This window comes from Perognathus longimembris, chromosome 25, assembly GCF_023159225.1.
Source record: "Perognathus longimembris pacificus isolate PPM17 chromosome 25, ASM2315922v1, whole genome shotgun sequence".
In the NCBI taxonomy this organism is placed as follows: Eukaryota; Metazoa; Chordata; class Mammalia; order Rodentia; family Heteromyidae; genus Perognathus; species Perognathus longimembris.
Window position 1 is genome coordinate 5,504,301 of NC_063185.1, and position 70,893 is coordinate 5,575,193.

The following is a 70,893-nucleotide window of genomic DNA, read 5'->3' on the forward strand; positions in this document are numbered from 1 at the left end:
GAACTTGTGTTGGCTTTGAAATCCAGGCACCTACAGGAGCGTCTGCGGTCACGTGTGAAGTTCAGCATCATCTGTTGGGAAGCTATGTGCTGGACACGTCACAAAATACCATGATTTGGGGGGGGGGCTTCTGGTACCTGAAAGCCAAGGTCTCCCAAACTCTGACTCTCCTTGCTCTCTTACCTGCTGCCAGAGGCTTCCTTCTTTGCCCCTGTCCCTGCCATGCCCTCCTCTCCACCCCTCTGCCCCCCATGTCCTTTCTTCCCCATGGCCCCGCTGGTCTACAGGACCAGCTCCTTCCCATGGCTCCGAGTCTGCCCTCAGACTTTTTGCTCTACAGTCCCTCTGGCCTCTATTCTTCAGGCCAGGCTTGCCTGAGCTTTCCTGGTCTTCCCCGGTCTTCCCCAGAGCCCTATGGCTAGGGGCTGGTGAATGCAAGATGGGGGCACATACCACCTCCATCATGGGTAGCATCCCAGGCTTCTCTGTATCCCGGTGGGTTGTAACCCCCTCGGTAGCAGTAGCTCCCCTCACTCCCCCACTTGCTCTCCTCCTCTGACTGCCTGGCCTGACTTCCTGGTCTGCACTGGCCCTCTCACAGGCTCACTTGTGTCTGCCAACTGAGAAGAAAATGGGAAGAACAGAGGGTAAGATCAAGCAGGAGTCCACAAGATGGTGTGAATGACTTGGAGCCCTGAGGTGGACACGAGGCTGGGCCATTGAGGCCAGTGAAGAGCTCAAAGTCATTCATTGAGGTGAAGCCTCTTGGAGGTTCATCCTGGTCCCCTTGGATTCCTCTCTGGCCCCCACATGGGTTGGCATCACTCTCGCTCCCTGCCAGCTGTGCCAAGGTAGACAGGCCAGGAAGTTGTCCCTAGCAGGCCACCACGCAGGTCTTTCCCACCTAGAAATCCCAAGTGCTGTACACTGGCGCCCTCTCCTGGCATGTCTTGGTGGGACACCCACAGCTGGTGTCTGGGGCTCAGAATTTCAGTTTCTGCACATTCATCACCTGGGGGCCACTCCATAACACACCCCCAGGCTCCCTGCTGCATCTCGCTTTACAGCATCTCTCCTGTTAGTTCCACACATTTCACTGAGTAGGTGATAGAGAAAACACAAGTCAAGCATGCTTGGGACAGAGCTTCTCAGAAAACCATCCACAAGGAAGACACTCAGCTCCTTTCCCTTTCAGCCGGGGAAGGGGCCACTGGTCCTGTCACGTGCACTTTGTCATCAGCAAGTCTTGTCCCTCTCTGTGACAGACTGCACCGGCCGGTAGTCTGTCCATGCTGTAGGAAGACTGAGGGCTCTGAGGGGGACCCCACAGGACAGGAAGACTGCAGATCAGACTCAGGGAGGAAGAAGTTGGCCTTGACAAAGACAGGCAGAGGGAGCCACGGGAAGAAAAAGGAGTCAGTGCAAAGGCCCTGAGGGAGAAAACTGCTGGTGCATTGGAGGACCTGAAGGATGCCAGGCTGCTGTGATGCTCCAGAGCCTTGCTCCCAGGAGTGAGATGGCCTCCTCGTCTACCTTGCTTCCAACCTGGATGTCCCTTCTGGCTTCCATCCCACTGGTCATTGCCCTGTGGCCTCAGTTTAAGGCCCTGCTGACTGACTGCTGACAGTTCCAGTGGTATCAGGCTCTACACAGCCAGGCAGGATGTGGCTCAGGCCTGAGCTGAGCTGCCATTCAGCATCCTTTGCCTGCTCCCTGGGGTGATGGGTCTTACCGGCAGAGTCGGGCACACATTGGGAATGGAGCGAAGTGGTTCATTCTGAAAAAAGCCTCACTCCTTCCGCTCTTCCCCAGCGCATTGGCAATCAAGCTGCAACTGGTGAGGCCCAGGAGGTTGTCCCAGGCTGCCAGGGATGCTGCCTGCCAACTCAGGCCTCCCCAGGGAGTGCCGACATGGACAGAGGGGTGGATGGCAGCCCGCCTGGCTGCACGTAGGTGGTCCTGCAAGAGTGGCCTTGGGAACTGGCTCTCTACAGGATGGATTCGCTCCAATGGCAAACTCGCCAGAGGGCCACTCTTCAGAGACCTTGCATTTCCCGTAACTGCCCCGGGCACAGATCCCAGGCATGGCAGGACACAGCTCAGAGGCCAGTGCTGGTGGCACTGTGGCCTCAAGACAGAGTGGGGCACTACGTGTGCAGGAGCTAAGCTTTGGTGAAGGGTGAGACTGCACACCATCCTGGACTCTTCCCTCAAAGGGAGCACTCAGACAGGCCCACCAAACACTCTTGAAACATCTAGGGAGGAAGGGGGGCTTTAGGAAAGCCCATCCCCCTCTCTGTCCCCATTCCTAAGCAAGCTCTCTTAGGATCAGCTTCAGGGGTCAGGCCTTGCCAGTTCCTCCTGTATACATTGAGCTGGGTAGCATGGCATGGGTATGCCCAGCAGAGACCCTTCCTCTAGGCCATAGTCTCCATCATTCCTGGCATCTCTTGGGAATCTTGGTTGCCTCTTTGCCTCAATACTAGCAGCATATTAGAGAGCATAGGGTCATCTTCCTTAGAGGCAGGGGAGTGCAGGATGATCCTAAGGGAACAGATGCCCATCTCATAGCCTGCCTGAGTCTTCAGGGAGCTGGGACTTCTGCTGGGGCTTGGCTGTCTGCCTACAGAAGGGAGTCAGGAGAGAGGACCATCCCCCTGCCTTCTGGCTGGCCCAGTTGGGGCACATGGTTTGGCAGGGAGTTGGGCCCTTGGAGAGTGGCATCTGAGAGTTGGACCACTCTGTGCTCTGGCACAGAGCAGTAAGTAGGGAGCCACAGGTAGTGAATCTGTTAGCACAATATAAAGTGAGACAGGAACAAGTACCAAGCACCATCTTGGGAAGGGCGAGGGAGAGGACAGGAAGAGAAGCTTTGAAGGGAGAAGTCAGAAAGGACAAGAGTCATCTCTAAATGGTCTCAAGGCTGTGGGTGATGCTCCATTTTCTGAGCTATATGTTACTGGTACCCCCAGGGTGGCAGCTCACTAGGAGAGAAACAAAGCCAGTGGGGGTAGAGGGGGAGGAATTATAGAATCTGGATGTAGAGCTAGCAGGCCAGGAGGCAGAAATTTTTCAGGCTGTGACCTACAGCTAGAATTGTTGCTTATTCCTTCCTTAGAAATCTGTTTTTGCTTTTGAGGCCTTTTAACTGATTGAATGAAGGCTACACAGATGATTAGAGACAATCTCTGTGTGAGTCACATTGTGGCACAAACCTGGATTCCTGTTTGATTGATTAACCCTACAAAATGGTATATAAGCCCCACCAGCCATGCCTGCTTACACGAGGGGAGGAAGGGCACACGTGTGCAAAGCCCCCCAGCACAGGCCCTGGCATGTCAACATCCTCAGGATAAGTCAGTGCTCGACTAGAGCTGGCAGGTGTCTTGGTGGCAATGGTGGTCATTGTGTTTCAGCCAAGCTGAGAAGCCAGGGTTTGGAGTCCTGACAGTTCTGGCAGGAGTAGAGTAGGAGTATGGGTAGTTTCTGTTCTGGCAGCAGGGTAAGCTGGTACCTGGACACTTGGGTCTCCTTGTCAGGTATCCTCTGGAGAAAGTGTCCAGCTTGGGCCTTAGCCCTTCCTCCTTAAAGGGCTGGCCAGGGGCTAACAGGTCTCTGGAGGGTCCCACTGGGCCAGGGCTCTTCTCAGCAGGAGGGCATGTCCCCACAGCAAGGGGAAGCAGATGAAGGGTGCTCAGGACATCCCATTTTTGGCAGAGGCCTCCCTGCACCTGTCCCTGTGAGAGCCAGGATTGGAGAAAGGGGCTGAAATCCGTTTCCAGACAGCTAGGCCTATAACTCAGGCATGGCTAGTTTCAGCTCCCCCTTTTCTAAAAGACTGAAATCTCTAAGATAGACACATGTCACATACACTAAATACATAACCATCTCCTTTGTTTGTGAAGCGGGGTTAATAGTATCGGCCTGGCAGCTACCCTGAGGAGCCAGGCATGAATTAATTATGAGAAAAGGTTGAGGGAGGAGTTAGGACCTAGGTAGAGCTGGCTAGGAGCTGACTTCTGGGTAAGGTGAGTCAATCACTCATCACCCCAGGGCATGGAGGGGTGAGCTGGGCCTGAATTCTACAACTGCCTTGTTGTTGTGCCCATGGTATTATACACTGCAGCTGCCCTTGGCTTTCAGTCAGCTCATCAAAAAGTGAAAGACTTCTGTTTTCTAGTAGTTATTTCTAAGCTGTCTGAGCTCAAGCTGGGTGAATATCACCCGGCCACCAGATTTTGGTACTGGTAACAGAGTCCTTCCAGACCTGGGATAAAGCCACCCCTCCCCCCTGCTACCTGGTAAGAAACTTCTCAACAGTGGCCATCCAGTGAAGCCATTTTCAGTGCCTGAGGCACTGCGAAGAGCAGCAGGCCCCACCAGGCACCTGAGGCTCTGCAGCTGGCTAAGGGAGAGGAAACTCACCAGGCCGTTCTTGTCTCTCCCGGCCTGGGATGCGCTGTGCCTTTAAGGTCCGCCCCAGGGCGGGTGTGATGTCAGGGCGGGCTTGAAGGGGACGCGGGGACCCGGGCGGCCGGGACTCCCGGTCCGGTCCGCGGAGTCACCAAGACTCCGCCTTGGTGCTGCGCGCGCGCGCCGGGACCCACCCGGGCCATGCCCCGCGGACACTAGGTGGACACCCCCGGCCGCGGGGCCCCTGGCCATGGGCAGCTTCCAGCTGGAGGACTTCGTAGCGGGCTGGGTCGGAGGTGAGCTGCGCGGGGACCTGCCGACCCCAGCGCCCCCGGGGCGCCCGGGAACTTTGCGCCCCACGCGGCGACGCCGGTTGAGGGACACCCCGCACACCCGGGTTCTCGGGTGGTCCTGCAGTTCCCCGAACCTTGAACCCCCACCCCCCACCCCCCGAGCTCACAAGTCATTCGCTCCCGTTTTTCATTTGCCTCCTCCTCCTTGGGGCCGGGAGAGCTTGATGAGTTTGATCCTTAATAATCAGACGCCCGCCCGGCCGACCGCCAGGTGACGGGGGGGGGGGGGGGGGGAGGAAGGGGGGGTACGGGGGTGCTGTGGCCCCTTAAAGGTGCAGCTGACCCTAACGGAGGGGGGGATACCTGAATTGGGGGCCGCAGCCCTTGGGAATGGGAGTAGAGTGGCTTCAAGATCAAACTGGCCCCAGGGGGCGCTGCGACCCAGGGTGCCCCGCGAGGGATGGGGAGCCCTGGAGCCACAGGTGCCCAGGGATGGTAGGGAGCCCCCTTGGCCCTAAGGGGCTGCTGGCCTCCGGACACCACCCTCCTGCTGGAGCCACTGGACAGGGCAGTCCCTTCGCCATCCCTTGCTCTTCAGTTCTTTCAAGTAGGTGAATCCCTCCTTTCCCAGCTTTGTGTGTATGGAGGCTGCATGGGGGACTGTGAGGTACTTTATTGTATGTATATATATGTACCTTCTTTAAGACAATCTTTAGAAGGTTGTTCATTCCATCTGAAAAAAAATAAACTAAGATAAAAAAGAGCAAGAAACACATCAGACTTGAGTTGGCTTCTCTCCAGCCTGGCTCTTCCCTCCACACCCCCTGGTGCTTGGGCTGAGCTCTGTCCTCTCATTTTACCAGTCCAGGCTGAGCATATCCATGCCCACTTGAGACAAGCCTTCAATCATTTGGAAAGGCAGGTGAAGAGGGGAGCACTTCTGCCACCCCTTAAGTATTAGAGCAGATTTGGTAGGCTGCAGGTGGCTGGTTGGGGAACTGGCCTGGAGAGGTAACTGGGTCAACAGAGCTCAAGAGGACCCTGATTAGACCAAACCTCCTCCATCATCACCACATGCCTGGCATAGGCTGCCTGGCTCCAAGATGGTTCTTTGTGAATGCTAGCATGTCTTCGTTTTGCCTTCATGGAAAGTGATGGTGAGTGTATTAACATTGGGTTCTTAGAGGGTGTCAGGTGTGGTTTCCATGCTCTGCATATTTTTAAAGCTACTTTGTTGAGATTCATTTTACATACCATGAAAATTCTCCCATTTAATGTATATAGTTCTGCGAATCTTAGTATATTTAGCAAGTGGTTTAAGCACCACTATAAATCAGTGATAGAACATTTTCACCCCCAGAAAGATCTCCCAGACCCACAGACAGTTGAGTCTAGCCCTCCCCCTTTCCCAGAATAAACCGTGAATCCACTTTTTTGAAAATTTGCATAAATATATATATTTACTTATAAATATATATATATAAATATATATATTTGTGAAAAGATCCAGTGCATCCTTCAGTTTTATCAAGGAATCTGAAACAAAACAAAAAAGAATAAAAGAAAAGAAAAAAACCTTCAGAAGGGCCAGCAGCCTTTTCCAAGCATCTTCCAAAGGTCAGGCTCTCTGCTAGCCACTTTACTTATGTCATGTTATGACAACAGAACAAGATCTATTATTTTTACTCTGTACCTTTAAAAAGGGAGGTTTAGAGAAGTAACCTGTAGGTAAATTAAAACTTGCTGGATATTTCCTTCACCTCCTCTCACTTTCTTTTAATTTTAAATAATGAATTAGTTTGTGTACCGGGCCTCCATGCTCTTCTTTTACTTTTCTCTTCTCAAAGCTGGCACTCTACTATCTGAGCCACACCTCTACTTCTGGCTTTTTGCTGATTAGAGGTAACAGCCTCTTGGGTTTGTCTGCCCAGGCTGGGCTTTGAACTTTGATCCTCAGATCTCAGTCTCCTGAATAACTAGGAAGTAGCTAGGATTACAGGCATGAGCCATCAGGGCTGGCCCTTCCCCATTTTAAATTGAGATTCACACAATATAAAATTAACCTTTTTTTTTTTTTTTTGCCAGTCCTGGGGCTTGGACTCAGGGCCTGAGCACTGTCCCTGGCTTCTTTTTGCTCAAGGCTACCACTCTGCCACTTGAGCCATAGTGCCACTTCTGGCCGTTTTCTGTATATATGGTGCTGAGGAATTGAACCCAGGGTCTCATGTATAGGAGACAAGTACTCTTTGCCACTAGGCCATATCCCCAGCCCTAAAATTAACCATTTTAAAGGACACAATTCAGAAGCACTTAGTACCTTTACAATGCCATGAAACTGTCACCTCACTGTAGTTCCAAAGCATTTTCCTGGTAACTGTTAAATTAAAATGGTGCCCAAGGCTGAAGAATCTCAGAGAAGACAAAGCCAATGAGTGCTCCATAAATGACATTACTCTTGCTTCATCTGCAGGTGTAAATGAAAGTTAACTTGGACTATTTCTTATAAATGCTTAGATCATAAGTAACAGAATTTCAACTCAAGTACTCAGAAGTAACCAAGTAAGATAGCCTATCCAACAGGATAGGATGTAACCATGTAATTATGTAAACAATCAAATGCTATCATGAATTCCCTAAGGATACTGCAGTCAGTGTGGACCACATGGCCCCGCCGTGGCCAGACAGCCACGTGTGCAGCAGATGACACCACCCAAGCTTGTGTAAGCACACTCTATGTTTGCACAAGAAAAAAATCATCTAGGATATCTTTTCTTTCTCCTTCTTTCCCTCCCCCCTTCCTTCCTCTTTTCCTCCCTCCCTCTTTTTTTTAATTGTGTAGTATTGGGATTTGAACTCGGGCCTTCATCTTGTTAAGCCTGCACTCTTGCAACCTTTTGGCTTTGCTTATTTTTCTGATAAGTCTCACATTTTTACCAGGGGGCTGGCCTCAGACCAAGATTCTCCTGTCTATGGCCTCCACATAGCTGGAGTCACAGACATACAGCAACAGGCCCAGCATTGACTGTATTTTCCCAACTTTATTTCCAGGTCTCTCTTATAGACACCCCCATCTTAAGTGCCTTTGGTAGAGGTGCTCTTGAACCATGTCTGCTTTGGAGTTTACTTGCTTCATTGCTGTTTGCTGAACAAATGGTTTAAACTTTATTGGACTTAAGTTAGTTTATTTTTTAGCCAGACCAAAGAAGATCCAATACTAACTACACCATCACCAGCCATTCCCCTTCCTCCTAGGCCTGGTAACTACTAACCTGCTTTCTGTGTTTACAGACTACCCAATTCTAGATCACTCATATAAGTAGAATTATACAGAATGTTGTCTTTTGTGTCTAGCCACTTTCACTTCACATTAATGTGTTTTTGAGCTTCACCTGTGTGCTAGCATGGTTCAGTAATTCTTTCCTGTTCATAACTAGACAATATTCCATTGTATGGCACATCATGGTTTATTCTTATACATCAATTGATGCATTCTTAGGCTGTTCCCACTTTTTTTGCCAGTCCTGGGGCTTAGACTCAGGGCCTGAGTACTGTCCATGGCTTCTTTTTGCTCAAAGCTAGCGCTATACCACTTGAGCCTCAGCGCCACTTCTGGCCTTTTCTATATATGTGGTACTGAGGAATTGAACCTAGGGCTTCACATATGGGAGGCAAACACTCTACCACTAGGCCATATTCCCAGCCCTCCCACCTTTTATTTGTTGTTGTGGTTGGATGTATTGCTTGAACTCAGGGCCTGGACACTGTCCCTGAGCTGTTTTGCCCAATGCTAGCACTCTACCACTTTCAGCCACAGCACCACTTCCAGTTTTCATGTGGTTAATTAGAAATAAGGGTCTCACAGGGACTTTCCTGCCTGGACTAGCTTTGAACTATGATCCTCAGATCTCAGCCTCCTGAGTAGCTAGGATTACAGGTGTGATTATGCTGGTGCCTGGCCTGTTCCCACCTTTTGTATATGTGCATGCATGTACTTGTTGGTATACTTGTTTATAATTCTTTGGTGTATATCTAAGAGAAGAATTGCTGGGTCTGGTATTCATTCCATGTGTAGCTTTTTTTGAGGAACAGTCAAGTTGTTTTCTACATTGTTATATACAGAGTTCCAGTTTCTCCACATCTTTGCCAATATCTGCTATTTTCCTTTTTAAAAATAGAATATAGGGGCCGGGAATATGGCCTAGTGGTAGAGTACTTGCCTTGTAAAAATAGAATATACCCATTTTAGCAGGTATGAATGTGAATCTCATTGTATTTTTGATAAACATTTCCCTAATGATGATTTTGAACATTTGTTCATGTATATCCTGCCCATTGTATTATTTTAGAGAAATGTCTATCCAAATCCCTTGTCCATTCAAACATTTATTTTCCCCCACAGAGCTCTTAATGTAGTCTAGATACTAGAATTTTTCCAAGTATAACGACTTGTGTTTTTCCCATTCTGTAGGTTCTTGGTACTTTCTTGAGATTGTCCTGTGATGGACAAAAAGCTTTTGATTTATATGAAGTCCATTTCATCTGTATTTTGTTGTATTAATTGTACCTTTGATGTCATATTTAACAGTTCACCACAAATCTTAGGTCATGAAACCTTTCCCCTGTATCTGAGTCTGAGGGTTTTTTAGCTTTATCTTTTCTGTTTAGGCCTTTGATCTGTTTTACTTTTTTTTTTTTTGAGTCATTTTTGGATATTGTGTAAGGTGGGGTACTAGCTCTATTCTCTCTCCTATGGATGTACAATGTCTCAGCACCGATGCTTCTCCAGGTAGAGCCTGGGTTTGACTCCATTTTCTTTACCTTCCTTGGCAGTTGAAAACCAGTGCCTAGTATATTGGAAGCTCCCTCTGGCCAGCAATTGGTGACTAAATGAGTAAATATGTGTTCCCAAAACCTGTCCTATTTCAAGATCCAGCTGGTAGAAAAAAAAATTTTAAATTCCCAGGATGGAAATAACCAGGTGTTCTTTGATCCACAGGTGCAGCCAGCGTCCTCGTTGGCCACCCTCTGGACACCGTCAAGGTAGCTGCCATGCTTCCCATTGCTCCTGAGGAAGGGCTCTGGAATGGGTCCACCCTACAGATGGCCTGCTGTTTCTGATCTGCCTGAGAATCTCCAGCTGAGGGCAGGCTCTCTGCCTTGGGGCTCAGAGGGGTGGGGTGCTGGAGGCCTGGTCTGGAATGGCTCTTCTTGCTTGCTGGCAGTGATGTTGTTTCTGTGAACGTCTTTTCTCTGCCTGCAGGTCTTGCAAGTTGGTAGGGGCAGGGCAGGGCGCTGGCAAGTGTCCCCCAGGTTCCTGTGGAGCTGAGCATTCAGGAAAGGCTTCACATGTGAGGTTGGATTGGGGGTGATTAAAAAAGCTACACCTTGTGCCGGGGAATAGCACAGCAGAGGTAGGGAGGTAGGGACACTGGGAGGGGGAATCAATGCTTGGGTAAGGCAACACAACCAACTTTGTGATGCATCTGGTCCTGGGTGGTAGCTGTCGAGCAGATTTTTGGCAAGGCGGGTCAGTCCTCAGCCCTCAGAGGGCGTAAGTGCCGGGTTAGAACTTGGGGGGAAGGTGGGAATGGGAAGCCTTATTGCATGAGGAGGTGTGGGGACGTGGGAGCCCAGAGGGGCCTCCCAGCATTGGGGTGTGCCCAGAGAGTGAGGAGGAGGCTCATCAGGTCCCATGGGTTAAAAACTGAGGAATGAGTATCTGCAAAGGCATGGGCTTTGACCCCATCCCACCCTATCACCCGTCCCCAGTGCTCAGCAGGATTCAGCCGTACCCTGGGAGCATGGCCATCCATCACCCACCTTCACCTCTGATTTCCAGACCCCTTTCTAAAGCTCTGCCTGCATTGCACACCAAACAGAATCTCTGAGGCCATCTCAGGTGGCTACTATAACACCTTTCTAGTCATCCTCCTCCTTGCTGGGCAGTGAGCCCCTCTTAGAGCCATCACGCCTCTTCCCTTCCTGACAAGCAGAACAGCCTCTTGTCTTCCATATTTGGGGAAACTCTTTCTGTAGAGAAGGAGGGTGTTCAGTTGGTCGAAACCACAGCTGTAATCCAAAACCAGATGCCTCAGCAGAGCTGGCCCTGTGGCCTTTCCCAAGCATGACCCCTTCCAGGTGTCCTTGCCTCCCTGCCTCCACCCGAGCCATTCCCTGCACAGGGTGTGGCCTTTCTAATCACCTAAAACCCCACCCTACATTCTGGCTTGGATGCCACCTCATCTGCACAGGAAGGGCCAGGCACTTGTTTACTCTGGAACATCCTCCTGGCTGACATTTTCTCTTGAGTCTCTGCCCACTGAGAAAGGCCAGGGCACATCCAAATCATATGCTGCTTTGGCTTCACCATCTAACCTTCCCGCAGTGCAGGGCATCGCCCTTCGCCTCCCAAAGCCTTTATTTTCTTCTATAAAATGGCTCGGTTGGTCACAGAGGCACTGAAGACAGAGTCAGGAGAGAGATAGTCCTATCCTGCTGAGATGAGATGCAACTTAGCGCATGCCAACTACTTGGGAAGCTGAGGCAAGAGATTTGCAAATTGAAGGCCAGCTTGTGCAAAGCTGATGAGCCCCAATCTGAAAACAAAATACAAAAAGGCTTGGGGGTGTGGATCAAGTGGTAGAGGACTTACATATCATGAACGAGGCCTTGCTTTCATTCCCCAGCACCACACCTACGCATCAGATGTCCCCAAGAACACTCAAGAGGGAGAATGACAGCAGCAGAAGATAGGATAGAAACAGTTTGGCTTCTGTACTCAAGAGGCAAGAGTCATGTAGGCAATGGCTCTTATTGTCACACAGCTAACTGGCCTTGGCCTTCCTTTCCAGCAATGAGCTGTGCTGACTGGGATGGTAGAGGGGGAGCCTGCTGGCCAGGATGGAACCCAGGACTGCATCCTGGATGGCCCCTTTGGGCAGGACCTCCTCCCGTCCCCGGGGAATCTTCTGGGGCTTTGAGATGTGACTGATCACTGAGCTGGCGCTCCCCACACCTCCCTCTCTCCACAGACTCGCTTGCAGGCCGGCACTGGCTATGGGGACACTCTTAGCTGCATCCGCATGGTGTACCAGAGGGAGAACGTAAGTGTCCCTCGGGCGGGCTGGGTGAGACCTCCCAGGGCCTCCTCAAGATTGGGGACCAGGCACCAGTATGTCAGATAGGAGCGTGCTCCTTCCTGCTCATCACTACCTTTGGCTTAAATTTCACACCACTCTACAAACATTATATTAACTTACCTATCCACTGTCCCTGTCACTCCCAACTTTATTGGAGAGGGGGAAACTGGTTTTGTGTGATCTCCCTGGAGAAAGCTTGAAGAGTTTTGGAACCACAGCATGGAAAATTCCTACAAAAACAAGGTACCCTGTTAGTTTGTCAAGCAGGAATGAGGGCTGGATATGCTGGGTGCTGACACACTGCCCTTGACCTATGCAAGCCTGATGTGGATGTCATCACTTACCTGCGACAGAGGCTGTGCCCCTTCACAGGAGAAATGGAAGAATTCTCCTTTCTGGAGAGAGAATTAGCCTGTGACTCCCCAAGTCACACTTTAGGGGTCTTGGAAATAAAATGTACTCAGGATGAAATGACCAAGTTTCAAGAAACAGTCAAGTGCAAGCCTTGTTTGTAGCACAGCTCTGTGGGTTTTCCTTGAGTCCCAGAAACCTGGCCCATCATGACCTTTGTCTCTGCTGGCTTGATTCTAACAAGTGCCCTCCTCTAAGTTCCTTGAGCTTGTCCAACAGAGAAGTATAGCCTGGCTTCCTGGTGTTGTCTTCCCCTCTTGATTGGTGGCTTGGAAGTAAGCAAGCACTGTAAACCCAGGACTTGGTGTTCCAGGGTAATGTTGTGCCACTCCTAGGTCTTCTGAAAGGTGGCCATTGTTTCTCCTTCTTGGCCCACATTCCCCACAGTGTCTGACAGCCAGCATCCCAACCCTACAGCCTTAGTGACGACTTTGGATGTCCTAAGTTATTGACAGGCCCTTGTAATGGAGGAGGAAGAGCCCAGAGGGGTGTGTGTGTGTGTGTGTGTGTGTGTGTGTGTGTGTGTGTGTGTGTTGTGTGTGTGTGTGTGTTGTGTGTGTGTGTCTATACACATGCGTGAGATGTCCTGTCTATGGCAACCAGGTGCAGCACACATGGTCAGCATTTTGGTTTTGTGCACCATTTTGTACATTATCCGTTGGTACCATCAATTTTTTCCTAGAAATTTTTCATCTTTGACAAGGGTATGTTGTCCCAACCCTTCCAAGAGCCTGCAGGCTGAAACTATAATTATCTGTCAGTTTGTCTGTCCTTAGCAAACTGCCCATCCCCTGCATCACCTCCAGATGGTGAGCTCAGTGAGCATGGGGACTGTTCCTTTCTTGTCCCTCATGACTCACATGGCGAGTTGTGTCAGTGGCAAATAAGAAAGTGTGCGTAGTGCTTGGCCAGCTGGGCATTCCAGGACTCCCTGGTGTCCCCTGAGCCAGCTCCAGACACTGTGCAGATGCAAGTCCACCCATGCCCAACTAAGACACTGTCATGCAGAAAACAAAACAGCACAGTCGAGTGGGAGTGGCCACCCCAACATCTCTAAGTTCTCATCAGACCCATAGTGGGTGGTTCTGCCCCTCCTACTATCTCCTGCAGACCCTGGAGGGCAGGCTCAGGGCATCCGGGAGATCTGTTCCTGGCTCAAAGACAGAGGGGTGGAGGGTGTGTGCCCCTAGCCTCATACTCTCGTGCTCTCTGGGCTTTGCTACAGGTGTCCGGCTTCTTCAAGGGCATGTCCTTCCCCCTGGCCAGCATCGCTGTCTACAACTCCATGGTGTTTGGGGTCTTCAGCAACCTGCAGAGGTTTCTCAGCCAGCACCGCTGTGGGGAGGCCGAGGCCAGTCCTGCACGCCATCTGTCTGATTTGCTCTTGGCCAGCATGGCGGCTGGCTTGGTCGCAGTCGGGTTGGGTGGGCCTGTGGACCTCATCAAGATCCGGCTACAGATGCAAACACAGCCATTTCGGGAAGGTAAGAGGCCAGAGGAGGGGAGCCTGTGGTGCCTGGGCAGCCTGTTACTCTTTTCTGGGTAGTCAGATCTGGGATGCAGTTTTTAATATCTTGTTATTGAGTGGTCAGGTGTGTATGTTATCATGGAATAGCCGACATTAGCACTATTTTAAGTACCGCCATCCACAAAGGCATGTACCAGGTCCCAGTGAAGGGCTCTGCAGAGTTTCTCTGAATCTACCTCTGTGACAAGCGCACGGGGCAGGTGTTGTCATGACTTCTATTTGACAGAGGAGGAAATTGTGGATCCCAGAGGCTGAGGTACTTCCTCAAGAACACACACCCAGCAAGGGCGAGCCAAGACCAGAGTGTGACAGTGCCCAGTGTGAAATGAAACACAGGAGCCTCTTCCTCAAAAGGGACCGAGTTTTATAATGACAACAGCAGAGTATGAGCATGAGCCCAAAACTGTGGAGCCTTGGCTGGGGCTCAGACCCCATGTGGAACCTACAGTCCTAGCCTCACCTGACCCACACTCCAGGAAGCACAGCAGGTCAGCCCGCACGCCTGGCTCGTCCTCCCCTTCCCTTGCCTTCATCACGCTAAGGTGTACAGTTTCCTAGTGTGCAATGCAGCCATTCCTTAGCCCCAAGTGGGCCTCTTGTTCCCCGTGTCCCCCCGTTTTCATGTTAGCAGTGGCTTTGGGCCGAGGTGGAGAGAAGGGGCAGGCATATGTCGTGCAGAGCAGAGCATGGTGGCTGCTAAATACCACACCTCACATGTCTGATTCATATGGATCCTGGATGTGAGCAACTGTTGATAGTGACTGGTCAGCGCCCTCTCACTGGGGAGACTGAGGCACAGAGTGGCTCCACAGCCTGAGGCCCCTGTCTCCAAGAGGAGGTCTGTTGGAGCTCACTGATGAAGTCTCTGCTGCTGCCCTAGGGTTTAATAGATGCTGTAGCTATGCCACTGGGCATATTTTCTTCCAGAAATCTCTCTGGGAAATGAGGACAGATGTAGTTTTCTTCCTTTCTAGACCAGAAGTAGAAAAGACAAAGACTTGTTGGGACCAGGAAGCAGAGTTACCCAGGAAGTGTACCCTTTCCTGGTTTTGTTTAGACTTACGACCCTCTCACTCTAGGTTGATCAAGAAATATAACGCACCATCCACCTTCCTCTGCAATTGCAAAAGCCATCTTAGGTATCTGGCATGTAGTAGAAATAGGACTGTGACACACTGGACTCCCTTCCTTCCAGGGGGTGGCATGACTGCCCCACCGGAGGGTGCCATATGCCTGAATGCATAGAACCTCGGATTTTCCTTTCATTTCCTCTCCTTCCTTTCTTTGTCAGTTATAAGTCTTGCACTCTGGGCCTGGATGCTGTTTCTGAGCTCTTTTGCTCAAGGCTAGTGCTCTGCCACTTTGAGCCACAGCACCACTTTTGGTTTTCTGGTGGTTCATTGGAGATAAGAGTTTCGTGGACTTTCCTGTTGTGCTGGCTTTGAATCATGATCCTCAGATCTCAGCCACCTAAGTAGCTAGGATTACAGGCGTGAGTCACAGGCATCCAGATTCTTCTGATTTTTCTTAAACACACACACACACAGATGGAGAGAGAAAGAGAGAGAATTTGACTTTTCTGTGAGATTTTCAGTTGGAAATTGTTAGATGATTCAACTGAAATCAAAACTTGTGTAGCCCCAGCCTATCGATAACTGCACAGATTAGAACAGGGCTAGGGTGGACAGCAAGTATAGAGTCTGCACACTGGGTCAGGCCCCTCTCTGAGTGGTGAATTTGCTGACAAGAGCCTCTCCGGGTAGCCATGGGGTCACACGTGCCCTGTGGCTTTACCCCCAAGTAGCCAGTCCACTTTCAGGGTAATGAACACATGGTGTAAGAGGCCGCTCGCATGCACTGAAGCTGGCCGCTGGCTTCTCTGCTTTGGGGCACATGAAAGGTGGGCCAGAGGCCACTCTGAGATAAAGGCCCAGGTTGTCTAGTTGGATGAGTGGCAGAGATCCAGTAACTTCCAAGGGAACATTGGTGATGAGCCGTGGTTGAAAATTTACAGGCTCTGGAACTTTGGAGGAGAAGAACAAAATGACCTTCCGCCTGAGTGTAATCTGGAAGAGGCCACTTCTGCTAGTGACATATTAATGTGCTCCCTGTCCTCTTCTGTGAAGATTTTAAGAGCTCGTACTCATGCTATAGAGACAATCTTATATTCTTTTGTACCCAGTGCTGTAGCAGAAACATTTTTCATATAATTAAAACAGCATATAAACTTATTTAAAAGAGGCAAGCCATACTTCCAAAATAGATGTGCAATTTTCTTTCTCCTGTGTCTGTCTCTTACACACACACACACACACACACACACACACACACACACACGCTGACCCTCAGCAGTATTATTGGTGAACCTGTCATTTAACAGTCTTCCCACTGGTGTCCACTTAGGCTGTTTATAGTTTGTTCTCTCCCCCAAACAGAATGTGACCAGCAAATTTGTTCATAAAGAGCTGCCTTCATTTCGTGTTCTCTCTAAGTGTGTGGGCTATTAGACTCTTAAGTGGGTCAAAAGGGACAGCCATTTTTCAGATTCTTGGTGCACACTGTGAAATTGTTCTTCAGAAAGGTTGACAACAGGGCTGGGGATATGGCCTAGTGGCAAGAGTGCCTGCCTCATATACATGAGGCCCTGGGTTCGATTCCCCAGCACCACATATACAGAAAATGGCCAGAAGTGGCGCTGTGGCTCAAGTGGCAGAGTGCTAGCCTTGAGCAAAAAGAAGCCAGGGACAGTGCTCAGGCCCTGAGTCCAAGTCCCAGGACTGGCAAAAAAAAAAAAAAAAAAAAAGAAAAGAAAGAAAGAAAGAAAGGTTGACAACATGGCACTAGCCATTGCTGAAGTTTTCAGGGAATTTCCATTTGGTGCTGAGGACCTTTACACACGAACAGAAGTGATCCATAGTACAAACTTTCCCCTCTCACCGGAGGTACTCAGGATGGCTAGGTGGGAGGGGAGGGGCAGGGGAAGAGATTCCTGTGCTGCTTGAAGACAAGCTAGAAGAATGGGCCCAGGTTTGGTGGGATGTACCTTTAACGTCATTACTCCCCTTTGCATGGCCATGAGCCTAACAAAGCGTCTGCCTGAACCTGAAGTTGGGGCTGGGTCCTGGGACCAGAGATGCCCCCCTACTTCCCAGGCAGAGTCCTATCTCAGAGGCTGAGAGGTAGCCTTGGAACTCTTAGGTCTGTGTTTTCATTCAAAACCCACACCCAGCAGGAGGGTAGTGCTTAGAGGAGCAGGGGGGACTGACCATTGACTGTAGGCTGGTCATCTGGCCAACCTTTTATCAGGTCCAACTGCTCAGTTGCCTCTGTTAGGACTCACTCCTGGAATTCTCTTCCTTCACAAACACTTCCTGAGATCCCCTCAGAGTCTGATGGAGTGGTAAAGCAGAGGTCCTGGGTTCACAGCTCGTCCTGGGTTCACAGCTCTGCCTGGGTGGGGCTCACAGTGTGTATGTGGAGGGATACATATGTATAGGGAAGGAAGAAGGGCACCTATGAAGGGGTTGAGAGGCCCTCTAGCTGTGTTCATGAGGAAAGGGCTGTTGATGGACTTGAGAGCTGAGTGGAGTCATGGAGGAGAGAGTGTTTCATAATAGGGAGGATGAGTGCCAGAGGCAGAAAAGGCAGGCATGGGGCCAGGGATGCAGCTGATTAATTTTACAGTGCATGGTGTGCACGGATGTGAAGTTTTGAAGAGCATGGATGCATTAGGATTCAATCTTTCAGGCAGTAAAGGGGTTTGGGCACCAGAAAGACTCAGGCAGCGTTGCATGGTGGGAGGGTAGACCCGGCCATTGAGGGAGTGTGTAGCTTGTGGAGGTTACCCCAGCCCAGGGTCCCAGGCTTGGAATCAAGGGGTGGACAAAAGGCACTAGTGATGCAGAACAAATAGCCATACATAAGGAGCATGCATGAGTGTGTCAGAAATGGCCCCAGTCCAGCCATGGTGGCGCATGCTGGTAATCAATGAGGATGAAGCAGGAGGACCACAAGTTTGAGACCAGCCTGGGCTTTACCTTATTGCCAGGAGCTGGTGGCTTACACCTGTAATCCTAGCTACACAGGAGGCTGAGATCCGAGGATCGTGGTTCGAAGCCATCTGGGGCAGGAAAGTCTCTGAGACTCTTATCTCAAATTCATTACAGAAAAGGCCGGAAGTGGTACTGTGGCTCAAAGTGGTAGAGCACTAGCCTTGAGCAGAAGGAGTCCAGGGACAGCACCCAGGCATGAGATGAGGTATGGTGGACAGTGCTTGGTGTAGAAGTAGTGAGAGGCAGTGCTGTCACTACTGCTGTTTTAGAGCCTGACTGGTTCCAGTGAGAACATAGTGAATTTGGCCCCATTGGTGTTATGCAAGGTGTCTGCTAGCCTGACAGTGTCAAGCTAGACAGATGGGCAGAGGGAGCACCAAGCACAGAGGTGACAGTCAAAGCGATGACATTAGGGGCAAATGCCAGGCAGGCTTAGGAAAGAGGGTGGCTATGGGTGAGAAGGCCAGGGAAAGGGATGTGGGGAGGAGCTGAGAGTCCAGCGGGTGAACAGCTGTACCCAGCAGTCACTGAGGCCACAGCACATGCGCCAGGCTAAGGCACATTCCACTAGGAAACAAGCATCATAGCTCTTTAAGATGTGTTGTCAGTGTCTTCCTTTTACATGTGGGGAAAGTGAGGCTTGGTTGTGTGACTTGCTTGGGCTCCCACACTCCAGGGGCAGAGCCCCAAGGCGATGGTGTCAAAACTAGGGGGAGAGGGAGTGGAGTGGGGAGAACTGATGCTAAAGAGAGATGGATTGGAGAAGGAAAAGAAGAAAAAGTTCTTTTCCAAGTTGGGAGGAAAAGAACAAGAAAAGAGGAATTTGGGGGAGCAAGAGGAAGAATATCGAGGGAGTTGATGTCAAGAGGCCTTGCTCCATCATGTATATGATAATCTAGATCGAGAAAGAGGACAGTTGTGGCCAGGGCTGGGGGAGAGTCCCTACACTGTATATGCCAAGACAATATGGAAAGCTGTGCTGAAATGTAAGTAGGGAGACCATCAAATCTGTTCCAGAATATGAAGCTACCTCACTAGGAAGTTCCAGAGCTGTATCGCTAAGTTCAGCATTTGACTAAGGAAATTGTTGTATTGCTATCATAAAGATGTGTCACTCTCAAGAAAAAAAATCCTCTCCTTCAGGCAGTATGGCCTTGGGGAGCAGCAGCAGAAGTTTCCAAGACTTTCCTAGTGCAGGGCAGGTATGAAAGGTGACCTCTGAAAGGTCATACATGGCCCCATCCAACTCCTAAGGAAGGGAAACTGTGTGGAAAGTCAAAGCCTGGGAACATGACAAGGGACACAGCATCCTGAAGATGGCCCAGGACTGTTCAGTCTGGGCCTTCTTAAATTGACTTAGGTTTGCCAGTAGGAACTGAGAGCCCTGAATTGGGGCACTAGCAGTCCAGGAGGCATATGGAGAGGCTGGGTATAGAGCTATGCAATTCAAAAGAAGCCCTTGAGTTCTAGGCAGTTAGACTGGATCTTTTTTTTTTTCCAACTGTAGTCCCACATAGCTACCAGAGGTTCATGAAGGTAAGTGCAACATAATAAACCCTTGTGAGAGTTATTTGTGTTGGTGACTTGGGTGATATGTTGTTTATTGTTGGAATCAATTGACAAGAGCTAGTATTGTCCTTGATTTTGCACTTGATGTCAGTCTTGGTTATTCTTGGCTCGAGATGAGCATCAGTGATCTTCCACAGTATTCTTGGCTGCAGGCCAGGATACCTGAGGTTGGCAGGTCCAGCACTTTCAGAACTTAGAGTCATAGCAGGACAGGGTAATAAACATAGGAATGATAGCCATTTCCTTTGAGGAAAGTGGATTTCTGCAACACACATTTGAATTGAGTGATTTGTCAGCATTCTCCTTTCGTATTCACAGAAGCCGAAGGAGGTGGACAGTGTTCCACCTGAAGAGGAGGCATGAATCCTCCACCCCTTTTGTAGATGAGGAGAAGACCAAGGTCCAGCGAGGTTGAGTCCTTGCGTAGGGTTGTGCAGTCCATAGCGGATGAACAACAATGCAAATTACCCCCATGCAGGGATCTTCCTACTAAAGCACCTGCCTGTCTTGGCTCTCAAGGTCCTGGGGAAATTGCTAGACTCTTTAGAAACTGGATCTGGGCACCAGCTTCCCATTGGCAAAATCCTGGGAACATGTCCGAGAGGTCCAAACCCAACCCCAGGCTTGTCTGCTAAGTGACGACCTACCATAATGGTACTGGATGCTACTAAACATCTTGGATCAGTGCTGTAGGTGGGGCCATGGGTGATTTGGGGAATTATTTTAGTGTCTTTAGCCCAAGGGTCCAACAACATGGGTCTCAGATGCATGCTGAGTGCAGCCCATAAACCTGGGAGATCACGATGCTGGGACTTGCTCCACTACTCCCTTGTGCTCATGGGATGATGCTGAGAGACTCAGGGACTTGGGCACTGGGTTAAGGGGTCAGAAATAGGCCACATTGTGTGTTTCTGTCATCAGGAAATGTATTACCCCAATAAGGGCAAAATGACACACCCAGAAAATAACAGCATCAAAGTTAGACCCCACCCCCACCCCAACCTGCACACGTGCTCTTCCTGCAGAGGCACCACCTTCAGAGAGCCGTCCTGGTCCAGGGAGAAGGAATGGTAAGGCTGGGTGGCTGGGGCACGTGACCAAAGGAGGAGGGAGGAGGCTGAGAGGACAAACCTGCAAGGGGCTTGCTTGTCAAACCAGGCAGGCCTCTACTCCAGGTGGAGGTGAACTGGGGGGGTGACACTGAACATCCCACTAGTCTTAGAGCAGGAGCTGGAGTTGGCCAGTAGTTGAATTTGGGAAAACAAAGGAACTACCAGCCTCTGGAGTCTCCGAGGTCTACAACCCATATCTACAACAGTCAGAGATAATGGGCCCTTGATCTAAAGAAGGCAGAACAAAATGATCTTCATGGCAGAGTGCTCATGATAAGAAATGACCGCAGTCTGACGTACCCTCATTATAGAAAAAGAAAATCCTGGGCAAATTAAATGGACTTCACTTTAGAAGCATGCCTATGCATTTCCAAGAGCCACTTGCCAGTAACCTCCCAAATCAGCCTTGAAGAGTTAACAAAATTTAGTTTTCACCAACTACATTCTACCCACTGCTAATTCTGACCCCACACTTGCCTGCTGCTAGTGGCCAACGTAAGTAACTTGCCCATTACCTCCCCACTTCCAGCCCCCACTCCCACCCACACCAGAGAGGTCTTGGCACCGTGGTGGCAACTGGTAAGATTTCCCACTGTTTCCTGGAAGAAAACTCAATTGTCCATTGTCAGCAGTGGTTTACTGATCTGGTCACCATTTTCTATCACTCCTGCTGGGCTGCTGAATGAGAGGACTGTTAGTGCAAATGTATAATTGGTTTTAAGGTGCGCGCGCGCGCGTGTGTGTGTGTGTGTGTGTGTGTGTGTGTGTGTGTGTGTGTGACTGACTTTGGACTTAACCAATGGTATTGTTGTGATGCAGCTGATGACATTGTGCTTTGTGGTCCCAATAGGAATTGTTCATGTATGTCACTGTGCATGACCCCCACTGTCCCTCAAAGTGGGCTCCCCAGTGCATGTTTCCTCTTTGATCATGGAGTCTTTGAACTTGAACCTCAGGAGAGAGTTGCAGGCTGAGTCTTAGCTCAGCCTATGCAGGCCGTTTGTCTCAAGTGTAAGAAGTGATTTTCATGGAAAGGCATGGTAATGTAGGTTCAAAGCAATTGTCAATTAAGAGCTTAACCTTTTAGTGAGTGTCCATTATACCTTAGTTAAGAAATTAATTAATATAAATGAAGATAAAAATCCAGAGGAAGCTGAGCCTAGTGGCTAAGGAAAGGGACTGGTCTCCAATGAAAAGATAGGACAGGTATGGGAAGAAATCCAGCCAAGCTCTCCTAGCGTCAGTGTGTGACAAGGAAACCTCAGACAAATGCTGAATGAGGGTTTCTCTGTTCACAAGAAGAGGTGGGGGCTGGAGGTGTGGCTCAGTTTATAGATTGATTGCTAGCCAATGAGTGAAAGTATCATGCACTAAGTTTGAGTCCCAGTCTGGGACCAAAAAAAGAAAAGAAAGAGAAAGAGGGGGATGGACTGTCAAGAAATGTTGGTGTCATAGAAAAGGCTGTGTGAATGTTCCTGATAAAGAACTGGATGTTTCAGATGAGAGACTTTGTCCCAGAGGGAGAATATGCTAGGGAGGTTATAGTGAGGTCAAATGACAGTTTATAGATAGCAGATTAGATAAAAGTATTACCAATGTAGATATATAAAACTGATAACAGTACTGTAGTTATCAGACCACATTCCTACTCTTAGGAAATGGGTTCAGAAGTATTTAGGAGTAAAGAGTCATGATGTCTGTGCAAAAGACTTTCCTTATTGAAGAAGAAAAAAGGTTAGATTTGGGTCTTTTGACAAAGCAGATTAGTTGACCTGTGACTTGCCAACATTGAAATCCCCAAGCAAGGGACATTGTGTCAGGACACTATCCTGCAATCTCCTGAAAGCTACAACTACCCAGGTTGAGAGCAGGGAGGGGGCTGGAAGGAGCTAGGGGGGGTGGGACTTCAGTTTCTGGGGTTTGGACAAGTGATCCCCCAAAGGCCCATGCATTAAATAAAGACTTGGTCTCCAAAGCGAGACAGTAGGGAGGCGGTGGAGGCTTCAGGAGGCAGAGCCTAACGGGAGGAAGTGAGGTCACTGGGTTGCCCTTCCGTACTCTCTCACCATGAGCTGCTCCCTCACGACAGACCCCAAACCATGGGCCTGCTGATCTTGGAAAGGGACCACCCAAACTGAAAACCCAAACAAGTCCCTTCTCTCCATAAGGTATTTACCTTAGGTACTTCATTCTCATCATGGAAAGCTGAGTTAGCACATCAAACTTGGGTCAATGTAGGACTGTGTCAACATCCCTGTGATGGTAGCTGCCACGCCAATTATATTAATAGTCATACATGGTGAATTCTCAAGCAAGGAATAGTAGATTGCTCAGGTCACAAAGGTAGGAGAATAAGAATTCCTTACTGCTTATCCTGGAAAGAAAAGGAAAAAACAAACAAACCCAGTTCCCCCCACCTCCTCCTCCCCAGCAAGGTTAGTTGGCAGTTAAGCAAGTGTTCTTTCAACCTCTCTACCTCTAAACAAGAGATGGTTATGTGCACATTGTCTTTCAATCAGTAACTCCTGACAGCCACCTCCTACCCACCAATAGTTGATTCTTGAAAACCTTGACTCTTGCTCAGGTCAATCTTAGCTGGAGAGGAAAGCAGCCCAGATGGAGTTTACACATTGGGACAGTCACATCTTTTCCATCTGATGGCAACATCACCATGTGTTTGGGAGAGGAAAGGGTATCTAATGACCTTGGGAGGCCAGGGGGACTTTCCATGACTGATATTGCTCTAAGGAGCCTTGTACCCCCCACAGTGCCTTTCCCCCCTGCCCACTTCTATGAAGGGAGTGAGCGAGGCTCAGCCTGCTGTCCTCACTGTGGCTAGCCTGACCTGGATGTCTGGGACTCTCACCCTTTCCCCAAGATGAGGGGAATAGGGGATGAGTTTGAGCATATCTCTCAGGCAGATAGAAACCTTCTCTTGTCCTCACAGACTTCTGGGTGAGTTAAAAGGCCACACCAGGCCAGCACTGGTGGCTCACACCTGGCATCCTCGCTAACTCAGGAGATAGATCTGAGGATTATGGTTCAAAGCCAGCCTAGGCAGGAAAGTCCATGAGACTCTTATCTCCAATGAACCGCCCCCGCCCCCCCCCCCCCCCGGCCCCGCAAAAAAAAAAAAAAAAAGCCCCAGGTGGAGTTGTGGATCGAATGGTAAAGGGCTAAGAGTCCTAGCATTGAACAAAAAAGTGGAAGGACAGCACCCAGTCCCTGAGTTCAAGCCCCAGTACCAGCACACACACACACACACACACACACACACACACACACACACACACACACACACACAGAGAGAGAGAGAGAGAGAGAGAATATATTGGACTTTCCAGCCTTGGCTTCAAGAAAGAGCTTGCTATAGTTGTCTTCATGAATCCTAGGCATTCTGCAGTCAGATCTGTAATGATGCTTGACCAGAAAGCGGTTGGAATCCCACAGCTTTAGTCCTTATTGCCTAGCTGGAGGATTTCCAGTCTGGGTGCCAGTGGCAGCGGCTCATGTTGGGACGTCAGAATCCTGGTGGGAGTTGCCAAGGCAGTCAGAAAGATTCAGTGAAAACAGATAGACCATGTGACTGGGAACGGTGAAGAGCTAGGCTGGTCCTGGGGCTGGAGACTGGCCAGTCTCTTACCTTCCTAGGTCACTTGCCATCTTCTCCCCCCTATCTTTGCAGCCAACCTCGGTTTGAAGCCCAGGGCAGTGACTTTGGGGGAGCCGCCAGTGTACCAGGGGCCTGTGCACTGTATGGCCACCATCGTGCGGACCGAGGGCCTGGCAGGGCTGTACCGGGGGGCCAATGCCATGCTGCTGAGGGACATCCCAGGCTACTGCCTCTACTTCATCCCCTACGTGTTCCTAAGTGAGTGGATCACACCTGAGGCCTGTGCAAGCCCCAGCCCCTGTGCCGTGTGGCTGGCAGGCGGCATGGCAGGTAAGGGCCACAGCAGCCAGAGCTCCATTCCTGGGCCAGCCACTATGGTGGAGCAGGGTGGAGCCTGTCATGTCTTCTTTGCCCTCGGGAGGAGGCAGGACTGGTTCTTCAACATCCAGCAGGGCTTATTTAGGCAGGCCTGGAAGGACCCAGGAAGAGCAGAAAGTGGGGTGTGCCCTCTGGGCCTCTGCTCCTTCCCACAGGAGCTGTGCTATTTGCAGTCCCTATATGTGTCCATTGGACTTGCAGGCAGCCCGGCACTTGCAATCTACACCCTGCGTCAGGCATTGCCGAGCCATAGCTTGCTCTTCTGGTGGATTGCAAGGACTTCATTAGGTCTGTGAGGTAGGAATCGATGTCCCCACTCTGCAGAGGATGAAACTCAGGTTCAGAGACACTGAGCAAATAACCCAAGGTCATAAAGCTAGTACAGACAGGACAGAAGGGACTCTGCAGCCAGAAAGCCCCAAGTTCAAATCCACCCTTACTCATTTTGTGACCGTGGGCTTGTGATTTAGCCTCCTTAGTCAGAATCCTTTCTCACACCCCACTTCACTTAGGGGGGAGCGACAACATCCTCTCCATGGCTTGCCCTTCTGACTGCTCTGCTACACTGCTGACCTCATTTATGGTTCCACTCTCTTTATCTCCACCACTCCAACCATGGTGTTCTCTTTGCGGCAACTTGACCACACTCTGTTCTGCAACACCACAGGACCGAAGTGTACTTTAATCTCAGCAAACACACATCAAAGCTCAGGTCTCAGCCTCCCCACAATAGCTTTCTGCCTTGCCCTTGCAAGCTGGGAGCTGGCCCTGGCCCTGGCCCTGCTCCCAAGAGGAGCACCATGCATGCTGGCCGGCTGGGAAGACAGCAAGTGCCATCTGCTCGCTGTTCCACTGAGAGCAGCTGAGAGGGGCCCTGGTGGTGATTGATGGGGACAGCACCAGGAGAGCCCTGAGGGGAGCAGCCCACTGTCCTGGCAGAGGCAGGAGGGAGTGGACATCAGAGAAACTTCCAGAAGCCTTAGGCAGGAGGCAGAGGTTCCCAGGGAGAGCTAAGGTCCATTTTGAGAGCTGCTGAGCAACAGATATAAAACCTGACAAACCAGCTGTCCTGGACTTTGATATCTGTTTTCTCTTCCCATCCAAGGTTATTGTGTTTGTACAATAACCTGACGGGTTTGCCCAGAGTCCCTTAGGAGTTACAGAAATACTCAAACCAAGTCACCTGGCTTCATTACCCAGCAACTGTGACCAGTGGTATGTGGTTCTGGGTTTTATGCCGCATACCTGGACAGAAACTGTTCCTGATTTTTTTCTTACTTCCTTTTTTCTCCACATTTTTGTTGTTGTTGATGTCATCAGTTAAATGTTTTGCTTCCTTCTCCCAGTCGTGCCCACACTCCAACAGGACCTGTCATTCCTTTCTTTAGTGTATGCCAATTTGTTCAGAGGGGTTTCGGTATGGATTTTGCTGTGTTTTGTTTCCTGTACTTGTGTAGTTGAATTCAGAGCCTCACATGTGCTGTATCAACATTCTACCACTTGAACCATGCCTGCAATTCTTTCGCTTTTGGTTCCTTTTTCAGATAGGGCTTCCTGCTAACTTTGCCAAGGCTAGCTTTGGACCGTGACTCTCTCATCTCTGCTTTCCAATATCCCTGATCCTTCCTCCCCACCCCCCAACCTCCAGGCTTAGTCCTACTTGGAGAGCAGCCTTCGTGCAAATGTTTGTGTTGCTTCTCTGAGTCCAAAGTAAATCCTGCCTCCAGGGAGCTGCAAGCCACCGGTCACATACAGACCCTGGCTCTCTGTGCCCTAGGAAGGTGCTGTGCGGTACTGTGGAACATGTGACTGGCCAGCCAATAAAAGCTGCTAAGGGGTTGGAGGTGTGGCTCCATTGGTAGAGTACCAGCCCCGGAATGAAAGTATCAGGTACTGCATTTGAGTCCTGGACTCAGACAAAAAAAGGAAGAAAAAAAAAAAAGAATAAAAGTTGCTAATCACACGGGCATACACCAAGCCCTGGCTATGCACTAGCCCTGTGGTCAAGGCTTCATGGATATCAGTTCCCAGGATCTACTGAGCAACTCCATAATAAAGTAAGGCACTGCCACCCAGTTCTCAGATGAGGGACCCAAGGCTCAGAGGAAGCGAGAGACTGTTGAGTCCCGCAGCGGGGCTGTGAGGGCAGAACAGGAACTGACTCTGCAAGCCCTCACCCTGAGCTGTGCAGATTACAGAGCTCCTGAATGGGAGGAGTCCTCAGGGAGCCAGGCCCCCGTAGACCCTGACACCATTTCCTTCTCTCCCTCTGCAGGAGCCATTTCCTGGGGGACAGCAACTCCTATGGACGTTGTGAAAAGTCGACTCCAAGCTGATGGCGTCTATGTGAACAAATACAGAGGTGTCCTGGACTGCATCTCTCAGAGCTACCAGCAGGAAGGCCTAAAAGTAAGGTCCTTGGCAGCCCTGGGGGACTGGGAAGCCCTTAACAGGGGACTCTACGGGGCCTGGAGCTCACCATGTGCCCAGCGCCCTCCGGAGTACCGCCTGTGCTGTCCTGCCTGGTTACATCTCAGGCCAGCAGAGGAGGTGGAGGTGTGGCCTGCCTGATGAGTTCATGGATCACAAGCACCCTGTGCCCAGACATACAGTGGATATGCCGTGGAGGCAAGGCTTGGGCCCACCCATGTCTGAGGTCACCACAGTTTGCTTTCTCATCAAGATGGGGTGGGCAGCCTTTCCCCACCCCTCCTACAAGAGGCCGACTCAAAGACCCCTTGTGCTTGCCTGTCCCTTCGTCATCACCCTTACCAGCTCCAAGCTTCCTGACTGGCCTTCTCTTCCCCTCACTCAAGTCCACATCCCAGAGATCTGGGCTTGGAATGGAGGAACTTCCATCTGGTTCCCTAGGTTCGTGCCTGCTCTTCTCCTCTGTGTGGGTGAAGATTCATCAACCCCCTATCCTGGCCATCACCACTCTATCCCAGAACAAAGACCTGTGTGTGTGTGTGTGTGTGTGTGTGTGTGTGTGTGTGTGTGTGTGGAGGGGTAGTCTTGCTTCCTTTGCCTGGCTTTTAGAGTTGACAGTTTGAGTTCAAAGGTTAGGCCCACCTACCCATGAGCTGATGAATTCACTAATCATCCCACCATGGACCCCTGGGGTGCTTATGGTTTAGATGAGATTAGGTGTATGCAAGATGCTTCGTTTCGGGCTTAATCCATGGAGAACATTTGGGAAGAATTAAGTTCGTGGTCTGTAATATTACACATACATATACACATATACATATACATACATACACACACACATACGGACACACATACATACATGCTTTATTTATGTCACTGTTATCACAGAGCCTATCTCCACATGGCTAAACCCATCTTCAACCCTGCCAGATGATTCACCCCATTCCTCCAGGCCCAGTGCCCCTGTCTCTAGAATCGACTGTGCTTCTGTGCCTACGTGTGCCTATGTGGCCCACGTCTCACCCGTTACCGTGGACAGCGCTTTCTGCCCCTGCCTCTTCTACTGTAAGTTGTCTGAGGTCCTGGTCTTCCCTTTGTGTTTGGGAATGACCCAGACTGTTGGGTGGCCCCAGAGGAGAATTGCTGCCATTCTGTGTGAAAGATGCAGGATGCAAACTCCCCCGAAGGCCAGATCAAAGGGCCCAGTAAAAAACAAAACTATTGAAATCACCTGAGAGTGAGAAAAATCCATGAAGATGCAGTTAAGGGTGAAACATTTTATTTACAACCCAAAACCCAGAACCAGAACAGCCTCCCCCCCCCCCCCCCCCCAGATATTGGCCCGTGACTACCTTGTCCTGGGATAATTACCCAGAATCCACTCTGACCTCCAAACCTGCAACAGCCTCAACCTCCAAACCTCCAAGTTTCTTTCTATTCATCCTTCCTGAAGGCCCCACCTCTCCTCAGGACGCAGGCCTTAGACCTCAGGCCTCAGGCCTATCGGCAGACCTCAGGCCTCTCCATAGGCCCCAGGCCTCAGACCTCAGGTCTCAGACTTCTCCACAGGCCTCAGGCTTTTCAGCAGGCTCAGACACCGCACCCCTCAGCTCCACTCCACTCCTCTGGCAGATACCACTCGCTTTCCTCTCTACTCGCTTTCCTCTCTCCTCCCTCTCCTCCCCCTTTCCCCTTTGCACACTCTGGCCCTCTGATGCTCCATCCCCCTCCAGTGGCCAGGCCTACTTGGAAGTGCCACTGTGGCAGTGATACCACCATGGGGTGGGACTTACTAGACTTCCCCACCCCTACTCCAGACACCTCACCCCCTCCAGCAGCCCAGACCACACTGTCCAACCACCTATGACCACTCCTTAATGCCACACCCTTTCCTGCAGGTCTGATCCACATGACAGTGATGTCAGTGCGTGCCAGGACTTCCAGCCCCTCTGGTTATTACACTATCAGAGATCAGTGTTACGCCTAACCCTTAGTCTTTAACAGTGACATTGGTAGGGGGTAGATGGTCTGATTTGACTAAAGTTCCTGAAGGAAATGCCTACAGTCTTTAGTTTTCAGAAGTTCACTGTTAACTGGGCTCCTGCCTACTTTGAGAGCACTGATGTAGATGGGTGACCTTCTCAGGCCTGGGGAGTTTTGTCATGTTCTGATGGAGCCAGTCTTCCAGTCACTCTTCACTTCCTGTTGTGTGCCTCTGTGCTAATGGGGTCTGGACCCAGTGGGGAGAAGCATTGTGAATGCCTCTGCCCTGATCAGGTCACAGGTGAAATGCACTTTCTCCCCTGGCCGCCACCTGTTAATTAAGACACTGATGGTCCCCTGATAAAGGCCACGAATTGAGTACCACAGTATATAAAGAAAGGCCTGGCACTAGTACTCTGGCATAAGATGTAAGATGGAGGCCACTTTGTTTCTGTCTTTATGTTTGAAGAATAGTTACACTTAGAGATTTTCTGTTCTCCATACTTTAAAATTTTGTATATTTGTTTTTGTTTAACAAGAGTCCTAGTAGCTGGGAGAGGCTCTGGTATGGCCTTTGTTGATTTTTCCATTTGATTTTTTTTTTAGCAGAAACACAAGTAAAAGATTCAAGTGGGTGATAGTCTTTTTGAGATGTTGTGGTCTATTGCTCCTAAATTGTCAATTCAAAAAAATTATAGGGGCAAAATATATTGTAGATACTACTTCTTCCAAAAGCCACTGTGTTTCATAAAATGGAAAGCCTAAGGGCTAGTAAAGGCCAGATGATGGGTTTTGTGATCTCAAGAACACTTCACCCATGTGAGCCCATAGACAGCACCCAGGCCCTGAATCCAAGCCCCACAACCAACCAAAAAAGAAAGAAAGAAAAAGAAGAAAAAGCTCAGAGAATGTATAAGATCCACAAGACTCTTTTTTTTTTTTTTTTTTTGGCCAGTCCTGGGCCTTGGACTCAGGGCCTGAGCACTGTCCCTGGCTTCTTCCCGCTCAAGGCTAGCACTCTGCCACTTGAGCCACAGCGCCGCTTCTGGCTGTTTTCTGTATATGTGGTGCTGGGGAATAGAACCTAGGGCCTCGTGTATCCGAGGCAGGCACTCTTGCCACTAGGCTATATCCCCAGCCCCACAAGACTCTTTGAACACCAAGGATGAGTGTGGACTTTTCCCTTCCCGGGGAATGGAGAGTCCTAAAGACATCAGGAGCATGAATATGTTCTCACAGCTTGGGGTCAAATCCAGGATGTCTGCACATTGCTTGACTCCTGTGGGTTCAGTTAGCTCAGGGGAGCTCTGCTGGGGTACAGGAGCCTGGTACTCCAAGCTGGACCTGCCTGGATCAGCTTTGCACAACAGAGCCAAGCTGAGGCCACAGGGGCTCTGCGGGTACCCGGCATGGAATTTTCCTCTTGGAGCCTGACCCAGTTCCTTGCTGCTACTCAGTCACTCCAAGTGAGCCTGTGGAATTCTGAAGAGATTAGACATTAGACAGGAAACTAATACTACCCGGATGCTATTTGACCCCTAAGGGAGAGGCTTCTGCGGATTGGTCAAGTCACGTGCCCGCCCCTACACAGCCTGGTCCCTTGGTTGGTTTCCTGGATCACACTGCATCCTGAGGTGGCCAAGGTCACCTGACCTCTGGGCCAATGACAGTGATCTCACCTAATCTGACACTACAGCGCCCAGGGGAACAGAAGCACAAAGGGCTGGCGGCTGCCTTCTGAAAAAGACTTCAATTTAGGAGATGACACAAGAATCGGAGCAGGCTTAAACCCTGTCCCTGATGGTTCTCTGGTCATTTAGGCTTGGGTGATGATTTTCCTTAACACATTACACAAATCCTCCCACCCCACCCAAGTCCAATAGACTGTGCTCCATGTTGTCTGACAATGCTGCAATTGTTCCTGAATGGTGATTTTTCTCCTCTAATAGATGATGAATGCTCTCATTTTATCCGCGTCTGCCCAGCACCAAGCATGGATATTTAAGGAGATTGTGGGGAGCATCCTCTAGTAATCCTTGGGGATGGGGACTGGTGATGGGTAGTGGCAGACACAGATCTTAGTAGAAACGAGGGGGCGTGCTCTCCTTGCTAGGTGATGATGAACCAGGATGGGCACTAAGAGTCAGTGAGTGCTCCTGAGGTGTCAGAAGCACTGCCTCAGTTGGTCTCTTGTGCAACCTAAGCAGCTTAGTACTGCCAGTACCTCCATTTACAGAGTTTGCCACCCACCCAAATAACACAGTGACCAGGGAAAGCCATGTCCCTATCCCAAGTCTGTGGTGGGTCTAGTGGCTTCCCTCTGTCACTTTGGGGATGGAACAGGAAGCATCTATCACTTGGAGGGGGCTGATTGGGGTGCCCTGCTTACTTAGGACTATCAGGGAGTGGGGGAAGAACAGAAGCATAGAGAAATGCTTGTGAGGCTCAGTGTCCTGCCTTAGTCTTCAGTACACGCAGGAGAGTGCCAGATCAGGTGTGATCTGAGTCAGGCTAGGGCAGGCCTGAGACAGGCCTGGGTCTCTGCTTGTGCAGGTCTTTTGGGCTCCAGTCAGGGCCAGCACAAAGCTAGATCAGCACCTCTATTTCTGACCCCGACACCTCCCTGCAGAGGGCGTAGGCCAGGCTTGGCATTAACCAAACTCTTGTGCACAGGTGTTTTTCAGGGGCATCACCGTGAACGCCGTGCGTGGCTTCCCCATGAGCGCGGCCATGTTCCTTGGGTACGAGCTCTCACTGCAGGCCCTCCGTGGAGACCACGCCGTGACCAGCCCGTGAGCCTCACGTGTGAGTCTGCACCTCCTTTCTTCATCGTGGAAATGTGGCCGTCTGAAATGTCATTCTGTCACTGTGGTAGGTGGGGCTGGAGTTCCTACCCCTTCTTGTCCTCATATCCCAATTCTGGAATGCCTCCCAAGGGCTGAGGTGGGCACAGGCCTCACCTGTTTATCTCCAGCCCAGCCACCTGCTTGCAGCTTCTTCACACTGGGAAGCGCATTTAGCTTTTCCTGCTCTCTGTGACTCCCTGCTGCCCTCTTCCCGGAGTTTGTCCTTGATACAGCCTCCCTCTCCTGTGACACCATCTTGCATATCCCACCCTCTCTCACCTCTGGGTCTGAGCCCAGGCTGTGCCCTCTGCCCTCTTCCCACTCCTCCCTGTCCCTTGTCTTAGCTTCAAGCTTTTTGTCCTCTAGTCCTTGGTGTAAGTCTCTCCTTCCAGCACGACAGAGAACTTTCTCAGCTGGAAAGAGGTGTGCCCCACCCCCAACATAACTACCTGGTTGTCTCCTCTCACTCCCACCAGGTGAAGGGCCCAGCTGGGACCACAGGGCACTGTGGACGCCCTGCACAGAGCGAACCCATGCTCAGTCCCTCAGGGACGGCACCGGCAGGGTCCCCTCTGCCTCTTCCTCCCACACCCTGTGGCTTCTTCTCCCTGGTTTTCTTTCTCTGACCCAAAATGGGTCACCTGCCAAGTCCAACAGATAAAGAGCGGCAAGTCATAGAACTTTCTAGTTGATACAAGAAGCCCCAATGACTACAATTCCCCCAATAAGGAGGGTTATCACCAAAGAAGTCTGGAGAGTCCCACTGCCGCCTCCTCCAGGGAGGACTCAGGTTTTGCTGGGGAGCTTGGGTGGCAGCACCTCCTAGCAGCCAGAGGAGGGCGCCGCCAGCCACCCAAGACCCACCTTGAAGCTGGCTTTATATAAAATGCCTTCATCATCTCCCCCTCCCGCCTCTTAGGCACCCACAGTCCCAGCTTTTTTAGCCCTGGCCCCATTGCCCTCTCTTTGTAGAAGGAAGAGAGTAGTGACAGATTTCACATAGGTACTCATCCCATCTTGTAGCTCAGGATTACTTTCCCATGTTGTTAAATCTTCAACTGAGAAAGGCGTCTAGTGACAAGACCTCTGCATGGCTCTGTGTCTGCCCGGGCTGTCATGCCAGGCCTCTGCGGCCTCCTGGGGGACCGGCTACTTCACAAGTGCCTGGGCAGAAGACTGTCCTGAATTCGGCCTTTCAAAGCAGTGACCCATCCAGCAGGAAGATTTTGTTTCTGAAAGCACTTTTCCCTGCAAGAGGCTGGATGCCTGTCTCCCTAAGAAAGAGGAATGCTAAGATTAAAGAGATGGCTGGGCTCCCCCTGTAAGGGAAGGTGGACATCTCTTGCAACTGGTGTGGAGGTGACAAAGCCTTGAACTGGGTGCTCAGTTGAGTGCTCATTCTTGCTCTCACCAACAACCAAGAATGCCAACTGTGTGGAAAACGAGCCTCCCTCATCATCTAGCCTGAGGACCCAGCACCATGGCGACTGTCAGAGGCCTGAGGACCACTGCGCTGCCTAAGGAGTGGTGGGGGTGACTGTCTCATGGGTCCCTAGACACAGGTGGCAGGAATGACAGAACTGTCTCCAAGCGCCTGCGGGGAGGGATGGGAGACCCCCCCCACCCTGAAGTCTTTCTCATCCATCCTCTGTGTTGATTACCCGCCCCCCCCCCCCACACACACACAGGCTACTGCTAGGACCAGGGGAAGCCTGTTAAACCATGTGTGAGGTTTGGTCTGTGATTCGATTCATTTTATCGGTTCACAGAAAGGAACGAGAATCGAACAGTTTGAGGAAGATAGCCTTTGGTGGTAGAAACGGGGCTAGTCATGACCATCACTTGTCTAATTAGGCTATCCCTGCCCACTCCCAGGATCAAGGCTCCAGAACTTTCCTGGTACAGTGCTGCTCCACTCTATGTCCTGATGTGCACTCCAAATCTTCAGTTTGGATTTGGTTTGGATTCTTACTTCCAGTTATTAGGAAATTTCCTTTGAGAAAAGAAGACATATTCTTCTCCTGCTATCTTCCTAAATAACCCACACAGTACCCTTGGGGCCTTGAGCACACATGTGATCCTTGGCACATGGCTGCTTTACTAGAACATTCTCAAGTGGATTGTTGACCGCTAGGTGGTTCACCTGACCAGAACCTGAGAACCTCATTCCATTACAGGACGATGCTGACAGTCTGAAGACCAGCCATCATGAATCTCCCAGAGGGAAGGAAGGACCACAGCCCCCCACCCTGCCCACCCAGGGCTCTGCACACAGTAGGCTCTGGCCCTCATGCCAGCCTCAGAGAGCCTTCCTTACACGTGCAGCTTCTCTATTCTTCACTCCCAGCTTCTGAGTTGCCTCAGAATCAACAGACTTATGTTTGAGGGGTCACATCACCTTCTCTTTCAGTTCTAGAGCAGTGCCTGGAAAGATCTGAGCCAAATAAACCCTGTACCCATCTCTGTTGTCATCTCACTTAGAATTCACAGAGGAGCTGGAATTGGCTCTTACGTTTCCAAATAAAAGCACCGCAAACATCCTTGGGTTGCTTCTGAGTCCAATACCTCTGCCTGGTTGCTACAAGGCCCTGGCCATCCTCTTTCTGGTCTCTGTTGAGAGCCCTGCAGATGTCATACTGGCCTGGCGAGAACCCTGCTCTACCCAGGTAAGTTGGAGAACAGAAGGTGGAGGCCTCCCCCGCTTTCTCCTAGCTGCTGAAGTCGGCAGGGGAGATGCTATGGCTGGAAAGAGAAAACCCTGAAGACCCTGTCCAGAGCCTGAGCAGTGGCTCATGGCGATGAAATGCTTCAGAGTCAGTGACTGAACTTGGAGGGAGTGGGACTTCTCTGATCCCGAAAATAATGCATAACGCCCTCCTTGTCCGCATGCTGGTTTTCTGGAGTGATGTCAGGGTTCTGGATCCTATTTCCTATTAACCTGGGAGGTTATGGCTGCCCAGGTGTTCTGGGACGTCTGTTCATGATGAGCCTTTGAATCCCATGCCTGCAGCAGCCCTTCCATTCCGCCACAGAGCTCTTCCTATGCGAGACGAGTGTGGCCTCAACCTTGAGCACGAGGCAGCCCCCACCGTACAGTCAGAACTAGCATGCCACCCCTGCTCTAAATCCATTCAGAAATTCCCTTCAAAACAAAACAAAGAAGGTGCCAGAAGAAGGTGCCTTGGCTTCTCCACTGTGCTGTCTCCATCCACTACCAAACTGCTCCTGAGTCTGGGCCACATTGCTGAAGCTCTATGCAAAGCAATGTAAACCAATGCACTGTAAATCAAGGGGTCTCCTCATTTAGAGGGTATCTCTCTCTGTACCTCTCCTACACAGCCCCAAACTCAGCGGGGTCCCCTGGATGTCCGAGGCACCCTGCACTCCATTGCCCAGTCAGTCACCGCTCCTGTGGAGAGCACCTGCTATGTGTAGGTGACAGCATTAGGAGATTCAGTAGTTATTCCCTGCTGGTGTGCTAGAATGGCTGGGTTGACAGGAGAGATGGGCCCTGTGTCCCTAGAATGGGCCCTGACAGGCACTGTGGGTGCTGGGGCCAAGGGGCCCCTGGTATCTAGTTCGTCCACAAATGGACTCCAAGTCACTGCTGTAGTACATTCTGAGACATGTGTCTTAGGTCTGCCATGTCCTGCCATGTGCTGGTCCCCACTGCCCAGTTCGATTGGAAGTGACATTGCTAGGGTCTTCTGTATGCTCAGGGAGGATGAGAAGCAGCAGACACTGTTAACCCAGTGTGAAGAAACTGAGGATCTGGCATATCTGTGCCCCTGCTGAGGACTTGGGTCTTCAGCCCTTCCTGGTAATCCAAGAGAATCAGGGTTCATTGACACTGCTCCCGTTTAGCAGCCCAGGGATGTCACTAGCCACAGTGGTCAAGGCCATTCATAGAGGCAACAGCGAAGACACCTACATAAGGAGTTGCTGATTTCCCTGGAGAAGGTGCGCTGGTGGCTCCATGAGCTCCAGTTCTCCAGAACACATTGTGGCCTTTCACTCAGCCGTGAACATGTGTGTTGAGCCGCTGCCAGTGGCTCATGCCTATATTCCTAGCTACTCAGGAGGCTGAGATCTGAATATACACAGTTCAAAGCCAGCCCAAACAGAAAAGTTTGTGAGATTCTTATTTCCAATTAGCCCTCAAAAAGTTGGTATGGGAGGTGTGGCTCAAGTAGTAGACACCAGCCATTGAACAAAGCACAAATGTTGGCATCTGTGTCCTGGAGCTGGAGCTTGACTTGGCCATATGCTTTCCTGAGGAAACATGACAGCCATGTCCCCACTATACTCAGTCAACAGTGGGTCCTTCCCTGCCCAGAAGGTATAAAGGACCCCAAAGAACATTTGCTTATCTCCCATACTTATCAGAAATGGAGAATTAAAAAAAATCTGTTAAAAGTAAAATAACAGTCATGGTGTGTCAACGTGTGTAACATTAGTTTATGGAAGTATTCCTTCCAAGCCGAAAATCATGAGCAGTTGGCTTTGTTCTCTCGCTTTGTTGCCCTGTCAGATGCTGGTTTTGGAGAAAGCAAATGAATCCCTCTGTCTCCTTCTGCTCTTGGTCTGTGATGGCGCTGCCATGAGCAAATAGGGGTAAACAGCAAAATGTAAAATGAGCAAACAGCAGGTGGTATGAGTAAAATGAGCAAACAGCAGGTGGTATCAAAGGCTTTAGGAATACAGTTCTGACCTTGATGGTCATTAAGATTCAATCACCAGCCAGACCAGCTCATGTCTGTAATCTTAGCCACTCAGGAGGCTGAGATCTGAGGATCACAATTCAAGGCCAGCCCGGGCAGAAAAGTCCCCATGAGACTCTTATCTCTAATTAATCACTCAAAAACCGGAAGTGGTGCTGTGGCTCAAGTGGTAGAGCGCTAACCTTCATAACAGAGAGGCTCAGGGACAGCTTCCAGGCCCTGAGTTCAAGCCCCACAACCCATAACAACAAAAGGACTAATTACCACCCTACAAAACCAATCATCCAAATCCTGTGGGAGGGAAAACTTCCTAAGCCATTATGCTTAAGAATGGCCACTTGATGGCAGCAGACATCAACCAAATCCAGGCAAGGGTCTGGTAGATTTCAACGTTGGCCTAGATGAGGAACCAATCCACCAAGGCCAGGCCCTTGGCACCTCCCTCCCTATTTCCCCAGACTTTTTACATGGGGGTGTCATTTTGCTTCTCTGTGGGGGATAGAAACTCAGGCTAGGGAGACCTTCATCTTGGAGCCTGGGCTGCCTGTAGGATTTCAGGGTCCCTGTTTCCTCATTGGTAAAATGGCCACACCAGCCATCCACAGCTTTCATAAGAATCAAGTGCAAAACTGGTTTTGCAAACTATATTGTGCAGAACAGGGGAGTTGGACCTTCTGGTTTTGGTTTTCACCTGCTTTCCTCTCTGTGAGCCTGGGCTATAATTATCTTTTTTTTCAGGAGGTGCTGTTCTGTTTTCTGGGCTTGGTCTCTGAATGTAAAATACAACTGCTTGGCTCCTAGGGCTTTGGGCCTCTGATCCTTTGATAAACTGTTGATTAAAGCACTTCACAATATTGACCCCCAAAGTCTGCTCTGTCAAGCTAAAGTCAGGGGTTTTCTGAAGAGAAGTCTGGACTGTGGGCACCAGAGAGCCAGAAACCCATCCACAGAAATGCTGTGTCCCATCTCAGGCTGAGCATGGAGAGGGTCCCACTGGGCTCAGTACTCCAGCCACAAGTTCAAGTTCAACCCTATCACTTACTGAGCCCAGAGCTCCTGGCACTCGCTGAGTGCGTACTAGTGATGCATTGGCTAAACCATCTGCTCAGGTGGCTTCAAAGGTGTGCAGAAAATAAATGAAGCTTAGCTTTACTTTTTTTCCTACCTAAATTTAGAGGTTTTGTTTCCAAGCCTCCTTTCTACTAGTTGGCAGAAAAGGTGATTTTTATTTCTAGTTTGCCATTTCAGGGTAAAGTTTAGACATTGCAAGAGAAGTGTTCAGTGCAAGATCTCCTCCTCCTCTTTCCCCTCAAAGTGACTTTAGATTCTGGGGAGTGAGATGTGAGGAGACATCAGGACCTGAGGAGATGTTTCATTCTCCCCTGCTGTTCTTCCCAGCCAGCTCTGGGGCACGGCTGCCCTCTATGCTGGCTCCAATGAGGGCGGCTCCATTCCCACCTGGTCCCTGGCTGCCTGGTCTAGTCTTGGTTGACCTGAGGCCTTGTTGCCCCATGGATAAACCTGGTCTTCTCTGGGACTTCCAAAGGGCTGTGTGTGCGTCTCCCTACCCCATACCTGGGGCTAGGTGGTGAGAGGCATTCTCTTTTCAGATTGTCACATTTGAAGGCATCTTAGGATGTGCGGTTAAGATGCACTCTATTCCCTATTTCTCATCCCTCCCTGGGAGTTTAGCCACCTGCCACCCATGGGCTCTGTAGGACCCCCAACACGGGCTGTTCTTCCTTCCTTCTCTCTTGACTTTCCTTTCATAGTCCCCATGACTGAGACTAGAGCTTTATCTTTGGAGATTCAAATGCCAAGGATTAGTATCGCCATCAATAGATGCAGTAGAAGAATTGGACAGAATCCAATACTAGTTTGTGACAGTAATTCTCAGCAAACTGAGACCAGCTTCCCCAGCCCAGCAGAGAGGACATTCACAGAAAGCACAGTCTGCATCATAATAGTGAGAGACTGGATGTTTCCCACTAAGAGAGGAGTTCTACAGGCGTCTCTGCCTCTGCTGCTTCTATTTGGCCTGGTACTAGAGGATCTAGCCAAATCAATTAAGCAAGAAAATGAAAAGACACTCCAATTGGAAAAAGGAAAGCAAACATCTTCTGTTTGCAGATGATGTGATCTTGTAGGTAGAAAATCCTAAGAAATGTGTTTCAATGAAACAATTGAATAATTAAAAAAAAAAAACCCTTTGGGATTCTTTTTGTGTTTCTTCCGAGGCTGTTTTGCAGGCATTGGTGTGGAATGAGTGAAGGGAGCAGGTCCATGAACCATGACAGAGTAAGGAGAGGAGTTGTGGGGTTGAAATTGTGTCACAGTCAAGGGAGGAACAGAGGGATGACCCACGGGCTAGCAGCAGGGGTCACCTGGCCTGCAGGCTCCTGGGGATGATTCCTGCATGCTATGCATTCGGAGCTTCATGTCTCTTGTGCAAGGGATCATTATCTATAATAATAAATAGCTCATAGGGTTGTTGTGAGACAGTCTATGAAGCATGATTAACGGTGCTGGGTATTTAGGGAACACTTCAGCGATCTAACTATTTTCTCTCTTTTCTCTAAGATAGCTTATTGGTAAATCTCAGTCCTCTGACACAGGGAGGGGGGAGTCTCGATTGCTCACAAGCACACGTGACTCCTGTGACAGTACTTTTTTTGTTTCTCAGAAGACCAAAGGGAAACAACCAAGTTTGCTGGTAGTTAATCTGTGGCAATGGATTGCCGCCTACCACTGCTCTCTGGCTCTGGCTCTTCTGGTGAGATTGCATTCTCTGAACCCACCATCAACCACCTGTGTCTGCCCTGTTATGACCATGGGGACCTCAGCACCACGGAGGAGGCCCTTCCTGAAACTGCAGGCCACAAACTGCCTTGGATAGCATGATGCAGCCAGCCCTGGGGTTGTCACTCAGAGAACCCAGGTGGAACCCTCCCCCACCTGCCTGCAGCCTCCATCCCTCCAGGAAATTACCCCTGGCCCCAGATAAAGAGCAGGGGAAAAAAGCATTTTTTAAAAAAATGCAGTAATACAATCCCTTATCACCATTCTGAAACCCAAACAGCTCAAACACCTTGGGGATGCTTTGACTCATTTGACTTCAAACCTTGACTGTCTCTCATGAAAACACATTTCTGCAGAACATGGAATTACGGTCCCGCTGTGGGTGTTATGTAATACGTGGTGCATGAGTTTTGTATTCATTTGCAAAAAGGTTAAAAAGCTTTGAATCCTGAGCCCTATTTGGCCCCTGGTTTCTTTTTTTTTTTTCAATTTTTTATTATCAAACTGATGTACAGAGAGGTTACAGTTTCATACGTTAGGCAATGGATACATATCTTGTACTGTTTGTTACCCTGTCCCTCATACCCCCCTCCCTCCTCCCCCTTTCCCTCCCCCCCCCCAGGTGTTCAATTCACTTACACCAAACAGTTTTGCAAGTACTGCTTTTGTAGTTGTTTGTCTTTTTTTACCCTGTGTCTCTCAAATTTGGTATTCCCTTTCAATTTCCTACTTCCAATACCAGTATACACGGTTTCCAATATACTCAGATAACATTACAGAGATAGTGTAGGTACAACCACAGGAAGGTGATACAAGAACATCATCAATAATAGAAGCTACAGATACACATAGGACGTTGAAAGTAGTTACAACTGTGATATAACAATCATTTCCATAACATGGAGTTCATTTCACTTAGCATCATCTTATGTGTTCATAAGGGTATAGCTATTGGGCCTTGTGATGCTCTGCTATGACTTGCCTAAACCTGTACTAATTATTCCCAATAAGGGAGACCATAGAGTCCATGTTTCTTTGGGTCTGGCTCACTTCACTTAGTATAATTTTTTCCAAGTTCTTCCATTTCCTTACAAATAGGACAATGTCATTCTTTCTGATAAGAGGCATAAAATTCCATTGTGTATATGTACCACATTTTCCCGATCCATTCGTCTACTGAGGGACATCTGGGTTGGTTCCAGATTCTCACTATGACAAATTGCGTTGTGATGAACATTGTTGTGCTGGTGGCATTTGTTTGTGGTCTTTTGGATAGATACCCAAAAGTGGGGCTGCTGGGTCATAGGGGAGTTCTATGTTTAGCCTTCTGAGGAATCTCCATACTGCTTGCCAGAGTGGCTGAACCAGTTTACATTCCCACCAACAATGAAGTAGGGTTCCCTTTTGGCCACATCCCCTCCAACAATTGTTATTGTTAGTTTTCTTGATATATGACATTCTTACTGGGGTGAGATGGAATCTCAATGTTGTTTTGATTTGCATTTCTTTTATGTTGGCCCCTGGTTTCTGGACATGATCCTGAGTATTGGTGTGGTGGTGAACCAGCTTTACCTTCAGGCTATGGTTAGAAGAAGCAACCTACAAATTCCCTACCAACACAATAGAATGGAATGGAAAAAAGGGAAGGTCTGGAAGCAGAGCCTGACTGGAGGTGACCCTTTGTTTTAATTCTTTACCAGTGGAGGGATCTTGAGGGAAGTCACCTAGCCTACCTAGGAAGCACTGGTTAGCATATCCATAAGGCCAACATAATATTCACTTCCTATCATTCCTAGGGCATTAAATGAAGGACTACCTGTTTAATATATAGAGTCAGTGCTTAAGCATTAAGTGCTTAATGTCGGTAGATAATAAGGTTTCATTTGCTAGAGCTTGTTCACAGAATGAGTTGTGTGTCACACAGTGGGGGTCAGGGGAGCATTGTCTTCTGTGTTCAGTGCCACTGAGGCAAGGCCCCAAGGGTCCCCCCCCCACTCCGAGTCTCCTGCATGAAGAGGGAGAAGAGAGCCCTAATGACCCTGCGTGCTCAGAATGTTAAGTCCCCAGGAAGGAAAACGACAGGAGATTCTGGAATCTGCTTGTGAGAGTGGAAATGTGAATCCTCCTTCCCCAGCCCCTCCACAGCTACCAAGAATGGGGAAGCAGAAGGGGTCAGTGGGTAGGAATACTGTTGCTAGGGTGACCCTCTGAATCCCTGCCTCCCCTCAAAAGAAAAAAAAAAAGGTTTGGTGGCCTTCACACAAAGGGTGAAGCCAGAGGGATCCTTCTGAACGCCCTTCATTGGGAACACCCATGTGTCTCTCTTCCGTCAATGTCTCCAGAACGAACTGAAAACTTGTCTCTTCCCATCCCAACTGGAGATTTTGAAAGAAACACTTTATCCCAGTTACAACAGGAAGACTCAGTGGTAGGACACCCTCCTAACAAGCCTTGGGCATGGAATTCAAACCCCAATACCATCACCCCCAAAATATCCCTTTAGGATTGCATCACCATGGTCTCCTAATTTTTGCACCCAGATAATAAGACAATTCTCTGACTTAGTCCCCTGAACCCCCTTGGCTAAAACTCCTTCTCTGTCACCCCTGTGCAGCGTGGGTCTGGCTACAAGAAGAGGGCAGACCGGTGCCCATCTCATTGCTGAAAGAGCCGCACAACTTCATCCACTGGACCACTTCGATGATCCGCACACCTCGCCTTTGGCTGAAGACTGCAGGACTGGCCACATCTGAACACTGGTGAGTACAATTGACAGGCGAAGCCCTTTGAAGGTCTCTGTCTCTGGGGCCTCTGAGGTTTCTAAGTCTAGCCAGGGATGGGATGGACTACCAGGGAGGGGAAGCAATGCTCGTCTCGGCATCTCCAAAGTAGGTTTTACTACAAACGATGTTATCCTTTAAAAGTCTCTTATTTCTGGGGCTGGGGATGGAGCTCGCTGGTAGAGCACTTGTCTAGTATGTGCAAGGCCCTGGATTCCATCCCCAGCTCTGCAAAAATGAACAAAGTAAGAAAAACTAGGTCTCTGAAGTCCTTCTCATGCCTCTAAGCCACGAATGGTGAGGTGAGGGCCCTGACCCTGCCTCCATCTGTCCATCACAGGGCTGGGAAGGCCAAAGAGGAAGTTGGCAGCTTGCCTCCTCCCAGGTGACCAGGTGATGAACACCCTAGCCCCAGCCTGCCATGAGGTGTTGGAGAGGCACCTGCCATATGCTCTGAGTCCTGTTTCTTTTCCAGATGTACACACTAGTATCTAGATCCCATTTAGTATCTCCATCACATCACCTCCTTTCATCCAGGTAGTCTGTGATCACTGAGCATCCACCCCATGCCATGTCAATGTGGGTACTTGGAACACATCACTGAACCACACAGGCGTCGGCCCTGGTTGCTTACTCTCTGAGAGCAAAGAGATGGGAGGGAGGGCACACAGTAAGCACTGTGGAACAGAGGTCAGGATGGGGACCCACAGTGGAGACACCAGCCACAGAGTGTAGCTCAAGGACTCCTTCGGGAGCTTATCCCCTTTTCCCCTGCTCCCCACCCAGGCCTATGCTGACATATTATAGGTGTTCACTTAAGAGCTTGCTGGTGATTGGACAGGGCTGATCCCAGAGCTTGCTGATGATTGGACAGGGTTGAACCCAGGGTTTCTCGGCTTTGGGCTCTGATGCAAAGGGCCTGCTTATTGCCAGTTCAGCATTTAGCTCTGGGCCCTTGCCTATGGTGTCCACATTGCTGAGAAGTTTCTGAGGTCTTGGATTTGCCAAAGAGCTGCCCTTTCTGGCCTCAGGTCCACCACGAACACCCCAAGAAATCCACAGATTTGGAGCTCTTTGGTAGTGCCCAGTGCCTCCTCTCACGACCAGCCGCAGACTTTGCCCAAGTCAGCCCTTCCTGACTGTGCCCACTGCCCAGCCAAAGACAAGAGCCTCTAGTTAGCTCAGGGGCAAGAGTCTTTATTTTTTAATCATGGAGCCTTTGATCCATTTTGCCCCTTAACAAAGTTTCTAGATGCCTTTATTCTGCTCAGCAAGGAATAAATAAGGACCGGATTATATTCTCCTCCCTCCCCCCGCCCCACATATATTTATTCCAAAGTAAAGACATAACATTTCAAACAAATTTCCACAATAGATTTTGATTGAGAAGAGTTTGTTCATGTCTTTTTGTATTGTTTTGTTTTTAAATTACAACAACTCAAAGAGAAGGCTTTTAAAATTCAATAAATAGAATAAATAGCATCTCATCTCCACATTTTGCCTCTCATCCCTCTCTTTGCTTTCTGGAAGGTTTCCAGGAGAGTCCTCAGAAACGTCATGGTGTTACCTGCCATGGTCTGGTTGCATGGCTGTTCACAGGAAAAAGACTATAGAGATAAAAGTTGACATAAGTTGGCAAAAGCCTTATGGGAGCAAGTAGCCCAGGGACCGATCACCCTGCCCAGAGCCTGGGGGCTCCAGGCTTGAGACCTGCAGTAAATCAACAGGAGGCCTGGGCTGACAGGCACTTGATAGACTCTAAATGGCTTACAAAAGCTGACTTTGGAGTAGGATTTCCTACATACACATATAGGCACCTACCAGGTGGCCCTAAGACTCTCCCTGTACCCAATTTGAGTCTACCTTTTCCAGGACTCCTTGAGGGCTAAAATGTATCGTTATTCTTTTGACTTGTCCTTCCAAGGTCATTCATAACACAGTGACTTGGGAGTCACATAAACCCAAGTTCAACCTCTACATTGCCACTTTTTACATATATAGCATCAGGTAAATGCATGGACTTCCCTGAGCTTCCATTTCCTCCTCCTTTCCACAGTGAGGGGGAGAATATCACCATGATCCCTAAGGCAGACATTCCATGGAACCTCATCTCTGAAGTACTTAGAAACATGAGTTGCCCATGGTAGAGATAGCATGCCACATGCTGGGATTTCTGCCTTCTGTGCTTCCCTGCAAGTGCTGATGACAGAGACTCAGGGAGCTGCCCAACCTCCAACCCAGAGAGCCACAGCACATAGACTTTGGGGCAGGTGGCAATGTCCAGTCTGATGTGGGAGCATTTCCTTTAAAAAAAAAAAAACCCAGCCAATCAAAAAAAAATCTCCTTTAATTTACAGACCAACATATCCATCTCATTAGCAAATTGAATTCTCTAGGATAATTGAGTATTGCGTGGGCCAGAGTCCTGATTTTCTTGATTATACCTTCTAATTACAATCAGGGTAGATTCTTCCATTCTCCAATAAGCAGAGAGAAAAACGTGGCTACATCTGGGTCAGCATTTTTTTTCAACTACAGGGAGCAGACATATCTGGTGGATTCTATTTTGATTCTATTGTTTAGCAGTCACATCAAACCCTCACCATCACATATAAACACATATAAACTCACTGGACACTTGTTGTACTTCAGAACTTCAACTGCTCTTTTCACTCGGTAGAAAATCAGTTTCCTGCCTGTGTTCTGGGTGACGTTGATTATCTGGGACAGCCCCTCATGGAAGCAGGGTGTGGTACAGTTGTCCTGGAAAATAATAAAGGTTTATTTAAAAACGAAACACTCTCAGGAAAGCTTTAAGAAGGGATCACGGGTGAGAATGATTTTTTTTTTCCTTTGGCCCTAAATGACCCACACTTGCACTGTTTTTGGTAGGAACTTTGCCAATCTAGGAAATGAGCTTCGGGATTTCAAGGTGAGGTCAGTTTTCCTCTCTGGAGATTTCCAATGTGTCCTATCCAGGTAACATGGCTCCTGAAAGCCCTGGCAAATTAGCATTGCATATCTCTTTCCCAATGATGCCCCCATTCCCAATCTAGAAGCCATGAGCTTGAAAGTACAGAGAAAAGTAGAGGTTCTTGGCACCATCCCACTAGGGGGCGCGCTTTGGATGTGGCAAGTATTCCAGTGGGGCTGTAGTGGACAGGGGGTGGGGCCAGGCCAAGCCAGGCTGTCCATGTTGAATCCCAACCTCACCTCTTCTCATCTAACTGAAGATAGGATGGCACCTGACTTCTACTGGGCTGTGTGAAGCTCTGGCTGAGAGTCAGATTGCAAGGTCCCTGCCCCTCTTGTCCCTGCCAGAGTGGAGGGTTTCTCTCACAGAATCCCTTCATTCCCCATCACCAACAGTCTCAGGCACTCTGTCCTCTCAGAGTGGAACCATGCAGTAGCCATAAAGAAAAAAATCACCTTAAGGACAGCGATGGGGAATAAGGGGAGAACAGAGGAAAAAAGGAAGGAAGGTAGGAAGGCAAGAAGGAAGGAGGGAAGGAAGGAAGCAAGATATAGTACCTATATGGTTTATGCCACATCAAAGATAGAATTATCTTATTTATATTGCTTCATAACCCTGTAGTTTTGCTACATTATATCACTTACTATATTATTTAGATGGTATTTATTATATTAGTTCTAGTTTGATTTCATTGTGTACATGACCATCCATCATAAAAGATGCTCAATTTTTTTAAGATACTAAAAAGCGTTCATAGTGCTCAAGGGTTATAACGTTAGCTTCCCAGAAATGTCTATATAGTATGAAACTTCAAGAGCCTGGTTTTAAAAGGGAATTCTTTAACAATTGCAATTTAGTAACAATTCCTAATTTAAAATACCAAACGAAGCCATTTATTCTTATTTTTGTTATTATTATTTTACATACTTACAGAAGGGATGGGCAGGCACAAACAACTGGTCCCCTGCAAAAGACAAATCTCAGTGTGAACATTCCAGATGTGAACACTAAGATCAGTTAGGGACAGCTCCCCCCGGGGGCATCCACATTCACTCACATGGCTGTTGCAGCTGCATCCAGATGCTGGATCTTTCTAAAGGTAGAGAGATGACAACCTGCTGTGAGTGGCACATTTTTATTTTCCCTCTAAGAACTATTTCCCTGCAGCCCCAGAGCCTACCTGCAGTTTCTTGAGCAGGAAGTTGACATCTAAGATTCCTGTCCAGGACGAGCATGCTTGGCCCTGCGCAGAGCAGAGGGAGAGCAGGGTAGAGGTCAGGATCACAGCCAGGAGCATCTTGACAGGAGATTGGAACCAGTCCTGAAGAATCCTTCCCCTCTCGTTGTATTTAAAGCTCCTTTCAAGCGGTGGGGCAGTCGGGGGGGGGGATGGGGGGGAACTCCAATATCAAACTGATACCCAGGCCCACTTTTTCTCTGTAAGTTGGGGCCACTTGATAATGAAATTTTTAAACACACACACACACACACACACACACACACACACACACACACACACACACACACTGAGTCACTTGACCAAGATTGCATTGTGCCAGGAAATAGCATTCCTCAGAAGAGATGCTTTTCAAAAAGTTGAGCTCTGAAATGCTGAAGGAAAATTAAAGATTAGAAAGAAAAAAAAAACACACCACATTTTTAAAAACTAAAGGCAGGGATTCTGGTTGTGAAAGTTAGCACACTTTTCTATGAAAGCGCAGGTCTGTGTTTTCCCTATCTACGTGATTTGGAAATGCTGAGTGAATAATTAGGCCTGGGTACTGTAATGAATGGGGGGAGGGGACAGAAGACTGATGGGAGCAAGACAGAGCGGGGAGGGCAAGTGACAAGACAGGATAACATTTCCTACCTGGTGGGGTTTTCCTTTAGTGATTGCAGTCTCAGCTTTTAGGGAAGAAATCTTCATAATTGTCTCTCGTGCCCAGGAACAAATTCTCCACCTCGGTTTAGTATAAGTACCAGAAGGCCTCACAGGTGTTTATTAGATATAATGTCCACAAAGGTTCCTTTGCATCTCTAGAGACCTTACAGAGGTAGCATCACTCAACATGAGGTGGAGATTCAGTGCTTAAAATATACCTAACATTTACTGAGCACTTACTACATTCCAGTTACTCTTCTGTGCACTGTATATAAACTAAGTTAAGCAATGCCACCAAGTGAAATCGGTACACAATAGGCACCTACATTTTCTAACTCAAAACAACACAATCTATCTCTTAGCTTATGGGCACATTGGTATGACTGTCTGTTACTATAAGTCAGAAAGTAGTCTTATTGAGGACCTCTATGTATGATCAGATCTATTGTCAGTGTTTTATAGATGGGGAAACTGAGGCATAGAAAAGCAAATAATTTCCCCAAATTTGCACAACCAAGAAGCCACGGAGTCTGTATTTAAGCCCAGAAGTCTGGTTCTTGAGTATAACTATTAAACTGTGTTGCCTCGCTCCTATTCATCTGTAAAAATAGACACCATATGTCATTATGAGCTACAATGCCCCTACATCAGACATTAGAAATTAGACATTATTCTTCTGTGTGTGTTTCATATTTCCTACCCACATTCTCTATGTCTTTCCTCTCCATATTCTTCTTACCCTCTAATAATTACTTTTCTACTCTCCTCTTATTTGAGACTGACATTTTTTTCTGGTCTTGGGCCTTGAACTCTGGCCCTGGGCACTGTCCCTGAGCTTCTTTTGCTCAAGGTGAATGCTCTACCACTTGAGCCACAGAACAAATGCCAGCTTTTTTTAAAGTACTTTTATTGGAGATAAGCATTTCACAGAGTTTCCTTCCCAGGCTGGCTTCAAACTGCGACCCTCAGATCTCAGCCTCCTGAGAAGGTAGGATTGCAGGCATGAGCCATTGGCGTGAGACCAATATATTTTATCTTCCACCTATAAGGGAGAGCACTTAGTTCTTGTCTTTCTGAATCTGGCTTATTTTATTCACTCGAATGTCTAGTTTCATCCAGTTTGCCACAAATGATAGGATTTTATTCTTTGGGGACAGAGTAACGTTTCACTGTGCATATATACCATATTTTCCTTGTCTAATGTTAGACATGTAAGTTAATTCTGTATCTTAGCTCTTGCCACAATATGTGGACTTGAAGGTGTGTCTTTGGCATGCTGATTTTTATGTCCTTTGGATAATATCCCAAAGTGAAATTGCCAGATCATCTCTGCAGTATCTACTTTTGCAGATCTGTTTTTAGTTTTGTACCAAACTTCACACTCTTCTCCATAATGGTTGTGCTGATTTTCACTTGCACAAGCAGTGTGTAAGTTCCCATTACTCCACATCCTCATCAGCATTTGTTATTTTTACCATTTCTTGACCGTAGCATTTTTGACTGGAATGAGATGATATCAAGAGAAAGAAATGAAAGGCACTGGGAGTTGGTGGCTCACATCTGTCATCTTAGCTACTCTGGAGGCTAATATCTGAGGATTGAAGCTCACAGCCAGCCTAGGCAGAAAAGTCTGTGAGATTCTCACCTCACACCATAAAGGTGGAAATAGAGCTATGGCTCAAGTAGTAGAGCACCAGTCTTCATTGAAAAAGCTAAGGGACAGTGGTCAGACCCTGAGTTCAAGTCCCAGGACTGGCATACAGAAAAGAAGTAAAGAAGAAAGGAAGGGAGAGAGAAAGAGGAAGGAAAGAAGGAAGAAAGGAAGGACATACAAACATGAAGGGAGAAAGTAAAATTATTCGTGCTTATTGATGACTTCACCAAAAGATGACTAGAATTGACAAATGAATTGAGAAAAACTTCAGGAGACAAAATCAAGATATAGAAGTCAGTAGCATTTTTATTTACTACAAATGAAATTGCAGAGAAAGAGATCATGGAAGCCATCCCATTCACAAAACCAACAGAAATAACATAAAATGCTTTGGAATGAGCTGAGCTGAGCATAGTAGTGTACGCCTGTCATCCCTTCTACTCAGAAGGCTGAGACAGAAGGAGCAGCGCAGGATCTCAAAGCCAGCCTGGACAGCAGAGTGAGACCCCGACCTCAAAAGAAGAAAGAGGAAGCCTAGAAATAACTTAGTCAGGAGGTCATGACCTCTTAGATGAAAACGACAAAATACTGATGCAAGAAATTGAAGAAGGTGCATACATAGAAAAGAAAAGAAGGGGGCTGGGGATATGGCCTAGTGGCAAGAGAGCTTGCCTTGTATACATGAAGCCCTGGGTTCAATTCCTCAGTACCACATATACAGAAAATGGCCAGAAGTGGCTCTGTGGCTCAAGTGGTAGAGTGCTAGCCTTGAGCAAAAAGAAGCCAAGGACAGTGCTCAGGCCCTGAGTCCAAGGCCCAGGACTGCCCCTTCCCTCCCTGAAAAGAAGGAACGAAGTTCCCATGCTCCTCATGAATTGGGAGAATTATTGTTAAAATATCTACACTGCCTGAAGGGATGAACAGGGTTGATACCAATGGCTTTTGCACAGAGATTTGCAGTATGGGAACAGCGATCCTAGGCTTGTTTGCACATTCCTTTCTTGATGCCTGTTTCTCCTAAAGTTCCACACCAGTCTACAACCATACAGGTTCTCCTATTAATTCCCCTACTCCCAATGTAGCAAGTGCTGAGGAATCATTGATCAAGATGCATTGCTAAATGGCAACTCTTTTGAATAACTAAAGATAGTTTTAAAAAGCTTTCTACTGGGTTAAAAAATGAATAAATGACCCAATACATTTAATTTTGTAAATCATCATCAAATTTGTACTATTGAGGAAATGACCAATGTGTGGTACCCAGGGAGACAATTTTTTTAAGTTTATTAATTAAATTTTGTTGACAAGGTGTTGTGCAAAAGGGGTACAGTTACATAATAGGGCAGTGTGTACATTTCTTGTGATATCTTACACCCTCATTTTTCTTTCCCTTCCCTAGATCAGGTAGGCATATATACAATACCTAGTGTTCCAAAAACATACAGTAGCCACGTGGCATATGCCAAAGGAAATTCACCTAGAACTTTAAATATAATGTCAACAATAGAGTTTGCTTATCCTTGTCTTATATGATCATACATATATAGCTTTTGAGCTATTGTGATCCACTGAGAGGTCTATTTTAGACCTTTTTATGTTTAGTAGTTCTTTGGTTTTAGTTACATAATGTAAGGTCGCTAACCCAAACCTGTGGGAAATACCATTTGACAAGAAGTTTTTTGTTTTGCAGACCAGGGAGACAATTAACAAACAAAAAGCAGACAGACTAGAAGAATGCAGGCATGGAGAGCCTTTGCAGAATGAGCAGACCATCTACCTTACATGAACCTCCAGTTCTGATTCAGGGCCCCAGAAGGATTGAGGCACCTTTCGGTCTCCTCCCTCTTTATCTCCCAGTAACTGAGTGAGGAAGCCAGTGTGAGCTGGGAACTCCCAGTTGAAAGCAGAGTGAGTGGCTATTTCTTTATGATTCTTTTCCTTTCCTCCACCCACTCAGTGGGGAAAAGGAGCAAAATAGAGACCAGTGGCTCTGTAGTTCAAAACAGCCATTAAACCAGGAGATTTCTATCTAAGCAGTTTATAACTTGTGAGGTTTTAGCTTCTAGGATTTTTCTCATTACCAAAAGACAAACATGCAAATGAGCTCCTATAGAGAAAAGACACCCAGCTCAGAAATTACCCACCGACGTGACATATCAAGAAAACTGGAGAGTAGGATGCACACCAAGATGAGAAAGGGATAATGCATTTCATAATAAATGACAAGAGAGACAGTAAGCGACCAATTATTTTGTGCCAAAGATAAAATCTGACACAATTATTTGGTGATTAAAAAAAAAGCTCATATGTCATTGACTATTTCTATAGGAATACAACCAAATGATGATTTTTTCTAGGAGACCACAGTAGAAAATGACCAAAAAAAATTTAAGCTACTAAATTTCTAAGTAAAACCCAATCTGTACTTTTTTTTACTCTAGATCAAGAGATAACCACTTGTGACAATCCTCAAGCATTAATTTCTTAATCAAGTAGTTATTTCTAGATCAGTATTTCTCAACTATGTATGAGGGGGTAAGACCTTTTGGATATTCTGCTCCCCAAAGGAGGGTGCATTTTCATCAGGCATCCTAGACTTCTCCCCTCAGGTCCCTCCTAAGCAGATTCCAGTTGCCCTCCCATGAGCCAGGGCACTCATTTGGTTCCCACCCAGTTTTCTCAGGCTCTATGACCAAGGATCCATTCCTTTCCCCCTTGTCCTTACCTCCCTCACTCTTCACCACTGGTTTAAAAAGAATCCAGCTACTGCTGGGTGCTGATGGCTCACACTTATAATCCTAGATACTCAGAAGGCTGGCTGTGAACCAAAAATCCTCAGATCTCAGCCTCCTGAGTAGCGAGGATTACAGGTGTCAGCCACCAGCACCTGGCTTTCTTTTTTCCTTTCCCCTTCCCTTTTTCATTTCCTTTCCTTTTCTTTCCTTCCCTCCCTTTCTCTTTCCTTCCCTCCCTCCCTCCCTCCCTCCCTCCTTTCTTTCTTTCTTTCTTTCTTTCTTTCTTTCTTTCTTTCTTTCTTTCTTTCTTTCTTTCTTTCTTTCTTTCTTCTCTCTCTCTCTCTCCCTCTCTCTCTCCATCTCTCTTTTTCTTTCCTACTTTCTGGTGCTAAAAGGCTCCTCTCACCTGTGCTGTACTCCAGACGTAGATACTGTCATTCATTCCGAATCCTTTTATTTGAAAGCAAGTGAGCCAGGCTCCTGTCTGGGGAAAGAACACTTCAGGGAAATGGGAAGTACAAACCAAGATGGTAGCTGGGTGGACTCCTTGATGCTTACATTCCACTGAGAGTGTTAGGGTTGTGCCATCATATCTTTATCTTCTGGAACTGTTCAACTATCCCTTCTTTTCTGCAACAACCCGCTCTTACTTTGTCAGTACAATATTAGAACAAGAACTAGTTACCACAGGAAGCAGAGATGGTGGGAAAAGCTCTCTATTAAGTGGTTCTCTGTTGAGGGTCATTTGCTCTAAGTGCTCCATTTAAACTGCTGAGTATTTTTTTCATATCTGGTAATTTCTTGCTTCACTGATGCAAATGCACAGTTGTTCAGAAAATCATCAGTAGTAGTAGCTGGGATGGTTTCCGACTGAAACTATGTAAATCAGTGTTATTTCTTCCAGCCGGTAACAAAAGAAGACAAAACTTACATGTGTGCGGCTGATTTAGAAGCTCAGAGGCCCGTTCGTTTTAGAACAGGGATGGTGCTGTAAGCCATCCTGGGTGGCATCTCGATTTCTCTTCTTAGGAGCTGGAGTTTGCTCGGCACCTGTCTCTAGCCGGCATCGTGGCTATGGCTGACCTCACAGACTCCTTCTCTATCCATGGCACAGCCCTGTTCTTTGTAGACCCAGGCATGCACTAGTCAGCCTCCAGCCTCTGGTTTAGGTCTTTGAGGTGGAAGATGTAACAAGTTGAGCTATGTCTTAGCATACCGCTTCCTTATAACCTGGTCTTGCTTGGTTCCATGGAAAGATGGCAGATGGCTCATGGTTTGGTCATTGGTCATCCCTCTTACTCTTCTTTCTCTTATTCTTCTCCCACTCCTGCCAGTCAGATTGAAACGACATCCACTGACAAAGGCTAATGCATGAATGATTTACAGTTGTGCAAAAAATCACTCGTTCTGTCTTAAAGTGACACTAGCTTAGTCCATATTTAATATGACACAGTTTATCAGGAATTGGGCCTGGCTCACCTGGGTCCCCTCAGAAGGATGCTGGTGAGGGAGGGAGCAACAGAGAGGGTGTGGTCTCAAGGGGGTTTGAAGGTTCCTTTAGGGGAGGATCTGCTTCCCAGGCCACAAGGTTTTTTAGTATGGTTTAGCTCCCCATGGGTGTGTTGAAAACACACAACCCTCCAGTGTCAGAAACTGAGTAGACACACAAGAGCTATAAGAGATTTCCTCAAGGCGATGTACTTTAGTGTAAAAGGGTGCTCTGCCATTACTCTCCCCAGAGCTAGGTGGGTACAATTGGGCAGAATTGTCTGTCCAATTTTTATCCTACCCCAAGGGGTATCATTGTCTTTTCTCTTTGTTGCTCAGGAATCAGGCTCAAATTTTCTTTATATTTGGTTACCAGGGTGATGGGGTAAGATATGGCAATTAGGAATCACTCACTCTGTCAGTGAAGGGTTTTTCCTGGTGATGGGGCTGCCCTTTTGGAGGCAGAGATAGACATTTTTCTCCTCATGACTGGCTGGGAACAAGGCTGTTGACTGTTCCAGTCTGCAGAGGTGTATAAAGCCAGTGAGAAAGTTCCCAGGGGGCGGGGGTCCAATTCTTAAACTCTGCTGTTTAAGGACCAATAGCCTTGTCATGGCTGGCTGGTTACAAACAACAAGAATGATAGTCACAATTGAAACCGAGAAGCAAAGAATTTCAGAAAATGCCAGTGCCAGGAAATATTAGCACAAAATGGTGACTTGTTATAAGATAGAGACATTCTGGTTTGATGGAAAAGATGGCTCCCCCGACCCCCATCCCAGGTGGTTAGACTGAGAACCCTGGGGCCTCCCTGGCTGTTGGCTAAGGGCTCCACTCAGTTCCTGTCCCATGACCCTGCATTGGGCTACCTTCTTCATCAGAGTATATAGGCTGAGACAGTGATATGCCCACAAGCAAGGCAGAATTTTTAAAAATCTTTTATTATCTAGTCACAGGAATGCCATTCTGTCGCTGAGTCCAGCTTACACTCAGAGGGAAAGGATTATACAAAAGCACGAAAACCAGGAGGTGGTGAGCAATAGGGCAGCCATCTTAGAAGTCTATGTGTCTGCTACACGTAGGGTTATGATCCTATGCTAGGGTCCAGAGGGACTCATGATTTCTCTTCTGATTTAGATTGGGATGTTTCTGTGGCTTTTGAAAAATAAATACATAAAATAAGTGATTTTAGCATGCTATCTTAACACCATCAATTTGATTTTCTAAATAGGTCATGGGGCTTGAACTTGGGGCCTGAGCACTGTTCCTGGGCTTTTTCATTCAAGTTAGTGCTCTTTGAGCCACAGCGCCACTTCCAGTTTTCTGGTGGTTAACTGGAGATTAGAATCTCACAGACTTCCCTGCCTGGGCTGGCGTTGAACCACGATTCATAGATCTTAACTTCCTGGCTAGCTAGGATTATAGGCATGAGTCACCAGTTCCTGGCAAGTTTGATATTTAATATGCTAAGTTGGAAATTATTGGCTCAAGAAGCATTTGCCGAATAGAGCATCAATCATCCTAACTTGAAATGGTGGCATCGTTTTATGAAGTTGTGTTGCCACCAGTGATCTCCTGAGATCAATTATTCATTCACGTATGCTTTGGAAAACTCATCTCCTTCTTCTAAGGATGAATGTTGTGAGTCTGGGGCAGGATGAGAGGACTGTCAGGATCCTGGTACCAGCTTGATCTTCCTGCCATGTTTACTTCAGTTAAGTGTTCCACCTTTCCATCTCCGTCCTCCTCTGTGAATCAGGTTTGTTTCTTAGCCTTGGTGCCCCCCATGTTATTAACTTCCTTTCTCCCAATTCTTTGAGGCTCCTTTGTGTTTTCTAGTCCTTACATACAGGGTTGGGGCAGGGATCCATACTGAGCCTCTAGCTCTTTTCGATCACAGCTTAGAATATCCTCATTCAATCATAGTTTTACGAATCCATGTGAGTGAATGTTCTTAGAGATTTATCTCCAGCTCCAACAGTTCTACTGAACTACAAACTCATGTTCAAGTAGAGCATATTTCAACATGAACATATTTTTTTTCCTTTATCAAAAATCAGATTACCCCTGTAGCAGCTAGAATGGAAAGGGTTTTTTTTTTTTTGGGGGGGGGGGGGTCTTGGACTCAGGGCCTGAGCACCTTCCCTGGATTCTTCCCACTCAAGGCTAGCACTCTGCCACCCGAGCCACAGCGCCCCTTCTGGTCGTTTTCCATATATGTGGTGCTGGGGAATTGAACCGAGAGCTTCATGTGTAGGAGGCAAGCTCTCTTGCCACTAGGCCATATTCCCAGCCCCCTGGAAAGGGTTTTGATTCCTTCAATATATGTAGTACTCAATATATAAAGACAAGATTACTTTCTTAGGTGATGGCTGAGCTGTGATGCTAGCTTCCCCAGGACAGGAGAAGATGTTGAGGAGGGAGGCAAGTTGGATGTGTACCTCTCCTAGTACCAAGGCATTATGAGAAATAAGGTGAGACATCACTGTCTTGGTAAAGGCCAGCAGTATCTTAAAATAGAGTTTCCACTTCCTATCAGGGCCTGTAGTGTCCTCATTGTCCTCATCCCATCCATTCTTTTTGTTCTTGTTGTTTCGTTTTTTAAGACTAGCACACACACACTGGCTCCTTATCACTTAGGCTTGGGCTCAGATATCACAAGATTAGTAAGACCCTAAAGGGTCTTTTATTATATTGCTCCCACACCCTCTATCGTGTAATCTGTTTTGTTTTCTTTTTAAAAATTATTTTACTTATGTTTTGTATTTATGTGGTACCAAGGAATTGAACCCAAAGCCTAATGCATGCTAGGCAAGCACTCTACCACTAAGCCACATTCAATGCCCCTGTTTTGTTTTCTTAATGGCTTTTATCAACCTCTATCATCATTGTTTTCTGGGAAAGCACTTGTTTATACCTTCTCTCCCACAAGAATAAAAAAATTGAATATCAGGGAACATTTCCATCTGATCTACCTCTATTTTTCAGAGTCTTGAACAGTGAATAGTGCATAATTACTGAAAGAACCAGTGGTTAAAATTATACTTCACAGAGAGATTGCAAGTTGCTAACTAGCAAAGCCAAGTCTTTAGAATTTCTCCGAGAGACAAGGACATGGATATGGAGACATACATGTGCAAGAATAAACCCAGGGAACCAAAAAATGGCTGCATAGTGAACCATACATTCATGTTATAACATACTCAATATTAAATAATATGACAGGTGAAGGTCAAAGCCATCAGTGAGTCTTTACATATTTTATACTTATGTGTTCTAAATGCTTCAAAGGTTCAAAAATAGTTATAATCTTATATGATGCTTGGAATACAAAACTATTGAAGAAATTATCTCAAAAGCCCACACTCAAAAATATAGTATGAGTTACACAATATATATACATACACACACACACACACACACACACACACATTGCCAGTCCCAGGCCTTGGACTCAGGGCCTGAGCACTGTCACTGGCTTCTTTTTGCTCAAGGTTAGCACTCTACCACTTGAGCCACAGTGCCACTTTTTTTTTTTTTTTGGCCAGTCCTGGGCCTTGGACTCAGGGCCTGAGCACTGTCCCTGGCTTCTTCCCGCTCAAGGCTAGCACTCTGCCTCTTGAGCCACAGCGCCGCTTCTGGCCGTTTTTCTGTATATGTGGTGCTGGGGAATCGAACCTAGGGCCTCGTGTATCCGAGGCAGGCACTCTTGCCACTAGGCTATATCCCCAGCCCCCCACAGTGCCACTTCTGGCCATTTTCTATATGTGTGATGCTGGGGAATCGAACCCAGGGCTTCATGTCTATGTGGCAAGTGCTCTTGCCACTAGGCCATATTCCCAACCCCACAAAGTATTTTTTAACTACAGGAAAGTACTTAAGGTTTTTTTACTCTTTCTAAATTTATTGAGGCTGGTTTGTTGAGCACTTAGGGCCTATAATGGACCATGTTGGTTACATTTAGAAGACTGTGTGGTTTGCTTATTGGAGATAGAATATTCTATAAAAATCTGTTGATGTTTGTATAGTATATTCCATTTGGTGAAACCATTTCACCTTTCACTTTGTTATAATGTCTACATATAGATAAACATAGCATGGCACAATGTAACCTTCAGTCATGTCATTAGAATAATGAAGAATCTCTTGAGGTGTTGCCCACCATGACTGAGTGGAAAACTAGGGAAAAAATAGCAAGTTATAAAGTGGTTGACTACTTTTACAAAGTCATGTAAAAGAGATTCTTTCGAAGACCATCTTTCGTTCTGACTCCAAAACCTCGTCTTTTTCCTTTCTACCATTTATCTGCATCCTCTTTGTGGTTGACAACAAAAATCTGATCACAAAGAATGATAGAGCTTAAACTAAACAGTAGTGAAAATAACATTCCTATCTCTTCATCAGCAAGTGTTCAAGATTACTAAAACATTACTCATTGTGTAACTATATCCCCAAACTCCCACTTTCACACAATTTCCTCTAGCCTGCAGCTTCTGTAAATGACTCTTCGTGGTCATGACTGAGCCCTGCCACCGGCAGTTCACAGAAATGCTTCTAAAGGCTTCTATCAAGTGTCATCATCTTCGGTTACCTCATTTGCTCCTGACCTGCAGCCCTCTTAGGCAGCCCTGAGGTCTGAGTTCTGTTTTGAGGTTTCTCTTCTCACAGTTTCTTCTGCTCAGCTTAGGATGGGGAGTTGCACACACACAGTAGGCTAGGTGTCAGGACATCTTTCTATGGTACTCTATGAGTCTGGTTAGTAAATATAAGCTCTGAAAAACAGTAGGAAAAACACTACTTTTCTTCCTTCTTTTCCTCTCCTTTTTTGCCTTCCTTTCTTTCATCTTCTTCCTTCAGCTGTCGAGTTTTATCAGTGGGAGACAACCACTTATGAATACATGCATGAAGAGTTCTAGAACACAGAAGGCCTTCTATTGGGGGAAAAAATAATGCCAAATGCATGGTTTCTATCTTTCATGCTGATGTGATTGAGTCTTTTCTTTGGGCTTATTTAGACACAAATCAGTTGGTCTAAACTCTTTTCTCACATCTTCAGATCCATCTTTGCTTAGGTGAATGGAGTTTGGGATGTACAGAGATCCATCCCAGCATTCAAAAAGTGTGGAGTGATTCACGTGACAGTATCATGATTTCCATTTTTTGGAATGGAAATCAGTACACTTGGTTCAAATCCATATTTGTTGCTAACATTGTGTGTGATCCTGAGTTGGTCGCTCTGTCCTTAGAAACCCCACTGGTCACAGTTGAACAATGAGAGGATGATTCTTTAAATTGCAGTGCTGAAAGTAGCTCAGGTATTGTTTTCTGGCTAGAAGTAGTTAGTATCAAGTTAGAAAGAGAGCACACGTGTGCCCTCAGCTTTCATGGACAATCTCTATATCTTTGACAGGTGGAGACAGAAGTAGATATTTCATTTTAAGACAAAATCATGCCCCACGTCCTCTACTCATCTTTCTGCCCTGTCCCACAGTAGCAGTGATTTTTGTTCTTTCCAGGTAAGTTCCTATTTCTGAAAGAGATGACGTCTCTGGCCTGAGATTTATACCGATCTCCTTCCATCCAGTTTTTCTTGGTCATGTAGCTTGTAAAAACTTCTTTATATGATTTGTATTCTGAGGCCATGGACATTTTTAGAGCACTCTGTCTGATAAGTCCCATTTCTGCTTCAGATTGAGAAGTACAGAATGCCCCATGCTCAGTTAGAAGGCCATTTGAAACAACTGCATCCCAGGCATTTTCACGCTTACACACGAGTTATAAGCTCTTCAGAACTTCAGTTCCGTCACCCGTAGAATGAGAAGACTAGATCCAGTCATTTCTAAGGTCCTCCAGCAATCTGTGAATAGGATTAAGGAAGGAAGGCCTGCTGCCCTTTGTTTTGGACTACAGTACAATTTGTTCAGGAGAGATTATACTAATAGTCAAACCTGCTTGGGGTACAGTTCCTACTGGACTTTACCTGTAGATCGTTGACTAGTGATGTCCTATCCCCTAACACTAAGACTGGATCTGGCTTGTTGAGTTCTAAAATTTAACTGTAAACCATCTGGTTTATGTTTATTTTTGTGTCAGTCTTGGGTCTTGAACCCAAGGCCTTACACAGTCAGCTTTCTTGTTCAAGGCTGGAGCTTGACTATTTGAGCCATCCCCTGCAAGCCCTGCCTTTTGCTGGTTAATAGGAGGTAGAGTTTTGCCAATATTTCTGCCCTGGATAGCTTTCAACTGCAATCAGTCCCTCAAGATCTCAGCCTCCTAAGTAGTTAGGGTTATAGGCATGTGCTACTTACTGGCAGCGAGCCCTTTATTTGTTGGGCGTCTGGTTTTAAATTTCTCCAAGAAATGCAAGATTCCTGCCAGAGGCAAGTGTGTGAGCTGTGACCAGAGGCTTTCCCATGTGCTACTTTTTAGGAAAAGAAGAATGAGGGTTCTGTGTATCTGGCAGGGGACGTAGGCATTGAAGGGGCATGCCAGAAGGGCATGAGGGCTCAAAGCCACACCCTAAACATCTGTAGAGTGTGTTAAGGGCTTTATCTGAAAAACACTTATCTTGACCCCAAGTGTGGTCAACACAAGGCACACATGTTATCTGTACTCTCAACCCAGGGAAGCACTTTTGGTTAACCACCAAGTGTGAGCCCCATTTCCTTCTCGGTCTCTCACCAAGCCATCTGTTCAACTAAGGTATGCCCATGGAGATAGCAAGAAAAGCTGAAGTCAACCAAATAGCTGGCCCAAGGTCACCACAGGACACTGTTGATAGTCTACATGTCGTTCCACTCTTTCTTATGCTAATAACCAATGCAGTAATAGACTTTCTAAGACTTCAGTGACACAGTGTAAATGTCAGACTGCCACTTGGGCTTATCTTGCATTTTCTCTTCTAATGTAAATATGTCAGAAGGCAGCAGATCTTGAATCCATTAAGACTTCTAATGTTGTTTGATGTATAATAGTGATGTATAACTGTGTATAATTATGGTACCTTTATAAGATATTTTAAGATGTTCAAATGAAAGGCATTATTTAGTTCTTAATTTATGAGAAATATAAAATGTATAATGATTATAACCTGTCTTTAGCCTACAATGGAAGTGTCCTATCTATAACTGTATATTAATTCTTGTGCTACTTTCCTAAGAAGGAGGAAAATGGTAGGGACTGGTCATACCAACCTATCTATCATTTATGTATCTATTTTCTATTTGTCTGTCTGCCTATCTATCCATCTTCCTATCTCTGACAACAGAAATAATTTCGTTAGAATGCAAGATATTCATTTTCTTTGTGTTTATACATTATGTACTTGCTATACAGCAAGCCCTATTTCAAGGGGTGAGGACACAACAATGAACAAAGATAAAAATTCTACTGGCTTGGAGCTTACATTCTAGAGGGAGAGACCGTTAAGCAAAATTGTGTCATGTCATATATTGTGCACAGTGCTAAGAAGAAAATAAAGTGGGTGATACATGAGTCAAGCCCTGAAAGAGGAGATGGAGCAAGCATGATAGATGTTACAGACAGAACCTTCTAGGAAGAGGGGGACTTGAGTGTAGAGGCAGAAATGCACTTGGGGGTGGGGTGGGGGCAGTTGAGGGACAGCTAATGGAGCTCTTGAGTGGAGGGGAGGGAAGAAAGGAGGGAGGAGGCAAACAGGAGTCAAAGATGATGTCAAAGTTTCGGGCCTGAGAAGCTGAACACTGGAATCTCTATTTACTTGGATAGGAAAAGAGCAAAGTGAAGCAACCTTTGTAAGAGAAAACATGGAATCAACTGTGGCTATACGTACAAAGTAATTGTCGGAAATTTAATGGAAATCAAATAGTACAGTTCAAGGACTGGAGATGAGGACTTGGGACTCAGCCCCCCACACAAGGATCTTAAAAGCCTTGAGACATGCTGTGAATGAGGATAGAGAGAGGTGACTTTAGGAGTGCCTGGGGTCGAGGCCCTCCAGGGTCTCAAGGCTGAGGAAAGTAGGGAAGAACTGCCAAGAAGAAGACTGGCTGGAGCTGGTGAGAGAAAAAGATGGTGACTTTTAAGTGCATAGTGTTTGACATGGAATAGGACAAAATTAAGTAGCTTACATCTCTGATTCTTTTATATTAATAGATTATATAATTATATGACAGATTAATTAGATAATACAATAGATTGTATATTAGATAATGTAATAGTACCATAGATTTGTATTAATTTATAAGTATACAATTAAATCATAGAATTCATTCATATGTCTATATTCATCTATATTTATAACAATGTCTTTGATTGGACCCAAGAGCAAGATAAATTAAGCTAAAAGATTATTCGATTATGTCATTCAGTCACAGAAATCTATTCTACTATTCCTCCCCTGATTTTTTTTTCTACTTTATAAAAGAGTCTTTACACTAAAGTTCCAAATTCAAAGTATTTGATTTCAAAGTGATTTGGAAGATTTTTCTCTGCATAATTCAGAAAGATGATAATTACAATTCTCAGCATCTTTACATGGGACTAAGCCAAAAGGCAATCTAAAAATTAAATTTAGATTACTTGAAAATAGTTCTCAAATGAATCCCCAGATTTTGAGAAATCTGAATTCATGAAAGGGGTCTTTTGCTCAGATTCATTATCTTTCATGATTGGATGATTGTCTGTAACTCTAACCAGAAGACAATTACAAAAAATACTGGAGATGCTATGAATCTTCCACAAGCAGTGTTTTGATTTATTAACTTTCTAGCTACATAATTTAAAGAGGTACAACTGAAGTATTTATACTTAGGAGCCAACAAAGTATTTGAACACTATAGCCACTACTAGCTAAAGATGACATATGTATATTTTTATATATGTAATTCCTACAAGTTTTAATTGTGAATTTCCCTGGATTGAAAATGGAAGGTGTATTCTATAGAGAAATGTGTCAATATAATCAGAGTTTTCCTGGGTTCTCATCTGAACCTAAACCACCTGTGTAATTATATTTCTAAAATTAACAAGACACTTCAGGATATGACTAGCAGTTTGCTGTTAATGAAACACATTTCATTCAATAATGGATGATGGTGTGATTTCCTTTCAAATATTTGAAAAGTTCACGAAAAATAAGCATCTTTGTGTGATTGATGCAGATAAAGAAAAACAAGTAATAAAATATTCTCTGAAAAGAATAACTTCCTTTTATCTAACAAAAGGGCAAAAACATTCAACAAGTGTTTGAGTATCTAAAATATATCCTTTAATCAAATTCAGTCCAAGCTGAACATATGTGATGAAATGATCACATAGTGGGGGGAAAATACAGTCCCTACTCTCACCAGAAGAGAAAGGCTTTTTTTCCTAAGCACAGAATTTTGTTGGCATACAGAAAGGCTATCAATTTTTGTGGGCTAATTTTGCCTCTGCTACTTTGCTGAAGTTATCGATAAGCTCTAGGAGGATGGCGATGGAATCTTTTGGGCTCTAGGAGCTTGAAGATGGAGTCTTTTGGGTCCTTTAGATATAATATATGTCATCTGCAAATAGGGATAGTTTGACTTCTTTCCCTAGGTGAATCTTTTTTTTTTAATGTCTTTTCCTTGCCTTATTGCTCTGGTTAGAAATTCCAGAACTATCTTGAAAAGAATGGAGATAGTGGACATCCTTGCCCTGTTCCTGATTTTAGAGGAAATGGCATTAGTTTTGATTTTAGAGGAAATAGTTTTAGTTTTTCATGGATCAGTATGATGTTGGCCATTCATCTGCCAGCCTTTATTATTCTGAAGCTCCTTCAAATCTTAGCATCTCCAGAGCTTTTGACATGAGTGGAAGTCCTGAATTGTTTATATAGTTTTTGGCTGGTAAACCTTGTTGATGGCGGTGAATTTGCTTCCTCATTTTCTTAAGTAACTTGAATACAAAGAGCTGACCTACTTTTGTTGGGAATGGATCGATGTTTTTGCTGTAGTGTTTCAAATACCACTCCCATTCATCATTATTATTGTATTTTTCCCTATTTCCTCTGATTGGTACTGTATTCTACTTCATGATACCAGTGTTGAGTGGTTGGCCATACAGTTGGTTCTTCATCTATGAATGAATACTGATCATCTTTTAAAGAAATACCTTGGAGCAATTTTTTTCTAAAACCAGTAAGCCAAATTAAACTTCTATGTCTAGCCATGGTGACACATGTCTAAGTTTTCCCCGCTACTCTGGACAGTGCTCAGCAAGATTGTGGTTCAAAGGCAGCCTAGGGAAGAAGTGAATGAGATTCACCCCCACCCCAATTTCAACTAACAAGTTGTACCTGGTAGATGGCATCTGTACTGTAATCCAAGCAGCATGGGAGGCAGAAATAGAGAGAAGCCAACACTAGAAAAACATGTGAGACTGTTAAATGAAAAATAACTAAGGGGCTGGGGATATGGCCTAGTGGCAAGAGAGCTTGCCTAGTATACATGAGGCCCTGGGTTCAATTCCCCAGCACCACATATACAGAAAAAGGCCAGAAGTGGCGCTGTGGCTCAAGTGGCAGAGTGCTAGCCTTGAGCAAAAGGAAGCCAGGGACAGTGCTCTCAGGCCCTGAGTCCAAGGCCCAGGACTGGCCAAAAAAAAAAAAAAAAAAAAAGAAAAAGAAAAATAACTAAAGCAAGGAAGGACTGGAGGCGTGGTTCAAGTGATAGACTCCTTGCCTAGCAAACATGAGGCCTTGAATTCAAAGCCCAGTTCAACCAAAACCTAAACTAAGCAAACAAAAAATACCTATTATGTATTTGTTTTCCAATGCTAATGTTTTAAGATACTGGGAATTTCTTAACAAGGGGGAGCTGGTCATAAGCAGAAAAACTAAAGTCTAGAACACTAAAATGGCTTATAAAAATATATCAGTGCATTTTCCTTTGTTCCAGAAAAAAAAATCTAAAGATTTATCACTTTTGCTAAGGATCATATTTTGAAATGTCCTTTGAAGGGCCAATCACCAAGGCAACTATGGAACCTGACCTACTAACTCGCCTACTTACATTAGTGTTTTTGAATGACTGACCCTATTTCTCAATGATTTACACCAGCAACGAAAATAATAATACAAAATAATAATAATGAAGCACCTACAGAGAAGAGTCTCTCGGTGGACAAAGTATTTCTATGACATTTTTAGTTCAATATGGCAATAGATCCATTTGTTTTTTAAGGAACTAATTGTATTTACAGAGTATATTTCTTGATATGCTGCTTCTAAAACATAGACATTGTCAAAGATGGAAAAGGTGATTGAGTGTTACATGTTAAAGAGTGTTCAGTATTAAAAGTTTGGCCAGAAAAGCAGGTGTGGAAAGTAACAGGTTAAAGATTATTTTCCTTTCTTGTTGTTGTTTTTTTTTTTTAAATAGTAAGTTCAGATAAGGGAGTCTGTGCAGGACAAGGCTGCTGTCACCGGAAGGAGCTGGTGTTAATGAAATCGTGAGCTCTACACAAGTTTCTTGCCTTTATTCACTCTTCCCAGCAGAGTAATAGCTGTGAATCAATGTTGTCAACGATGACTAAGCCTGACCCACTTAAAAGAGGCTTATTTCATAACTCCTCATTATCAGGGGCTTCATAACTGAATACAATGCAAGAAGTAGTGAGTTCTGTATTTAGAGGGTATTCTCCAAAGGGTTTGTGATTTTTAAGTGAACATTCGTCTTTAAAGTTCAATAACTTTTGTTTATTTCCCTTAAGAAACATCTAATCTAAAAAGAAAAAAATACTTATATGTAAATAATCATATTCATACATCAAATCAATTTTACTATGTATATAATTATATACATAATACATATTTGACCCCTATACATATTACATTCTATATAAAGTTATTATCTTAACTTATAATATACTTTTGTTGTACATTTATATTAACATAAATATAAAACATACAAGATAAAATACAATAAAACTTTAAAAACTAAATATAAGTGAAGTAAGAGCTGTATCTCAAAAATTTTGAGACAATTGGATCAGCAAAAGAATCCTTATTTAGAGAGCACATTCTTTATTCCCTTAAAATAGTAGGAACTAAATTCCTAAAGAGAAAATACAATAGATTCTCAAAGCATAAGTATGCCCATGGTAGATGGAATAAAGGGAAACCTTGAAGAATTTCCTACAAAGGGAAATCTTTTTTTTCTATTATCATAATCTTTATTATACAAGTCTACAAGTACTAGTCCATGTTACCATAGCATAACACAAAATATGTTAAAAGATATGTGTTTATACTTATAAGCTATATTAACATTATTTACATAAAATAAAACTTATCAACAAGTACTGGTGGCTCAAACTTGTAGTCCTACCTGCTCTGGAGGCTGACATCTGAGGATCAAGTGTTGAAACCAGCCTGGGCAGGACACTTATCCCCAATTATCTACCAGAAAACTAGAAGTGGCACTGTGGCTCAAAATGGTAGAGCATAGCCTTGAGCAAGAGAGCTCAGGAAATGTGCCAAGGCCCCAAGTTCAAGCCCCACAACCAAGAGAAAATAAAAGTAAAATAAAATATGTCAACAAGTGTATAATTTTTGGAATTTGGCAAATCTACACAATCAAGTCACTGTGATAATTAATTATAATACATTATCTATTTTATAAATTTTCAAGTGTAACCTTTTTATATGGTTGATTAATTATCATCAGATTTATATGTATCTTAGTCTTAGGGGTGCATTAATAATATTTCTAGGCTGTGGACACTGATGAGTATAATTCTAACCTTTATGCTTATAATCTTAAATGAAATGTGTATGATGAAACTAATAATTGTATGTGAACATTTTATTGATTCTCTACCCTGTTATAATCCCAATAGTCATTTCATGTAGATTGATACTCAACTCACAAAATATAACTGAGTGCACCTGTCATTGAGCTTAATCATCTTTAAGAAGGAAGAAAGAAAACAGCAGAATGAAAAGCAACATCAGTAGTGGTCCAGAATCATCTAGGAAGTATCTACTGCCTTGAACAGTCAATCCTGATGTGTGGGGTAGCCATAGAATTATAGGTCCTTCAGGATTTATAAGAACCATGTGGCTTCTTAAAGGCTCATGGATAGCACTCCTTTTTGAATGTATATCCATTTTATCCATATTAGCCTATCACTACTAAATATACATTTGGGTAATTATGTCCACATGTTTAATCTGATAACTAACATTTAGAGTCTCATTCATCTCGGATCTAGTAAAGGTAGACATCTAACAATTTATTGAGTTAATATTACCCCCTGGAGATGGTAAAGAACCACAGAACCAATTTATTTGTCTTTTCCTTCTGATATGTCATTAAATATCCTTTAAAAATCAAATTTCATTCTTTTCCACACACCCTATACTTCTGAAACTAGCTTTACATAGGATTTTTTTGTGTCTCTCATTCTGTCAGGATTACTTTTCCAAGCGGTTATTAGCTTAAACACCAGGCTTAGACCTAACCCCTTCAGTGAACCCATTGCATTACACAAGTTTCCATTAAGTCCCTGTTTCTTTTTTTTGTCCATATTTCATTTTTAATTATTTTTTTATTATCACACTGAATTACAGGGAGGTTACAGTTTCATACCTTAGGCATTGGATACATTTCTTGTACTGTTTGTTACCTCATCCCTCGTTTCCCCTCCCCCCTCCCCCTTTCCCTCCTCCCCCCCATGAGTTGTTCAGTTCATTTACACCAAACAGTTTTGCAAGTATTGCTTTTGAAGTTGTTTGTCTTTTTTTTATTCTGTGTCTCTCGAATTTGGTATTTCCTTTCAATTTCCTAGTTCTAACACCAGTATACACGGTTTCCAATATACTCAGATAAGACAGAGATAGTGTAGGTACAACCACAGGAGGGTGATACAAGAAGATCATCATTAATTAAAGCTACAGTTACACATGGCATGTTGAAAGTAGTTACAACTGTGATATAACAATCGTTTCCATAACATGGAGTTCATTTCACTTAGCATCATCTTATGTGGTCATAAGGGTATAGCTATTGGGCTCTTGTGATCCTCTGCTGTGTCTTGCCTACACCTGTGCTAATTATTCCCTAAAAGGGAGACCATAGAGTCCATGTTTCTTTGGGTCTGGCTCACTTCACTTAGTATGTTTTTCCAAGTCCTTCCATTTCCTTACAAATGGGGCAATGTCATTCTCTCTGATAGAGGCATAAAATTCCATTGTGTATATGTATCACATTTACCTGATCTATTGTCTACTGAGGGGCATCTGGGTTGGTTCCAGATTCTAGCTATTACAAATTGTGCTGCGATGAACATTGTTGTGCTGGTGGCTTTAGTGTGGTTTTGTTTGTGGTCTTTTGGATAGATACCCCAAAGTGGGGCTGCTGGGTCATAGGGGAGTTCTATGTTTAGCCTTCTGAGGAATCTCCATACCGCTTGCCAGAGTGCCAGAGTGGCTGAACCAGTTTACATTCCCACCAGCAATGAAGTAGGGTTCCCAAAGGAAAATCTTGTGGGTTTTTTTTTTTTTTTTGGCCAGTCCTGGGCCTTGGACTCAGGGCCTGAGCACTGTCCCTGGCTTCTTCCCGCTCAAGGCTAGCACTCTGCCACCTGAGCCACAGCGCCCCTCATGGCCATTTTCCATATATGTGGTGCTGGGGAATCGAACCAAGAGCTTCATGTGTAGGAGGCAAGCACTCTTGCCACTAGGCCATATTCCCAGCCCCAAAGGAAAATCTTGAAGAATCTTTTCAGGCTGGGAACATGTTTGTCAAGATGCAAGGTGAAAAGGTGGTTTAATATATAAACTTTTCTAGAGTTTATATATTAGACCCAATGCAATCACATGATTTTCTTCCATCATACTGCCCAAAATACTCTTCATCTGGTAGAAAATGTTAAAATGTTTATTTCAAAAGTGTTTTTCTTTTTGATAAGCTGTATACACAGTTTCATTGCAGATATCTGAAATGATTGTTCAGGTATGCCTTGATATGAGAAAAAGTATGAACCTTACAGGAAAGAGAAGTCTGGTGTTTGTGCTCAGCTCCTGGAAGGTGATCTCATAGTCCTTGGACCACGATGGACACTCTTAAGGTGACATGTGAGGGAGCTTTGGGGTCATGAGAGTACCAGCTTGACCTTGGGTGTAGTGATGACTGGAAACTAAAGACCAACTACACAGGTAAATGAATCCTGTCTACATGACCAAATCACAATCAAAATCCATGCAATCTTCTTCAGCAATGCCCATGCATGTTGTCAGCACTCGCCATGGTTTCACTGCGAGAGTTCTTATTGGCGTTCTGTATTCATTTTCTCCTGGATGCTGCTTCCCTATCTTTTCCTTCGGCTGACTTTAATCAGCATTCTTTCACTCTGATAAACCATAACCATGCCTTTAACAGCTGTCAATGACACGTGTGTGTTTTCTAGTGAACCATAAAATTCAAGTGTGGTCTTAAGGACGCCCTCCCCCACAACTCTGCAGAAGTGAGGGTGGTCTTGGAGGATTGTTCATTCAAAAACTTTATAGCCACTCAAACTGAGACATTTTTCTTTTAAACACCTGAAAATATTGCATATTTTTACTAGCTAACCGTCAGTAGAGTTGTTTCCAAACATTCCAGGTTGGCCCTTCTTGGTATGAAGTAAGATTGGACTTCCTCCTCTACTTAAGGTCAGGGGTTGCCGATTCAAATAGCTTGGGCCAACCACATGAAAACAAACTTGCATTCAGTGGGAAATTTAGGATATTAGGCAGGGCATGCTTCCCACTGACTTTTCCCTTCCCTTCCCCTCTGTCACTTATAAATATACCAAATATATAGAAGACCCAAGTGTAAAATCTAAATTATAGAGCCAATGGCATAGCTGAGAGGCAGAATGCTTGCCTGGCGAGTGCAAAGCCATGGGTTCCATCTGTGGCACACAAAAAGAAATCTGCTATATAGGAGAAAACATAGGACAAAAATATTCGTGACCTAGGCTCAGACAAACATTTCTTAGAATTGACATCAGACAGATGATCCCTAAGAGACCATAATGATAAAGTCAACTTCATCAAAAATGAAAACGTATGCTCCTCAAAAGATACTGTTGAACTGGGTACAGTGGCTCAGGCCTGTAATCCCGGCTTCTCTGGAGACCATAGATGGGAGGACCATGATCAGAGGTCGGCCAGGGCAAAAATGTAAGACCCTACCTAAAAATAATTAAAGCAAAGACGGGGTGGGGTGGGGCAGGGCATAAGTGAGATAGACTTTCCTCCCGAGGCTCTCACTCTTATGCCTCAGCTTCCTGAATAGCCAGGATCACAAGCGTGAGCCCCTGACACCTGCCTTCAACTTGGATGGGGGCCAAATTCTCCTTGTGAGCATGCGCACAGGTGGGTCCTACCCTAGGTGAGAGGTAGACACTTCACAAAGACCCGGGGACCGGGCGAGGTGAGGGGGCGTGGCGGCAAGGGAAGAAGGGGCGGGGCGAGGTGAGGGGGCGTGGTGAGAAGGGTGGAGAGGGGCGGGGTGAGGAGATGGGCGCGCTCTCGAGGGGAGGGGGCGGAGCCTCAGCGAGGAGGGCGGGGAGAGGCGCGTGACGCAGGTGGGGGCGTGGTGCGCGCGCGTGCGGGCGATCCTGTGGGACCCTAGGCGCGGCCAGCGCCGGGGACCGCTGCGGACCGCCGCGCTCCTGAGGAGCCCGAGGCGCCGACACTCTCTTCAGGCGCTTCCCGCCGGGCCGGGAGTTGACCCGTCGGCCGCAACCTTCACCTCAGAACTCGGCCCCGCGTTCACAGGTAGTTCGCAGGGTCTGCGCGGGTGGCAACCGGGTCCGCGTCGGGAGTTCGGCTTGGGAGGGCTGGACGACCCCAGAGCAGGCCCGAGCCTCACCCTCCGGATGGCGGGGCTGCTTCACCCAGGGGTGGGCCGGACCTCCCCCCCCACCCCCAGACGGGACTGGCTCACCTCGGGGTCGGCCCGAGCCCTCTGGATGAGGAACGGCGGGGCTGGCTCGCCTGCGGTTAGGCCCGCGCGGGTCCGTCTGTCAGCCAGCACCTGGCCGTGCAGTTTGCCCAGGGACAGTGGAGCCCCTGAGAGTGGAAGGACGCATGGACGCCCTCCTCACAGTGTGGCGGCTCAGGCCTTTGGAAGACGTGCTTCTGACCAATCATTCCAAAATGGGAAACTCAGGAACAAATTCTCATTATTTTCTCATATATTGCGGAAAACAAAACAAAAAAAGATTTTATGAGATCCCTTGAGTTAGTCTCTAGAGCTCTTTGATGTTCAACGAGTAGGTCAAAAGCGTTCCTGGGTGTTAGTGGCTCACTTCTGTAGTCCTAGGTGCCCTGAAGGCTGAGAATTGGAGGATCCCCGTTAGAGCGCTGCCCAAGCAGAAAATTTAGCTAGATTCCATCTCCAAAATAACCAGTAAAAAAGTAGGACTGGAGGCGTGGCTCAAGGGGGTGGAGCACCAGCTGAATAAGCAGCAAGCCCCCCCCTCCCCCCCCCCACACACACACCATTCAAACTCCAGTACTGCCAGGGGGTGAGGAAAGGAAAGGAGAAGAGAGCTTCCCTTTCTCGAGTTTGGGGGTAAAGTGGAATAGGAAACAGCTGCCTCAGTTGACAACCCCCCAACACCCCCACCCCCACCTGGGAATTTTAACTCAATCCAAGTTAAGTTCTGTGTAGCTCTCTTTCTGCATCTCAGAGGGTGTTTTCATCCAAATGTATTTTGCAAACTTCAGTTTTCAGATGATTTGTTAAAAATTAAACGTACATATCCCCAAATAAAATGTTTTTTTTTTCTTTTTAAGATCCACCAAGAGACTTGACAGTGTAGAAAGTTGCTAATGGTGAAATGTGGAAACATGTAAGCCCCCCATTAAGAGAGTTTGACATCAGTACTCCTTATCTCTTTGAAGTTTGGATTCTATTTGATTTGATGCACTTGATTTTGATATACTTTTAAAATCATATCTTTTAAACCAAAAGTCATATGGGCTACAAAGAAAATACACTTTTTTGACAACATGTTTAAATTCCATTTTTGTCTTTTAGTTTATGATGTGCCATTCCCTAGTGGGGGGGGGGTGGATTCTTTGAGGTAGAAAGCTAT

The 70,893-nt window shown here is 46.5% G+C and overlaps 2 protein-coding genes across 4 annotated transcripts; one reads left to right on the top strand and one right to left on the bottom strand.

The window, feature by feature from the left end:
* Positions 1 to 4,591: 4,591 nt before the first annotated feature.
* Positions 4,592 to 31,928, top strand: Slc25a48 (solute carrier family 25 member 48). 3 transcript variants are annotated; one of them, XM_048334028.1, is made up of 7 exons: positions 4,592 to 4,709; positions 9,703 to 9,746; positions 11,738 to 11,809; positions 13,482 to 13,740; positions 24,203 to 24,460; positions 26,784 to 26,917; positions 31,595 to 31,928. In XM_048334028.1, exons 1-7 carry the CDS (start codon positions 4,664 to 4,666, stop codon positions 31,715 to 31,717), a joined length of 936 nt encoding a protein of 311 aa, XP_048189985.1. In that variant the 5' UTR covers positions 4,592 to 4,663; the 3' UTR covers positions 31,718 to 31,928. The 3 variants fall into 3 exon arrangements, with proteins under 3 accessions (XP_048189985.1, XP_048189986.1, XP_048189987.1); XM_048334029.1 differs by lacking the exons at positions 4,592 to 4,709; positions 9,703 to 9,746 and adding an exon at positions 9,761 to 9,975; XM_048334030.1 differs by lacking the exons at positions 4,592 to 4,709; positions 9,703 to 9,746 and adding an exon at positions 9,761 to 9,966.
* Positions 31,929 to 43,551: 11,623 nt separating this feature from the next.
* Il9 (interleukin 9) lies at positions 43,552 to 46,338 on the bottom strand. Its single transcript, XM_048333872.1, has 5 exons — positions 46,222 to 46,338; positions 46,099 to 46,134; positions 45,973 to 46,005; positions 44,699 to 44,830; positions 43,552 to 43,674 (listed from the first exon to the last, which is right to left on the bottom strand). Exons 1-5 carry the CDS (start codon positions 46,336 to 46,338, stop codon positions 43,552 to 43,554), a joined length of 441 nt encoding a protein of 146 aa, XP_048189829.1.
* Positions 46,339 to 70,893: the final 24,555 nt, after the last annotated feature.

What these genes read in the sequence shown, in the direction of transcription:
- Slc25a48 (XM_048334028.1), top strand. Translation starts at nt 4,664, where the DNA reads ATGGGCAGCTTCCAGCTGGAGGACTTCGTAGCGGGCTGGGTCGGAG. An exon ending in AACACAGCCATTTCGGGAAG is followed by an intron (nt 13,741 to 24,202) that starts GTAAGAGGCCAG and finishes CTATCTTTGCAG; the next exon opens with CCAACCTCGGTTTGAAGCCC. An exon ending in ACCAGCAGGAAGGCCTAAAA is followed by an intron (nt 26,918 to 31,594) that starts GTAAGGTCCTTG and finishes TCTTGTGCACAG; the next exon opens with GTGTTTTTCAGGGGCATCAC.
- Il9 (XM_048333872.1), bottom strand. Translation starts at nt 46,338, where the DNA reads ATGCTCCTGGCTGTGATCCTGACCTCTACCCTGCTCTCCCTCTGCTCT. An exon ending in GATGCAGCTGCAACAGCCAT is followed by an intron (nt 46,006 to 46,098) that starts GTGAGTGAATGT and finishes TGTCTTTTGCAG; the next exon opens with GGGACCAGTTGTTTGTGCCT. An exon ending in TGTGCCTGCCCATCCCTTCT is followed by an intron (nt 44,831 to 45,972) that starts GTAAGTATGTAA and finishes ATTATTTTCCAG; the next exon opens with GACAACTGTACCACACCCTG.